The following is a 72,089-nucleotide window of genomic DNA, read 5'->3' as shown; positions in this document are numbered from 1 at the left end:
CAGACTCCAGTCTGATTACTCGCTGCATTAATTTAGTGATTCAGTGATTTGAACCCATTGGTTTATTGATTTAGTCTTAATAGAAACCCTGATGCAAACATGGGATTGTTCCATTTTTAATTAACTTAGCAAAATTGTAGAAGATTAACCCTCGCTGCCTTAAGAGTAAACTCCCTTGCTTATTCTTTTCAATAAAACCCATTTCAATAAAATCCACCACAGCAGTTTATTCTGTCAGACTGCTCTGTGGGTCAGAAGCCCAAGTGCACATGTAATTTAGAATAAGGTATTTCTGGGCCACTTGATTATTCTTTCAGATTAGTATGAATCCCTCATATAATACACGGAGAGTGAGAGCGGCACAGAAGGGAGCATGGAAAACAAAGCTGAACAGGGGAAAAAGACCAGTTTTCTCATACTACTTATTTTTCCAGAAACATGCTATTGAATCATGTCATTATTTCTAAATTAACTACAGACAGGTAGAAAAGGTTCAGAAATATGATTTAGGCATGGACAAAATAACTGTTCTTACTGGTAGATGGATTTCCAGGTGTCAAACTGTTCAGTAGGGTGACTTTAAATAATGGTCATGTTCATACTTGTACGGTACCTTACAGTCTGCTCTGACATCTGTCATGTTTGATAAGGAAATAGTCCACTTACTGTCTTGAAATTTCAACTGGAAGCCTCTCTAGAGAGTAATCATACATTTTTAGGGCATTTTCCATTCTGGCTATCTGGTGCTATTATTGAACTTCTCAACTCATTGCCATGCTTTTTGCAGCATGATCATACCTTTTATTTCTTTCTCAGCACTCTTTCTTTTAGCTGTTACTCACAGAAATCTCCAACACTGGATGCCCAGGTACAAAGCAAGGCTGAACAGTCCAGGCCCATGGACCTCTTTTCTTACTGTCCCCACGTCTTAAACAGGGAGCTCCTACACTTACTGTGTCCATCCTTCTGGCACTGTCAGAAAGATGCTGGTTTTCTCCTTCAGTTTTCCTGGGCGCACAAGTATCATATTTACATCTGGTACTTTTGTTTGTATGAACCAGAGCCAAAACAACTCACTATAGGCTGAATACATACGTTTGTAGATTAAAAGCTCTATGAGTTGGTTCTCAAATTTGATTTTCTGAATCAAACAATGCATAGAAAGAAGGGGGGTAATGGGTGTGGTGTTCGCCTAGAAAAAGTAGGATGTCTATAAATGAAAAGATGGGTAAGAAACAACCAGAAATTACCAGAATGTTGATGCAGCTCAATTTCAATCTCCAAAACTACAAGCAAGAAAATGAGCTGCATCTCAATGACTTGTAAAAGAAACTGGGGCATTGACTACAATGAGCTTGAAGCTGCTCTAATGAAATCATTCCATCAGATGTGTGCAAACAGCTGGAAGAGGAAAACAGCTGGTGTAAAGACCCTGGGATAAATTGCTCACCGAAGTAACAGAAACTGCAGAAATATGTCAAATTCATTCAGGTTTCAAGAAGAGACAGCTGCTGACCACACTGGTGCAAAGGAAAAGGTGGCTGCCAAAAAAATATCAAAGGTTATGAGCCGTGAAATGTCCACAGTGTCAACAAAAGAGATCCTCTCTTCTCAGCAGCTCTCACCAGGACTTTTGCCACTTCTGGGAGCTTGTAGAATGGAGGAAAAACAGTGTCTGGAGGTCTCACCGAGCTGGTCCTGCACATTCACGCAGGAGCCTCCACTGATGACAAGGCTGCTCCAAGCAAGGCCCTGCTGGTCCTGCTGTTGTGGCTGGGATTCACTGGGGACTCCTGTGACCTGCCCTGGGACTCTGCCAGGACAGCAGATGATGGGCAAGGAAGGTGGCTTTTCTTGGCCCACGGTACGGTTTGCCAGAAGCCGGTGCGGCAGCCCCAAGGCTTTTGTTTTCCTGTATTTGATGTGTTATGGTAATGCTGTCAATATTTGAGCTAATTTTTGATGCAGAACGAGTCCGTCTGCTCTCTGCTAACAGAAATATTTCATTTATCGTCACGCTTTTTCCAGTTTTCAAACTTACACTGCTGAGAGAGCTCAAAGGTAATCCCGTGCATCTTGTGAGGGGCATAGAGCAAACAGAAAGGCCACATTACTGCTAGCACAGCCACTCATCCCTTCACAAATCCATGCTTTCATGATAAAGTCCTTTACAAACTAACATTATACACCAAAAAGATTAAGCTTTTGAAATGAAGGAAGCAGCTGGGTCACAGCTTGGTGTGCAGTGGGTGAACAGGAACTGGAAAAAAGCCTGTTTAACATCAAATACAACAGGAACTTTACAGCATATTGTAGGAGACACTTGGTTATTTTAAATCTCGTACAATGGACCCCCTTCACCCTATTCACACACACACAAGTAAATTAGATGATACTTAATTTTCTGTATCTCCCATGGAGAGTAAGAGGCTCGGTCAACTAAGCCAGAAGAAATGTGATTCCTGAGAGTCCCCACAGTTTCAGTTCAAAGCTCAGATCAATAAGGTATTCCTGTGCCTTAGAATAAAGACTTGTAAATATGTACTTGCCACCTGATTCTGTGATTCTATGTAACCAGGGGGTATGTCTCAACAAGTGATAATTGGAAAACAACCACATGTGAGAAATCACCTTCCTTCAGAAAGGAAACAGCCAAAAATAGAACTGAGCAGATCACAGCCCAGGGCACTCCAGGATCTCTCCACACGAATGAGAGCGAGTAGAAATGAAATGGCAAAATCAGAGCTGATGGCAGCCTGCCTGCCTGCTAGATGTGACCTGCAAATGGATTTTAAAACATTTCCAACTACTATCACAATTCAGGCTTCATATGCTTGTTACCTGCACACAGAGGGACATTTTAGAGGGAAATGGGTGGCTTTTTTTTTTCTGTCTGTATCTCTTAGTAGGTATGAAGTATCCCCAAACTCCTTGGCTTGGTCTGTGGTATCTGCTATGCATCCTTCTGTGCCAAGCACTCCTATTTCAAGTTCAGCAAATCATTTTAGGAATAATGAAACTGCCATTTCCATCAGACGTGAATGCTGTGCCAGCCCTGGTTTGGCGCTAGGAAGCAGGATCCATCGTGTGGGCTGGAGCTTGGCAGGAGGAGGTGGGCAGGATGGGTTTGAAGAAAGTGGTGTGTTTTTAAGAGCAGGAGACCAAACCCAGGGTCTGTTCAGTCTTATACCCTGCTTTCAACAACAGCCAGGGCTGCATGCCTGCAGGTTTGGGTAGGACAAGATATCCCAGATATCTGGGAGTCTTCTTCCAGGACTGTGTCTGATCACCAGACTGACCGCTACACAGATCAGGGGGCTGTACATCAGGGTAGCTTGTTTCGGCATCAAGAGCATTTTCATTTTGCTTCTGATAAAGTGGGAGGAGAATGAGATACATTCAGAGGGCATCAGAAAGCCCCACCATAGCTAGGCTGCCTGCATATCTGGATGGAAGCACTGTCCAAGGAAGACGCAGTTTTGTCTAAGGTTATTTTAGGAAAGGATCAAACATCCCATCCAAATTCCTGCTCTTTGACAGCAACCAGCTCTGTTGCCCACAGTAGTTTTTTCAGCGTACCTGTTGAGCAGGGCAGTCTGACTAGAAGAAACCTGAACTGCAGGATTCGAGGACAGGCTTCTGTTATCACAGAATCACAGAATCACAGAATCACAGAATGTTAGGGATTGGAAGGGACCTCGAAAGATCATCTAGTCCAATCCCCCTGCCGGGGCAGGATTGCCTAGACCATATCACACAGGAACGCGTCCAGGCGGGTTTTGAATGTCTCCAGAGAACGAGACTCCACAACCTCTCTGGGCAGCCTGTTCCAGTGTTCAGTCACCCTTACAGTAAAGAAGTTTTTCCTCAAATTTAAGTGGAACCTCCTGTGCTCCAGCTTGCACCCATTGCCCCTTGTCCTGTCAAGGGATGTCACTGAGAAGAGCCTGGCTCCATCCTCTTGACACTTGCCCTTTACATATTTATAAACATTAATGAGGTCACCCCTCAGTCTCCTCTTCTCTAAGCTAAAGAGACCCAGCTCCCTCAGCCTCTCCTCATAAGGGAGATGTTCCACTCCCTTAATCATCTTCGTGGCTCTGCGCTGGACTCTCTCTAGCAGTTCCCTGTCCTTCTTGAACTGAGGGGCCCAGAACTGGACACAATACTCCAGATGCGGCCTCACCAGGGCAGAGTAGAGGGGTAGGAGAACCTCTCTCGACCTGCTGACCACACCCCTTCTAATACACCCCAGGATGCCATTGGCCTTCTTGGCCACAAGGGCACACTGCTGGCTCATGGTCATCCTGTTGTCCACTAGGACCCCCAGGTCCCTTTCCCCTACGCTGCTCTCCAACAGCTCTGTCCCCAACTTGTACTGGTACATGGGGTTGTTCTTGCCCAGATGCAGGACTCTACACTTGCCCTTGTTATATTTCATTAAATTTCTCCCCGCCCAACTCTCCAGCCTGTCCAGGTCTCTCTGAATGGCTGCGCAGCCTTCCGGCATCTCAGCCACTCCTCCCAGTTTTGTGTCATCAGCGAACTTGCTGACAGCGCACTCTAATCCCTTTTTTTGGGATTTGTGGCACATGCCGTCCTCACCTGCCTTCTCCACACCAAACACCTTGAGAGGACAGTGACCATGAAGATTTTACATGGGAAACAACCAGCAGACAACAGGTACAATAGGACAACAAAACAGGGAAAGAAAATAACTGACTAGTGATCAGTATTGAACTGTGATATTCACCCAGCAGCTGATCCGCTGCCAAACACCCTTCGGCCAGCGAGTGGCTTGTGGCCAAGACAGGCAATTTGTCTATGTCTCTTTTAAACCCTGAAAGACACCATCGCTTCCCTCTATCTTGTTCAACCTGCAAAAAATTAAGGGGTGATCTTCCTTCTCTGGACTATGGTTTTAATTGCACCAGTCATTTGTAGTGCTTGGTAGATTTATATTTCAGGGGAAGGAGATACTTTTCTGTGCTCCTGTCTCCAGTAGTGGTCACGGTGTGGGTGGTGGGTCAGATGAGGAGCTCCCTGCTTGGACTCCCTCCTCCTCTGCCATCTAAAGCAGAAGGGCAGCAGGTAAGTTAACTGACCAAATTGGCCAGCGGCCTCATGATGATAATGTTTGAATGTTATTTGTGTTCTCTCAATGTAAGGAATAAGGAGAGAGTGAAGAAGTGGCTGACACCAGCCCAGCACAGTCCTCTGGGGTGACCACAGTGCTTGGTTGCAGAGGGTCACAACTTCCCATGAGGCGATGAAGACCATCTTTCCACACCATTTCTGTTTGTTACAGTGCTGGTGGTGAGTGAGAGTGAGCAGTGAGACAGCAGTGACACAGCACCAGTTCCAGACATGATCACCGGTGTTTCTGGCCAAGACCGTGGAGTGTCCCCCCAGACAGCCCAGCTCTGTGGTCCCAGACTCCAGGACCAAAGCTCCAACTTTAATGAAATCCATGGGGAAATTTCCACTCGCTTCAACAGTGCTGGCATTTCAGCCAATTTTTCTTCATGTGACAAGATGCCACACTTTCCCAGAGTGATTTTTTTTGTCCATGTAGCAAAGTTTCCACTAGTATTGGATAGACTCTTACCTGCCTTTGGCCTAGAGCAGGTAAGATCTCCATACCTGGACAAAGAGAAAGATACATTTGTCCTGTAGTTTGAATTTAATTAAGGAAAATAAAAAGGAAAAGAAAAATAAATCGAGGAAGACAGAGACACACCTGAAATGAGAAAATCCTGAAGAGATGGGAGTATTAGAAAGAGAGTAGGTCAAACCTGCACACTGAATTTATCAGCAGGCTCTGTTATTTTTTATATAGTTGTGTCATCCATCACAGTGAGGTTTTCTCTAAATGAGTGAAATGTATGGCAAGCTGCCCCTACAGTTACGTGCACATACAGGAGTAAAATACCTTGTCCTAATTTTTGCCAGAAATATCCAAGTATGATAAGAACACAGGGAGATTTTTTTTCTGATTCCACTTACTGTAGGAACATTCTTTTTCCCCCTGTTTTATAATAACCCAGCTCTGAAGGTGGGACATCAATTGGATTCATTGTACTTCATTTATCAAATTTGAAAAGATACACAGAAGACATCCCTTGAGGGATGGGAAGTTCTGATACTCAGAGAAATAAAATTTAATATCTACTTTGCTGGTGTAATGGAAAATTTTATTACTTTCAGAAATATATTTCAAGTTGGGAGACAAAGGTTTTAGGCAGATCTTTCAGAGAAATTTGTGGTTTATTGAAAATGGATATAAAAGTAGATTAAGTTTCTTCCCATACATTAATGCAATGTACTTTGGTCTGCTTCAAGAAGTCTGGCCAGCTTATGAAAAATCTGAGCTTGTATAACTGATAGTCAAGTTTATTAGGGGACATTCTGCAGGTAAGCCCAGTGTTTACATTGAAGCACCCTGAACACTGGGAAGTGTCTGTAAAACCAGGCAAAAGAAAACAAAACTAGACAATTAGAAAATCCATAGTAACTGAAGAAATACATACGGCAAACACCTGGGCAAAAATCTGAAATGCTGTAAAATAATGTAGCAGCAGTAACTTCAGCAGAGAAACTGGAACTGGTGTCCTGGAGATATAAGCACAGTTTTGTGTTCTGCTCTTCTGGCAGTGCCTAGATAATCAGCTAAGGTTTGATACCATAGTGTGAAAGTTAACGTCTCAGAGTAAAACGCCACCCTCTGGTGTTAACGCTCTTCTTACTTCACAGAATCACAGAATCACAGAATGTTAGGGATTAGAAGGGACCTCGAAAGATCATCTAGTCCAATCCCCCTGCCAGAGCAGGATTACCTAGATCATGTCACACAGGAGCGCGTCCAGGTGGGTTTTGAATGTCTCCAGAGAAGGAGACTCCACAACCTCTTTGGGCAGCCTGTTCCAGTGTTCAGTTACCCTCACCGTTAGGAAGTTTTTCCTCATATTTATGTGGAACCTCCTGTGTTCCAGCTTGCACCCGTTGCCCCTTGTCCTGTCAAGGGATGTCACTGAGAAGAGCCTGGCTCCATCCTCATGACACTTGCCCTTTACATATTTATAAACATTAATGAGGTCACCCCTCAGTCTCCTCTTCTCCAAGCTAAAGAGACCCAGCTCCCTCAGCCTCTCCTCATAAGGGAGATGTTCCACTCCCTTAATCATCTTCGTGGCTCTGCGCTGGACTCTCTCTAGCAGTTCCCTGTCCTACTTGCCAGTAGACTTGCAAAGCAGAGAGGGCAGGACATCACCAGTGAACTTCAGCTGTGGTGAGTCTCTTTCTTAGACGGGACTCTCATCAACAAGAGGGTCTGAGATACCCATCTCAGTGCCACAAAGGGATGCACAGGTAGGTAGGTCCAGCACATCCCTGGGATGGGCTGTAATTGGCACCACTGCTAAGGAGGTTGGCTGTCATGGGTGCTGCTCTGGGTTGCTGACAAAGTGCATCAGACCTGTCTGAGCCTCCAGTAACAAACAGATTGAGAAATGACAGCCTCCAGAAAAAGAAAATAGTCTCTTTCTGAAGGATATCAGGTAGTGATGCAGTTGTTAATCTGGTACCATTTAAAAAAAAAATAGTCCTTCACTATAGGAAAACTGTTGTTCTTCCCTAAAATTCTTCTGAACAAATCTGTTCTGCCACAGGTTCCCAATGCTCAGCAATACGAACTCTTCTGCACAATTCCCCCAGCCCTAGTGTACGTCAACGCCACTGTCCTTGTCTCCATCCTTCAGATCAGTCAACACCTTCCCATACTTCACGCACAGACAGTGCATGAATGGCTCCCTGCCCAAAAGGTTTCCTGACACAGCTGTCTGTATTGGAGTGAGATGTCTTCCTTCCTGCTGCTTTTAGGACCAAAAAGCACCAGGTTCTTCCATATGTCCCTACGTTCCAGCGAACGAACAGTGTTTTGTACCAGGGAACAGGCCGTGAATGGACCTAGACTAGCAAACAACACTCATGTACACTTCTAACTTGATAGGCAATCTGAAAAACTGTAATGTCATTTGAACGTTGCTTCCATTGCATCTACAAGAGAAAACTAGAAACAAAGTGATTCGTATGGGGAAAATGCAGGAGGGAACTCTCTTATGCTACTGGAGCTGGATTTGTGATGCTTCACTAAGCTACGCGTTGCTGTTGATAGCAGGTCTGTGCCAGAAGTGCCCTGGGATGGGAATTTATGGGAGTGGAGAGAGAGAGCAATTGCCAGAACGGGTGGGAATAATAATCCTCCAAGGACTTTCTTGTAAAGAACATTCCCTGCTGGGCTGTTTCCTAACTGGATAATTTTAAATGAGATTTTATATTCTCTGTCTGGGATATGTAGCTCTTACGGGTTGTTTTTATCAGTTGAGTAGTTTGGATAATTACCTTTGCTAGCTGTGATTACTTCCAGGGCAGCTGGCTTGGCCTTTCCTGGGAGGTTTGTGCTCCCACGCTGATCTTCCAGCTTCCTCGAGCCTCCTAAAACCTTCTGGAACCTCCCTTTGCTCAGGAGCTGTCCTTCCCCATCCCACCTGCCTGTAAACACCACCCTGAGAAGCACAGCTCCTTCAGAAGGAACCTGGAGTCTCTTGTCACCTGGAATTGCCACCGCTTTTTGAGTGTGTGGATAACCTTATCGTCTGGGATTTAAAATGAAGGCTCCAAAAAAGCTAGTGAACCTAAATCCAAATTAAGAAGGAGCTGGACAATTACTTTCAAAGTTTTGCCACATACCTAAATTACACAGGAGCATTGTTAAGATGTGGTCTGATTCTAAGTAGCAGGGTGAAGGGACTCAAGAAGCCTCTTCTGCCTAGAAGACCTTTCAGATTTGAGGATAGAAGAAGAAGGGAATAGAAGGAGTCACAAAATCTATTTTCTGTACAACTAAACTTCTCCATGGCAAAGAAAGCATATGGTATGAATGCAGAAACTCATTAGTGCAGACCTTTGGGAGACACCACGATTAAGCAAAACAGAGCCAGATGAACATTTGAGAGAAACAACAAATTGCCAATGCTGGAGAAAAATAACTGAGAGCCAAGTGACTATAGTTGCAGACTCGTGAAAAGAATATTCAGGAATGTGATTTCTGAGAAAGACTTTTTCCGAGAAAGGTTTCTGGCTCTGTGAGACCAATCCAGGCATGGAGGCAGTAGGTTAGCTCAGTCCTCAGTGGCAGTACAGACAGGTATTTAGGTAGGTAGCAGAGTGCTGATGACATTTTTCTGTGGACTGTTTCCACCTCATAGTACTTTAAATATTTCAAGAAGGTTACCCACCTAGTTGACCAAGGGAAGCCAGTCAATGTATTCTTTTTGGATTTCAGTGAAGCTTTCGATACTGTCTCTCACAGTATCCTCCTGGGCAAAATGTCCAGCATACAGCTGGATAAACACATAACGTAACAGGTGAACAATTGGCTGATGGGTAGGGCTCAAAGAGTTATGGTAAAAGGGGTTACATCAGGCTGGCGACCAGTCACTAGTGGGGTTCCTCAGGGATCCATCTTGGGGCCAGTGCTCTTCAATATCTTCATTAATGATTTGGACGCAGGACTTGAAGGACTGCTATCCAAGTTCGCCGATGACACAAAATTGGGAGGAACTGTTGACACTCCCAAGGGCAGAGAGGCCCCGCAGAGAGACCTAGATAAATTAGAAAGGTGAACAATCACCAACCGCATGAATTTTAACAAGCGAAAGTGCCGGATTTTGCACCTGGGACATGACAACCCTAGATGTACATACAGACTGGGGAACGAGAGGCTGGAGAGCAGCCCTGCGGAAAGGGATCTGGGGGTTCTGAGGGTTCTGGTCAATGGCAAGTTGAACATAAGCCAACAGTGTGCCCTGGCAGCCAGGAGGGCCAACCGTGTCCTGGGGTGCATCAAGCATAGTATTGCTAGCTGGTCAAGGGAGGTGATTGTCCCGCTCTACTTCGCACTGGTGTGGCCACTCCTTGAGTACTGTGTGCAGTTTTGGGTGCCACAGTATAAAAAAGATATGAAGATACTAGAGAGTGTCCAGAAGAGAGCCACAAAGATGGTGAAGGGTTTAGAGGGGAAGCCGTATGAGGAGTGGCTGAAGTCACTAGGTCTGTTCAGCTTGGAGAAGAGAAGACTGAGGGAAGACCTCATTGCAGTCTACAACTTCCTCACAAGGGGAAGTGGAGGAGAAGGCGCTGACCTCTTCACCCTGGCGACCAGTGACAGAACTCGAGGGAATGGCAGGAAGATGTGCCAGGGGAGGTTTAGGTTGGATATTAGGAAAAGGTTCTTCACCCAGAGGGCGATGGAGCACTGGAACAGGCTCCCCAGGGAAGCAGTCATGGCGCCAAGCCCAACAGCATTCAAGAAGCATTTGGACAATGCCCTCAGACACATGGTGTGAATTCTGGGGTTGTCCTATGCTGGGACAGCAGTTGGACTCGATGATCCTTGTGGATCTCTTCCAACTCAGGACATTCTATGATTCTAAGGATTTAAGATCTTTCTCTGGACCGTTTAGATTCTTGGTCCTTCTTTTACAGTGACGTCCTCTAAAATTAAAATACCAGCACAGAAATGCCATGAAGACAAGTTTCCTTCTCCTTCCAGAAGGAAATATGGAGTTGTGATGGAAGATAAATACATGTGACCTCACACACATCCTTCAGTCAGCAGGAAATTAACTCCTTTAAATCTTCTTTTCTTGGCCTTTTGCCCACTGTTACATGGCTTTCACCAGGCACTCATACCTACCAGACTTTATTGTGCTTCTAAACCCTAAGCCTGAAAAAGATGATCTAATTGAGCTGATTGGAGGAAAAAAACATGGAGAAACTACAGTTTGTAAGGGACTACTTCTACTACATTTAACTGGGATCTAGAAGCTGGTTATAGGAGGATGTGTTTTAAACACGTGCAGACTATGTATTGTGACAATTTGTCAAATTATGATCCAATTAGTTCTGCAATCAAACTTCATAAACGTAGTGCCTCATTGGTACCTGTACCTTTTGGTTAAACTGGATTTCTCTATCCCGTGTTTGAAACAGAATTATTTTGGACAGCATTAATTAGAAGCTGAAGTTTTCAGATAATAGGCAGTTTTTGTAGCAGTCTAATCCAATGACCTTAAAACACTATTTTTTGCTTTAAATGTCAGTCCCAATTTTACTGTAACATTTTAAGTTACCTTTTTGGGTTTAAAACCTGGTGCTAACTCAGTACCTCTCCATTGGAGTAGGTGGAAAAGAGTCATGGACGAGCATTCGTTACTCATGTCTGTGTAACATTAGGTGAAACCAGCTTGATTCCTGCTTAATAGTTGCATTGTTTTCACATTCCTACTATAAAGCATAAAGACATCTTTTTTGTCAGTGGGCCTTGTCCTGGTACTCTAGTCTAAGTCTTACCCAGGTGATGAATACCCGATTGTGCATCAGTGACTTGGGTGCAAGGACTCTGTCCTAACTGCGATGCTCCTGGTGAGAGACGCTCTCTCCACCTTACTCCTCACCTCTGCCACTGGCAGATTGTGCTGTGATGGCAAACAGAGTATTGGCTTTCCTCTGCGACATGCTTGAGGTGACAAGATGTAGGAGTGAAACGTCAGGGCACACACCTCAATCATCTTCACGAGGTTCTCTCACATGGGCTTCACTCTGGTTAGCACGATCGGGCTTTCTAGTAGGACATGCTGAGAAATTCCTTTCCCAGAGGGGAAGGAGGGTGGGCACTTCGTAGTTGAGGTGACTTGTCAAGTGTCATGCATGGAGAAGGGTTACACACATGTCCTTGCACAGGGCATCCCTGAGGAAAACGTCAGCTCCTATGGAGCAGGCAAACCCTGAGTCCAAGGCTGTCAGGGAGCTCTTGGCAGCTCACAGTTGAGTAACCAAGCTTAGGGCCACGGCATAAGAGCATCCATTTTCCCTTTGGGCAGAAGAATACTCAGGCCAAGGGTTTTATCGTGTACTCAGAAATTATGTGTGAGCTGGTTGCTACGCCACAGGAATCCAACAGCTGTGGTACCCTTCTTGAACAGTGCTGTCTCTCTCAACCAGACACGAACATTGATACCGTGTGCCCATTTTCTTCACAGATGACAATTTATAAATCACACATACTGCATTGCCATGTATCCAGGCATTTTGCAACTCAGCTCCTCTTACCGTAAGGAAGAAAGTGTTAGATTCAAAAAATTGCCGTTTTTTATCTGTTACTTAAAACCATACACACTGATACAAAAATAGAAGTGCCACACTTAGGAGGTAGGAGCATGTAACCACCAAAATCTGAACAGTAAGAGTAGTCTCGTCTTTCCTTCCAGAACGGTAAGCATGTTTTGGTTGTGCTTTTCCACTGATGATGCCTTATTTGTGTGCGAGGTCAAGGTGTGCTTTGCTTTACAATACAGCATGAGCACATGTAGCCTTGGTTCCAGAAATCTGGTCCTCTGACAGAAAAATTCTTGGCCCTAAAATTAAGGAGAAAACTCTTTGTTATAGCTGAAAAACTCTGTGGGCCTCAGGGACCACGGAAATGGAGAGGGGTTTTGAAGAACGACTGCAGAGACAGCATGCTCATGTTTGTACCCGTGGATCTTTTGAGCAGGTGCGTAACTTTGCCATGTCCTTGTCCCGGCAGCTGAACTGCAGGCGCCCTGGCTCTCATCCTGCTGAATCCACCTCCACGGCTGGCAGACCTTATGACTCCACCCTGTTTACGATGCAAACCCACAGTCCTCTCAGTCCAGCCTCAGGGCTTCAGCGTCCTGTGGCTCCGCTATACATAAGCCCAGCACATCTGGCTGGATTTGGTACCCGCTGTATTTCCCTCGGGGCGTGAATGATCTGCACATCACACTGAACCAGAAGGGCCTTTTCCCAACAGAAATGGCACTTCCTGAGTCCTAAGGACAAATTCTGCCCTAAATACAAACTAATTTTAGGTAAGGTTATGTGCATATCTATCTAGCTAGACCTAAGGCTCCTCTCTGAGGTAGGTTCAGCCTCCTTCTCCCCAGCTGTGCGTGTTGGAAGCGATCTGCATCTGCCCTCTGGGGAACAGCTCTCGGCGACCAGGACAGGGAATATAAGCTGCATCGAAAACTTCCACCGCAGTTGTGTGCATCAGAGGCTGAGCCACTCACTCCGTTGTGCCTCATCACAAGCAGCTGGTTGGCAATCAGTAAAACCTGTCGAACATCTGCAACGCGCCAATGGTCACGTCAGCCCTGCCAAGGGAACAGCACAAGCGAGACGGGGGAGTGACGGTGCCTGCGGCACAGAGCAGCTTTGCTGCCAACGTGAAGGATGGTTTGAGTATTCCCGACACATTCCTCTCACATGCGGCAGGTCTGCTCTTCTAGGGATTGGTTTTAAACCTTTTTAGTATTAGGGCTACCTGCTCTGCTCCGACCAGAGCCTCCCTGTAATTCCACAAGCTTGGTGGCAAAGGCGACAGAGATCCCAGCCCCAGTTCACCCTGTGGGGAGCAGCCTGCCACAATTAATGAACCAGGACTGCTTCTGACAGATGTGAAGATGAAACTTAGCACTGGAAGCACCTGGTGTCTTCCGCACTTATTTCAGTCTTGAGAAACAATCAAGAAAAACCTGCAGCTCCTGTTGCTGAGTAGCTGCCACCATAACAAACCATTTCATGCCTTTCCTGGCTCATTGCTGCCTCCCTCAGCATCATCCAGACTAGCTACAAGTTTGCATTCATGTAATTACAAAATGCAAAATGGTACATTTAGTTTATTTTCAGGGTCTCTCATCAGTTATTTGACCAATCAGAGAAACATTCCTAAGTTAAACATCAAGTCTGGCTTTTGAATCCAAATGCTAAGCTGCTTCTCCTTCTATTTTTTCTCACAACATTGACTGTGGTTTCTTATTCCTTAAACATCAGCATTTCTTTTGTTTTGGAGATTAGTCCCGTAGTCAAGGAATATGAGAAGCAGCTTAATTTGTACAAAAACAAATTTAGCTGAACTTTTCTGCAAAAATGCTCAGCGGTGGAACAGTCTATGGTATTCCGATCCCTTCATTTCAGAGTTAACGCTACACTGCGATGTGTGGTACACGTTGCCTCTGAAGTGCACATTGACTTTAATTCTGGCTTATTGTCAAGTAACATGAGGACTGGATAGATTAACTTTCACAAAATGAACAGGAAGCTCGTGCAGACACATCCTCTGGCAGAGGCTGGACTTGAGCTCTGTCATAGAAATACCCGATTTGAGGGAGAACATTCAATTTTTGCCTTGGAAAAGCAGAATATTAACACTGGTGCGCAAGCTGACGATAAACATGCCAATGCACCAGTTTTAGCCGGTGCTGGGACTCCTGAATTCAAACAGCATTATTGTGAATAATTTTCTTAGACTGATTTAACACACATGCAAAATTGGCACAGCCATCCGAAAAAGCAATCCTCACCCCTTCCCTTCTTTATTCTCCTGCCTGGTGCTTCTTGTGTTATGCTGGCACAAGTTTCTGTATGGCTGCCCAGCACGCAGGATGTAAGAATTGATCCAGCTGGAGAAAAAAAAAAACATGTTTCTTTTGGTGGGTTTTACCCTGAATGAGTTCCTACCATCCCCACACCTAGATAATGAAATTGTACAAAAAATTGGCAGCACTACCTGGGCACTGCAAGGCAGGGAAGGTGAAAGTATTCCGAGAGAGTAGTAGAACAATTTAATTTAGAGAGGAGTCCTTGCATGGAGAACACTACTGGCTTTAAACCCCCATCTGCTCTAGAAGGATGCTAAGTGTCACGAGGAAATCTGTGTTTCTCATCCCATGTATTCTTGATCAATGTCAAACAACATTTATAAACATCCATGATTAAAGGTCAACCACACAGTCCTCAATTATTTAGTGTTAGTTTCAGGCTATGTTATAATGTTTTATTGAAAACAAAAGTTGGGCAAACAAGACAAGCGGAAGGGCTGGGGAGGGGAGAACATGTAGAGACCTAGCTCACAACAGCCAAACTACTTCTTGCATCCTTCCTGGCTGCCGGGGAATAGCTAGGGCCAAATGAAATTGGAGGGTGTGTTCTCCCAGAAAGTTTCTGGCGCTTTATTCTACTTATAACACAACATTAACATTAGTGTTTGGCTAATATGAATATTTTCTCCTAGTTGAGGTTTTGGATTTTTTTGGACTCTGCATGAAAATGTTTTGAAATAAAACCAATGTAAAAACTGCTCCTGTGAGAATAATGAGGGAAAACGTTCCCTTTTTCTACCTCCTTCTCTTGTCTCTCTGGTGGCTTTATCAGACATTCACAGGTTAGCAAGAAATGCAGAAAGAATTGTCCTTTCTTCATTGTGCATTGGGACAATCTATTTCCTGGTCCTTTGGCTTTTCTATGTATTAATCTTGCAGAAGTTCACAGTATCACAGAATCACAGAATGTTAGGGATTGGAAGGGACCTCGAAAGATCATCTAGTCCAATCCCCCTGCCGCAGCAGGATTGCCTAGACCATATCACACAGGAACGCGTCCAGGCGGGTTTTGAATGTCTCCAGAGAAGGAGACTCCACAACCTCTCTGGGCAGCCTGTTCCAGTGTTCAGTCACCCTTACAGTAAAGAAGTTTTTCCTCAAATTTAAGTGGAACCTCCTGTGCTCCAGCTTGCACCCATTGCCCCTTGTCCTGTCAAGGGATGTCACTGAGAAGAGCCTGGCTCCATCCTCTTGACACTTGCCCTTTACATATTTATAAACATTAATGAGGTCACCCCTCAGTCTCCTCTTCTCTAAGCTAAAGAGACCCAGCTCCCTCAGCCTCTCCTCATAAGGGAGATGTTCCACTCCCTTAATCATCTTCGTGGCTCTGCGCTGGACTCTCTCTAGCAGTTCCCTGTCCTTCTTGAACTGAGGGGCCCAGAACTGGACACAATACTCCAGATGCGGCCTCACCAGGGCAGAGTAGAGGGGGAGGAGAACCTCTCTAGACCTGCTGACCACACCCCTTCTAATACATCCCAGGATGCCATTGGCCTTCTTGGCCACAAGGGCACACTGCTGGCTCATGGTCATCCTGTTGTCCACTAGGACCCCCAGGTCCCTTTCCCCTACGCTGCTCTCCAACAGCTCTGTCCCCAACTTGTACTGGTACATGGGGTTGTTCTTGCCCAGATGCAGGACTCTACACTTGCCCTTGTTATATTTCATTAAATTTCTCCCCGCCCAACTCTCCAGCCTGTCCAGGTCTCTCTGAATGGCTGCGCAGCCTTCCGGCATCTCAGCCACTCCTCCCAGTTTTGTGTCATCAGCGAACTTCCTGACAGCGCACTCTATTCCCTCATCCAAGTCATTAATGAATATATTGAATAGAACTGGTCCCAGAACCGACCCTTGCGGAACTCCGCTAGACACAGACCTCCAACTGGACTCTGTCCCGCTGACCACTACTCTCTGGCTTCTTCCCTTCAGCCAGTTCACAATCCACCTCACTACCCGATCATCCAGACCACACTTCCCCAGTTTAGCTGCGAGGATGCTGTGGGAGACCATGTCAAACGCTTTACTGAAATCAAGATAGACCACATCCACAGCTTTACCATCATCTATCCACCGGGTAACATCCTCATAAAAGGCTGTCAAGTTGGTTGAGCAAGACTTCCCGTTGGTGAAGCCATGCTGAGTGCCCCTAATGATCCCCCTATCCTTGATGTGCCTAGAGACAGCACCAAGAACAAGTTGCTCCATCACCTTTCCAGGGATGGAGGTGAGGCTGACCGGTCTATAGTTACCCGGGTCCTCCTTCCTGCCCTTTTTGAAGACTGGAGTGACATTCGCCCATAGTATATAGTGTAGCCCATTCTTGTAGGTATAACAAAAGGAAAAACTTTGAAAAAGCACAAGGAGGAACATGATAACCACTTAAGGAAATCTGTTCCACAAGTAGTGGACACTTGAGAGCTTTGGAAACAGAAAAACTTACCAGCACCCCTCTCCCCCCCCCCCCCAAAAAAAGTAATCTGTTATGTACCACCAGACAGACATGTGTGGCAGTGGGATGACAACAGGGAGTGGAAAATAACCCTTTGGAGTTTGCCTTCCGTTATTTGCAGGTGTAGGAGCACATTAGCTGGAAAGACCAAAGCAGAAAAGGCAATCTAGTGTCTACAAAAGATGCTCAACATCCTGAAGACCATATACTTGACCCTCCAGCAAAGTCCCTGAAGTAAAGTTACACACAACAGCTGCCACTTAGAACAGGCTGCTAACCAACTTGGTTTAAAATCATGAAATGTGAGTTCTAGTGATACCTTCAGCCAGTAATTTTAGCTAAGTTAGAACCTGCCTTACAAAATGTCTCATGAATTACGAAGAGTCCACTACTCATGCCCTTCCCAGAAGCAGAGTTATTTAACCTACAGATACAGATAACATGACCTGCCTGACTTCCTCCCTTCCACCCAGTTGGAATGAGAGCAGGGAGGGAGAAGTGGAGCAGTATGTCTTCAAGGTGGTCAGACATGCATGGCAGGAATTCATTCAACAACTAAATCTCCCACGAGGAACATTTCCTTAGATTAATGAACTGTTTTCCTTTTCACCCACCGAAAAGGAGTAATTTGGAAAGGAGGGCAGGCGTCACAGTCACTGATATAAATACTGCACATTTGCAGACAGAACAAACCTGCTGCCAGCGGGGAAAGCGGAGCAGGGAGAGGTATTCACAGCAGTTATAGTTCCCCTGACTGGTGCAGTGTAACGCTATAGCCAAACACACCAGAGACCTTCCAGCCTGAATGGCAAAGCAGCAAGGAATACATTTTACAGTAATGTTATTGATCGCATCTAAATCCCTCACAAGATTGGTTTCTAAAGAGTAGATGGTGTTACTCACTGAACTGCTAGGAAAATGGCTTCTTATCTAGTAAAAACTAACAGTGCTTATGGTTAATTCCTTTAAAACCATTTAGACATTTATTTGTTTGAAGTGGAACTATAATAAAATGCAGATGCTGTACTTTTTTTTTTTTAAAGTACTCCAATATCTTTGTAAAGATCAGCAGTCATAGGGAAAGGAAAACAGAGTAAGTGCTGTGCAACAGAAAGCCTTTCTGCATCTCCTCATCTGTCTGCACAGTAACAGAGTAGGGAAATATACTACTTCTAGATATAGGAGAAATATAGAGAGCAAATGCTTTGTCCATCACCATTCCTTAGACCTCATTCAACGGCTGATCAGTAAAGCCTGCTTTCCCAGAAATGCAAGGCTGTCAGAACTGCTTGCAGGCCACGTTCAAAACCAGTAACAAACCCTGTACGCTATGAAGCGGAGCTTGCATTCGTTGCCTCAGATTGTACTTAGTGTCATCGGGAGTATACATCTGTGCAAAACCAACTTGTCCTGAGTGCTGATCACAGTGATGTAACAAAGAGCAAAACTGAAATAAAGATGTCCTAGACTGAGAGAAGAAAAAGGCAGAAAAGCAACCTTTCATTCTGCTCCGAGTACTTCAGTTCCCACACTTCACTCCCTTGCTGAGCTTTAACCAAAGGAATGAAAAATCAAGTCCTCATTTTCTGGTGCAGATACATTGTACACATACGCGCACACTCAGGCTCGCTCAACACAGGCCAGCCTGTGTCCCACAGCCTGACAGCGCAAACAAAATCAGCCCGACTGCTTCCGCAGGTAGCTCAAAAGCACCACAGTCCCTTTTGTGTGGAGCCCAGATTAAGCCTGCGGGTAACCCGAGTGACTCCATGGGAGATGCACTGCTTCTGTAGGCTTCGATCCAAGCGTCTGGATCCACCAGGAGCATGTAACTTCAGGAGCATGGACATGCCCAAATGCAGAGGCAATGGGAACAGCAGAGCTAAAAGAATTCCAAGCTGGATACGTTCTGGCATTCAGAAGGGACTGGCATGGAGATGAATCACGTTTTATAGACAGACTCCCCTAATTTTCCACACAGACATTTCTAGCATAGAGCGGTCAAACAAAACCACAGTACGGCCACTAAAATAACTCTTCCTTCCTAATGGCAAGAAATCTGGTTACATACTCAAGCTCTAAATCTCTCAAAGACCTAAATCGTTACGCTTCCACTCCTAATACTAAAGCAAGCAACCTGTAAACACTAGGTCCCTACCACATAAACGAAAGGTGTTCAAACAAGTTACAGAGCTAATACGTAACAGCTTATAACACTTTTATTAGAAAAGTTATACATAACAGCATCAACTATTTTCAAGAATATTAACCTTGAAAAGCAACAAAAACAGACTAAAAATGTGTAACAAGAAACTAATGACCTTTTCTATAATTAAACATTCAAGTTATCTACAATGTCTCTTTTTACAAAGGGGAAAATCATGGTTTTACAGGCACATCATGTTGAAAATAAAGCTGCAGTAACTTTATACAATTAACTTTTTCAAGGATTATTAAAACATGGTCATCATGTAGTCTCAGATTTTTTTAAACATTCACATAATTTTACAGTTGAGTATACACTGAAATTTCAGAGTCCCAACATTATTTCACAAAAGTGCCAACATTAAAACCAGAACCTTCAGTGTGAATAATTTTGCCCTAAAAAAGTTAAGACAGGTTTCCATAATCAACATATTCACATAATTTCTGGTGCTACCCAGTCTAACAGTAAAGCTTCGTTCTTTGTAAGTAAAATCAGATGTGACTTCTTATGCAAAACTGATAAAATGTTTTGAACACGGGAGTGTGCATTATTGGAAAAATCAATACTAAAACCATAAATATATCCAAAGAGCCATTAATACACTACACAATTAAGTGGAACTGTGCCTGTTCGTACTGTATATTCAAGCTTGCTGCCCTTTCAGTACAGGTGGTATCTGAATTGAGCATCTTTACAAAGGCAATCTGTTCAACTTCTCTTATTCTTATCTTCATATGCTTGCTTAATAAAAATCAGATAATTTACAATCTAGAAGTCTGTTGTAAAAAGTCTGGTGTTTATATACAGCTCTAACAAACCGAAAGCATTCTGATATCTTAAAAGGTTTAAATGAAATGACCAGAGTTTTTACTTGATGCTTATTAACAGTAATCAGCCATTATCAGTAGTGGACCATAATGAGGTGATAAGTGAAAAGGAATGTTTCGTCTAAAATGCTTAACACCTGTTCCGTCCTTTCATGTATGTAATAGTATCACGTAGAGGAAGTGCTTTCCACAGACACCCGTTTCCCCTTAACATCAAGGGCTACAAATATCTGACTGCAAAAATGCAGTGACAAAGCAAGCTGACATATCAGGCACTACCTTTCATACTGGCAGCCATAAGAGGCCCACGGTATGCACAAAGATCTAAGGAAGAGAGAAAAAAAACCCCACTACTACGAGAAGCAGACCGAACATTTTAGACGAGTTTGGCAAAATTTTTTAATCAGACAATAGGCTGGCCATTCAGGTTTACTTGTATAGGTTAAAAATATCACTACTGAATCAACTAGTCAAATGATCGTAAGACATTTTCATTGATACTCAACATTACATGCACCAATATTGCACACATCTGCTCTGAGTTGTTAAAACAATCTTCATCTGGGTCCTTGAGCTGTCTGGTTTCTGCAGCTGGAACTCAAGCCACCCACCCCAGCAGTTTCACTAAAAATTTAAGTGGTAAATATAAAATACAAAAACCAAAATAACCCAAAAAAGAAAACCAACGACTTTATACAGACAATAAAATCTATATTTTCTGTGATGGTCTTGTGGGCCCTACAGATGGGGCAATACACGTACACACTAGTGAAATGAACACTAGCTCTGCTGTATCTAACCACTCAAATAATGTGAAATCTGGGACCAGGTGTTGCAATGATGTCACTGTAAGGCTCCTCCTGTGTCAGCTCTATAGCTTGCTGTTTTTTAAGTACCAGGAAACTGTAGAATTTTGCAGCTGCTTGTTTTCTATTCGTATTTCTGCACAGCTCAAGCAAACTGATAGATTCTGCTCCAGTCTTAGCAAGAGCTCTCTGAAAAACACAAACATTGATATCACAAATTAAATACAGAACTAAATACAAACAAGCACGCCCCTTGGCAAGATTCTGTTTGTTGTCACCCCTGGGATACTGTGAGGGATTGGGAGGGACTCGACATTGGACAGAGGCATTACAACATGTACATAAAAATTTCTATATGGATCTTATCTAAATGGAACCAAGTACGCTTCCCAGAGATGTGTGAAAAATCAATCTTGAATCTGTGCAACTTACAGTCACATATTCCAGAAACACTGTAGTACAGCACGAGATTTTCTTTCTGCAGCAATAGCTAGCCAGGCTCTTTTGACTACAGGACAAATATTTTTAAATAGGAACAAAACAATCCTGTTTTATTTATCAAAATAAAAATAGCTTCAAAAAATACTCATGATCTATTGTTTAAAACAAAATTTCAAGAGCTGAGGTTCTTTAAAAGATGCATAGTTTTCCCAAGGTGAAAGCCTGTTTATTTTGAAAACTCCTCTGTCTGAAACTAAGTATCCGAAGTCACTTACATTTTTTCAAAGTCTTGGCCAGAATATTAAAAAAAAAAAAAAAAAAAAAAAAAAAATCAGGAAAATACATCTGTTTTCTGGCTAGACCAACAACTGACATCTTCAATTTAGAAGAGAACCGTCTGCTCTGGCATATCTACTAGATGAAAAGATATTAGGTTGGCCAAACCAAATTACTTTATATTAAACAGATCTTAACTTCAAATCTCATTATCGACTTAATGTTCAGCTATCCAGTGTGATGCTCTTTTGGGCACATGGAAGAAAGAATTAAAAAGAAAAAAAAAAAGCTAGACATGGTCCAACGAGAATTCTGAAACTCTTTTCAGACATTGTGATGAAACAGAGAGAAAAACATTATACAACATTACCAACTAAACATCTGTATACTTTAAAAACTATTTTTAAGCAACAGTTGTACTGGTTTGGGCTGGGACATAGTTAATTTTCTTCACAGTTGCTCATATGATACTGTGTTTTGGATGGGAGCAAATGCTTTGTTTTGAAGCAAGTAGGCTGGGGGTGCACAAGAAGCTGGGAGGGGACACAGCCAGGACAGCTGACCCCAACTGACCAAAGGGATATTCCATACCATATGATGTTGTGCTCAGTAATAAAAGCTGGGGGAAAGAAGAGGCATGTGTGAGCATTCGGGGTTATAGCATTTGTCTTCCCAAATAACCATTACATGTAATGAGGCTCTGCTTCCCTGGAGATGGCTGAACACCTGTCTGCCCATGGGAAGGAGTGAATGAATGCCTTGTTCTGCTTTGCTTGGGTGCGCGGCTTTTGCTTTACCTATTAAACTTTCTTTATCTCAACCCACGAGTTTTCTCACTTTTACCCTTCCAGTTCTCTCCCCCATCCCACCGGGGGGAGAGTGAGCGAGCGGCTGTGTGAGGCTTGGTTGATTACCAGAGTTAAACCACAACAACAGTTTAAAACTATCTTACTGAAACTAGCAGAATTCTTGCAGGTGTGCAAAAGAACTAACTTAAATCACATTAGTTTACAATGTAATCTGAACTAAATTTAAGTGTATTTAAGTGTCATAAAGGCTACTTAGGAATTTAAAATTCAGGTTTCATTGTTTAGAGATGTAAGCAGGTAATTCTTACAATACAACTCTAGTAACATTTTCCAGAAATGTAAAGCTTTTGCTTGATTATATCATACTTTGGAGAAACTTAATAGAATATGAAATACTACTATATCTCAGCTTACTGAAAACTCAGGAGCATTCCCTCCTCCCAGAAAAATTCACTACACTGTAAGTTCCAAGATACAATAATGACAATGATCTTTTATCAGCAGGGATGGAGCCTATCAATTTCACAAAAAAGTGAGGATGACTTTGGAAAACAAGAACAGCTTAGAGAGATGGAACTGAAACACTTCAGTGACAGATGCCAAAAGGTTTAAGGGAACAAAGGTGCAGGAACTAAAAGGCAAAGGTAGTCCAAGAATACATGAAGTACACATACAGAGATATATATGCAAACAAACAGCAGTTGTTAAGTTCAAGTGAATACTAGAGGTGTTCAATTATCTTATCAGAAAAAAGCTCTTTAGTTCTAGCAAGCAAGAATCCATCCTACAAAGATTATCTGTGGGTGCAGACTGAAACCACATGCTGAAAAGTAATGCTGCACGTCAGCCAAGGTCAGATTCCCACAGTTGTAGATTCAGCTTATTACAGCATGAAAGTTTTCAAACTAGCCTAGCCAGGAGTAAACATCCTGTACAATGGTTTTATCCCCAGACCTCGATGGGGTTTGCCTAGGGTCAACACAGCACAAAGTCAGAGGTACTAAGGTTTCATTAAAAACACAATCAAACCCAATGCACTGGGGGTGTGTGGCAAGGTTTTGGTAGCGGGGGGCTATAGGGGTGGCTTCTGTGAGAAGCTCCTAGAAGCTTCCCCTATGTCCCACAGAGCCAATGCCAGCCAGCTCCAGGACAAACCCACCGCTGGCCAATGCCAAGCCTATCAGCGACGGTGGTAACGCCTCTGCGATAACACATCTAAGAGGAGGAAAAAGTTGCTGCGCAACAGCAACTGCAGCCAGAAAGAAGAGTGAGAATATGTGAGAATATGTGAGAGGAACAACTCTGCAGACACCAAGGTCAGCGAAGAAGGAGGGGGAAGAGGTGCTTCAGGTGCAGGAGCAGAGATTCCCCTGCAGCCTGTGGTGAAGACCATAGTGAGGCATGCTGTGCCCCTGCAGCCCGTGGAAGTTAGTGGTGGAGCAGATATCCACCTGCAGCCCACAGAGGACCCCATGCCGGAACAGGTGGGTGCCCAAAGGAGGCCATGACCCCATAGGAAGCCTGCACTGGAGCAGGCTCCTGCCAGGACCTGTGGAACCGCAGAGAGAGGAGCCCGTGCTGGAGCAGGTTTGCTGGCAGGACTTGTGACCCTGTGGGGGACCCACGCTGGAGCAGTCTGTTCCTGAAGGACTGCACCCCATGGAAGGGACCCACGCTGGAGCAGTTCATGAAGAACTGCAGCCTGTGGGAAGGACTCACGTTGGAGAAGTTCGTGGAGGACTGTCTCCCATGGGAGGGACCCCACGCTGGAGCAGGGGAAGGAAGAGTGTGAGGAGTCCTCCCCATGAGGAGGAAGGAGCGGCAGAGACAATGTGTGACGAACTGACCGCAATCCCCATTCCCTGTCCCCCTGCGCCGCTGGCGGGGAGAAGGTAGAGAATTCGGGAGTGAAGTTGAGCCTGGGAAGAAGGGAGGAGTGGGGGGAAGGTGTTTGAGGATTTAGTTTTTATTTCTCATTATCCTTCTCTGATTTCATCGGTAATAAATTAAACTAATTTACCCAAGCTGAGTCTGCTTTGCCCTTGACAGTAATTGCTGAGTGATCTCCCTGCCCTTATCTTGACCTACGAGCGTTTCATTGTATTTTCTCTTCCCTGTCCAGCTGAGGAGGGGAGTGATAGAGTGGCTATGGGGGGCACCTGGCATTCAGCCAGGGTCAAGCCACCACACACAATTATTTTAAAATTTGGATTTCTGGTAGTCTTACTTGCACACGAAGTGTGGACATAAAGGTTGAAAAACACTTAAGTGAAAAATTTTACTTCAAATGCTCTTTGGAAAAAAGTGACAATTATATTATGATTTAACCAATTATAAGCACTTTTTTTTCCTCTAAGACAGAACTGATATTTTAAGTCTGTAACATCTACTGCAAAGAAAGTTCGCTCTTAACCTTTTAATTCAGGTTAAAAGTGAGCACACTCAAAAGCTACTTTCAGAGAAAGCAAATTATCATGTGTACCTGAAGTCCATGAAGCATTTGTTGAGTCCTCTTATTCCATCTCCTTTCTTCTTGATCCTGATCACCCCCTGTGCCGTCTTCTTCCTGCAAGCAGCCAAAATTCACACATTTACAAAACAATAATCTTTCCATCCACTGAGTTATGAAATGAAAGGGGTATTTCTAGATATCACTGCAGCTTTTTCTTTTCATCAAGCCAGAAGGTTTAGACAACTTGAGTCATAGAGTACATCCAGGAGAGGGAGGAAGTAGGACAGAGGAAGACACACATGTAAGCTCATGTACCGCAGTAAGGTTGCCTGCCACTATGATTATACCTCAAAAAGTTATGCTGACAATTAGTAAAACAAAGAAGTCCAGTCATGACAGCTGAATGCGAAGAGACACTCCAGTCTAATCTAGGATTGCTAGTACTGAACATGGGATCAGCAATGCTTTTTATTTTGCAGACGTTAATGAACACAGACATGTTCTCATTTCACTGTGGAAACAGAACCACTGAAAAGAAGAACAGGTTGTTGCAAAAAGCTCCAAAGGCTGGCTGTAATGACTCAGGTCCCCACAAAGCACCCACTGACCCAGAGCTGTACTTGCTTATGGAAGATGTGTTATATACAGGCTTTTAAAATAAGAGATTTATTTCAAATCCGCAATTAAAAAAATCACGATGAAAGCGACACATGCAAGCAGTATCTGCTTTGTTTCCAGTCTTAACTCAAGAGCTTCAAACTGTGCAGAGAAACTGTTTGGCCAATTATTTTACTTCTCAAAATTAAGTCAGCATGTATTTCTTCCTCTTCACTGTACTACTTTAAAGTAACATTTCTCTGCATCCAGCAACATCCTGAAGTGGTCAGGCAGTTGGACTAGATGATTGCTGTAGGTCCCTTCCAACTGAAAATATTCTGTTCTATTCTAGCAGCTTTTTACATTGCTAGGAAAATCATCCTGACTAAAGTAATTCACATTTCTTTGTACATATGACTTGTTACAAAAGGAAACTTCACATGTCCAGATACACTCTTTTTCCAACAACAAAACAGTTTTTAAAAAGCTAATTTAATATTATGCATTTTGGTGTAAAATAAAAAGAATCAATGAAGTTTGTTTTGATATGCACAGATTATTAGATATTGTAGCTAAGAAAACTTCAGTTATCACATTTTAGGACATGGACAGTTTTCTTACAAAAATCTACTTTTATTAAGTGGCATGAACTATTTAAAATGGAATCAAAAAATTAAGTTCAAAACTTCTCGCATAAGGCATCATAAATATATAGATTGGTTTAATCCAACCATGTGTGAGGAAAGCCCTCTAATTCAAAGCAGAATGTATATGCAATTTATAAAATGGTCATGGAATAATTTTAAAATCTGCATTTCCAAAGGTTATCATTGTCCAAGTAAGGACTGAAGATTTCTTATGCCATTTAATGAATCCAAAGTTAAACAATGCTGGGGAACACACAAACCCTTTCTACATAGCTTGCTTTTAAGAGCTTAGTTCTTACCTCCTCTTCTTCCTCCTCCTCTTTCTCCTTTTCCTTCTCCTTCTCTTTTTCTGGCAGAAGTTCTAGCTCTGGTATTAGTTGGCAGATGTTTTGTGGCTCCTCTGGAGGCATTTCTACTGGTGGTATTTCCAGCTGTTGTGATGGTGGATGCTTTAAGAGTACACAACACATTTAACCAGACAGCATCATTTTATCAGCGCTTTTACAATAGAATGCTGATGCTACAAACTAGTTTCACAAAATCCAAGTGTTTAAATCTTAGCCATTTGTCAGAATTTTTCATTTTTGAAAAATGAAACGCCTTTTTTTTGTTTTGTTTTGCTGTCCATACATGTATTTTTAATCCTTTAGAGTCTACTCAACGAGAAATTATGATACCACTATAAGGAAAAAGGCTTTCCAATAACTTCATTTAGTCCACCATCCAAACAACTGATCTCATTTCTTGGATCAGAACACATAACTTTAAAATCCCTCATAACCAGATGCAGTGCTACATGAACACACTTTAACTCACTGGAATGAGACATCTTCAAAATATCAAAAAGTTGTTCTTTGCAACACAAGCGTGAAGGAATTAAAGTGTAGGTACTTTGTAAAGTTTCCAAAAATGTATGAGTGACTTTGGTGCTCGAGTTATCATTCTCAGTAGATAGTTATATCAAGAGGAAAAACCCAGAAAAGAAGTTTAACGGGATTTATGTAGTCAGTTTTAATAAAATTAATATACAGTATTCTCCCCTTGAATCTATACACAGTTACATGTTTGCCAGTAAAGCTACCTTGACACCTGAAACTGTTTCTACACATACCCCAAAACACCTCAAAATAACTTCTGTTTTAGAGTCATACAGCAGGTACCGCTACAGGTATGTTGCTAGAGGCCTGATCTGGTTGGTGTGATCAAAGAATTCCCAACACGCTTCAGCACAAAGTACAGTCAATGCCAATTTCACCCAATGACATGGTCAAGAGGAGCAGCAGCTGCCACCCTTTTTAATAAGGCAATGTAACATCTAACAGTCTTATTCTACAGCGAACAACCTGTTAGCCAAGAAACATGTGAAAAGTGGGTTTAAGAAACGCACAAATATGAGACAGCATAAACCAGGACTGTTCTCACCAGGTAAGCATTCAGAAAAAGAATACACCTTTCACTTTGCCCACTTCCTCTCCCCTTCACAAATATGGTTTCCTTTCACACTGCATCACAGCTTTTACAGAACAGGTAGATATGAGCTAGTTTCCAAGCCTACTCATAACTCAACTAGGAAACCTTTCCTGAAGATCAAAGTTTTTCTGTGAACCCTTAACCCTGGAACACTAGGAGTATCTTAAGAAGGAAGTTTGTGCAGCTAGGACAATCCTTTCTTCATTAGTGAAAGCTGTTTGTATACACTTGCCAAGCAGAACTTGATAGCTTTGTAAGCAATACACTTTACTCCTTGAAGACTTTTTCCGGAGGAAACAGTGCCATTTCTTTATCCTACCTGCACTTTAAATGTTTCAGTAAGCTTTCCACTTAAGAATAACATCAGAAAGACTACCCAGGGACAAAGATTCTCTGATACTATACCAGCATATGTCACACCACCACAGAAAGCTAGTGCCTCAAATCTATGTCACTTCCTGTTCAAAGACAGTACCCACTTCTCATTCTCAAAAAAAAATAAAAAACAACCCACAGAAGTCTTACTCACAGGTAACACTGGCTCCGGTTCTACTTGCTGCAGTTTGCGTTTAACACCTGTCTGAGGTGGTGGGGGTGGCATAACAGATTCATCCAGGTTGGTTCTGCTGCCTTCCATCATTGATTCTTGTAAACGACTTGGTTCTTCCAGAATAGGTTCATCTATATTCCACAGTAAACTCAGTTTTAGATACTTTGGTACAGGTTCAAATCACATTACTAAGTCAAATCTGCTATTAATTTAGAATTGAGCACTCTTAACAGCCTGCATAGGTTTTGCAGTGACTTCAAATAGAATTGGTACAGGTGTGCATACAACCCAATACCCATTTAATCCACTGGATCAAACCGCATCTCTGTCTTCTAAGAAAAAAAAGCTATTTTGAGTCACAGACTGTGTATCAAGCTAAACAACCAATACAAAGCTCTTTGCTTCATTCATAATCTTTGGTGACTTAATATAATGCACAAACAAAAGAGAAAAATAAGCTCTGAGGGAAAGCAGAGCATCTTCTACAAGACACAAACCAATAACATCTCGTTGCTGCTGTTGCTGTTGCTGCTCCTCTCTGGGAACCTCTGGGTTTTCAAAGTCTTTAAGGAACTCATCAAGGTTGTCAGCTTCTCCGCCTTTCCTCCTCTTTCTTAGGTCTTCTGGTACCAGGGGTGTAAGACAACGAGTAAAGAGCTACAGGGGACAGGTTACATTATTTACTATTGGAGTTTTCAGTGTCCTTAATTTCATTTCAGATCAAGTAATTATGGGCCATCTTCCTTTGCCATCTTTTAAGTTCCTCTCCAACAGTAGTAACATTTTAAAAAATTCATTTATTTCTGTAACTGATAAATATTTTAAGCATTGGTCTTATCTTAGTTGTTTTCATGCGTTTGTTTTTTTAAATTATGAATAGTGCTATTACTGTATTGCTATTCATATGCTGATGTTTACTATATATGAGGCACAATCTTGAATATAGTCCACTTAGAAATGAACCTGCACAAAAACATTACCTTCAGTAGCCTGTTATTCCACAAAGGCTGTGCAGGCAGAGAGAAAAGCTTTTCAACTCCACCAGTTTCTTTCCACATCATCAGTTTCTTAGTAGGAGGTGCCAAGTCCAAAGTAGTAACAATATCAGAGTAGTCACTTAATTGGGCTCGAATAGTCTTGCTATCCAGTTCTTTCACACTGTCCACAATCAGCTTTCTCTTCCTCTTTGCTTTGGTTTCCTTGACTGTTGAGATTTTTAGCAAGTAATGAAGGTTAGCTCAAACAGATACTACACTGCAGAAGAATCTTGCAGGTTCTCTATACGTTTTATTTGCCCATGTATAAAGCTGCCTCAAGAATCTAAGGCAATGTTAGCTTTGGGAGAAGGAATGAAAAGCTATAAGCACTATGAAAGGTCAAACACTGTGAATGTTGTCCCAGAACCTACAAATTCTTCTGTGTATACTTGTAGTTCTACTGAATCCACCTAAGCCTCATCAATGTCCTCAGCTGTACAAGCCTCCCTCCCTCGTGGCTGGCTTGTCAGGCTGGTGTTCTTCAGGAGCAGATCCCTGAGATGTAAGGTCCCTCTGACCAAAGAGTCAAAATACCACACCAAGTTTTTCCCCTAAGACCTGTCTGAGATTTGGTAGTATTAATGTGTGTGGTTATCTTACCTGTACCTCTCATTCTGCTCTAGAATGACTTTACTGTAAATTGCTTACAGCCTGGAACTCTGCAGCAGACCCTGAAGCTCTGGCAAATGCTGTCTTTGTTGGTCCCAGCTGATCAGCTAGGACCTCTGTTGCTAGCTTGCCACCAGAGGGCAGGACTAGGGCTTTTTAATTGGCCAAGCAGTAAATCAGGGCCTGGAGTTCAGTCTGAAAACACAGGACAAACTACATTTTTTCCAGATCTTAATTTTTTTTTTAATGATGTGGTTGCCATCACAGAAACGTGGTGGGATGACTTTCATGACTGAAGTGCTGCTATGGACGGCTATATCTCTTAAAGAGGGACAGGCGAAGCAGGAGAGGCGGTGGGGTAGCGTTGTATGATAGGGAGTGCTTGGACTGTGTTGAAATTGAGGAAGATGGTGAGGATGAAAAGGTTGAATGTCTATGGGTAAAGATCGGGGGGAAGGTCAGCAGGGCGGACATTACAGTGGGAGCCTGTTATAGACCACCCAACCAGGATGAGCAGGCGGACGAGGCGTTTTACAAGCGGCTGTCAGAAGCCGCCCGGTCGCCGGCCCTTGTACTCGTGGGCGACTTCAACTTGCCAGATGTCTGCTGGAAATACAACATGGCAGAGAGGAAGCAATCTAGGAGGTTCCTCGAATGTGTGGCGGACAACTTCCTCATGCAAGTGGTAAATGAGCCCACTAGAGGAGGGGCCCTGCTTGACCTGTTGTTTGTGAACAGAGAAGGACTAGTGGGAGATGTGAGGGTCGGTGGCCGTCTTGGGAATAGCGACCATGAAATGTTAAGAGTTTTCGATAGTGGGGGAAGTAAGGAGGGGCAAGAGCAGAACTTCTGCCTTAGATTTCCGGCGGGCTGACTTTAGCCTGTTTAAGAGGTTGGTGGACAGAGTCCCTTGGGAGTCGGTCCTGAAGGGCAAAGGAGTCCAGGAAGGCTGGACATGCTTTAAAAAGGAATTGCTAAATATTCAGGAGCAGGCTGTCCCAGTCTGTAGGAAGACAAGCCGTCGGGGAAAAAGACCAGCCTGGTTAAACAGAGAACTTAGGCTAGAACTTAAGGAAAAAAAAGAGAGCCTATTTGCTCTGGAAGAAGGGTCGGGTAACTTGGGAGGTCTACAGAGATGTTGCCAGGTCGTGTAGGGAGAAGATTAGAAGGGCCAAAGCTCAATTAGAGCTTGATTTGGCTGCTGTGGTCAAAGATAACAAAAAAAGTTTCTACAAATACATTAACAGCAAAAGGAGGGTCAAGGAGAGCCTCCACCACTTGCTGAAGGAGGAGGCTAGTGTAGTGTCAGGGGATGAGGAAAAGGCAGAGGTGCTCAATGCCTTCTTTGCCTCGGTCTTTAATGCTATGACCGGTTGTCCTCAGGAGACTCGGCCCCCAGAGCCTGAAGTTAGGGTCGGGGTGCTGTGTGAACCCCCCGGAATCCAAGAGGAGACAGTTAGTGACCTGCTGAGCCAATTGGACACCCACAAGGCTATGGGCCCGGATGGGATTCACCCTAGAGTAATGAAGGAACTGGCAAATGAACTTGCCAAACCACTCTCGATTATCTACCGGCAGTCCTGGTTAACTGGAGAAGTTCCAGCTGACTGGAAATTAGCAAATGTAACGCCCATCTACAAGAAGGGTCGGAAGGATGATCCAGGGAACTATAGGCCTGTCAGCCTGACCTCGATGCCAGGAAAGGTGATGGAACAGATCATCCTGAGTGCCATTACACGGCACATGCAGGACAATCGGGGCATCAGGGCCAGCCAACATAGATTCATGAAAGGCAGGTCCTGCTTGACCAACCTGGTCTCCTTCTTTGACAAAGTGACCTGCTTAGTAGATGAGGGCAGGGCTGTGGATGTAGTCTATCTAGACTTCAGTAAGGCATTCAACACTGTCTCCCACAGCATCCTCCTAGACAAACTGGCTACCCGGGGCTTGGATGGGTGGACTCTTCAATGGGTTAAAAACTGGCTGGATGGCCGAGCCCAGAGAGTGGTGGTGAATGGGGCAAAGTCCAACTGGCGGCCGGTCACTAGCGGTGTTCCCCAGGGCTCAGTTCTGGGGCCGGTGCTGTTCAATATCTTTATAGATGATCTAGACGTAGGGATTGAGTGCACCCTCAGTAAATTTGCAGGTGACACCAAGCTGGGTGGGAGTGTCGATCTGCTGGAGGGTAGGAAGGCCGTACAGAGGGATCTGGACAGGTTAGATAGATGGGCTGAGACCAACGGCACGAGGTTCAGCAAGAACAAGTGCCAGGTCTTACACTTCGGCCACAACAGCAGCAATTCATTAAAGCTATGAATCACTAGAAGAGCACTCATTCTCAATGTAAACAGTCACTCCTGGCCATCAGAGCGTATTGTGAACCATGCTGCACTGCAGACACAGAATTCAAGACATTCAAGACTTCAATACAGAATTGAAGACATTATGAGGTCTATTCCGACTTATTGTATTTTAACTAGCATGTTTATCAAAGCTACAGTATCATGTCACTATACATACTGACTGCAGAAACTACAAACTGGTATCCTCCAAGACCACCAATGTAAGCTCCCTACCTGGAAAGTACTGGAAGGCTACCATTAGAATAAAAGGAATTCAGCACTTGGTCCCTGGTTTCTCCTCCAACTGAGAAGTAGAGTCAGCAACAGTGCTAGACATTCATTTCCACTCCATCGAGCTAAGGTGGTCTCTGATGACCCAAGTAAAATATTCCCAAACAGCGTACTCACCGGTTATGTCAATAGGCTCCAGAGCAAAAGCTTCCTCTTCATTGGGAACAAGCGTTGTCTGATCAGTCATAGTTGGTAACGGTTCAACTGGATCTACCGAGTCTGGGCTGTCTGGTCCACCCACTGCCAATTAGAACAAGCATCTTGCACTATGTCAAAACATTAAGAAACTGTGCTACCCTTCCCATCCCCTCCTCCACACCTTAAAGTGGTTTACCACATTTCATACTTTTCAGCTCAAACATGCTTTTAAGGAATTAGAAACCCAACTAAATTGGTTGAAAGTAAGTAATTCTAGATCTAGTCCTACATCATAGAATGGTTTGGGCTGGAAGGGACCTTAAAGATCATCTAGTTCCGAAACTTTCCACTAGACCAGGTTGCTCAAAGCCCCATCCAGTCTGGCCTTAAACACTGCCAGGGAGGGGGCAGTCACAACTTCTCTGGGCAACCTGTTCCAGTGTCTCACCACCCTCACAGTAAAGAATTTCTACCTAATATCTAATGTAAATCTACCCTCTTTCAGTTTAAAACCATTACCCCTCATCCTATCACTACATGCCCTTGTAAGAAGTCCCTCTCTCGCTTTCCTGTAGGCCCCCTTCAGGTACTGGAAGGCTGCTAGAAGGTCTCCCCGCAGCCTTCTCTTGTCCAGGCTGAACAAGCCCAACTGTCTCAACCTCTCTTCATAGGAGAGGTGCTCCAGCCCTCTGATCATCTTCGTGGCCCTCCTCTGGACTCACTCCAACAGCTCCATGTCCTTCTTATGTTGCGGCTCCAGAGCTGGATGCAGTACTCCAGGTCTCATGAGAGCAGAGTAGAGAGGCAGAATCACCTCCCGCAACCTGCCGACCACGCTGCTTTTAATGCAGCCGAGAACATGGCTGGCCTTCTGGGCTGCAAGCGCACATTGCCGGCTCATGTTGATCATACTCACTTGATACGTTATCATCATCATCCATATCATCGTGGGGAGGTTGCTCTGGCATCATTACTCCACTTTCTGAGAGTGCAGGTGGGTCATCAAAAATACCACCGTCATTATTACTGAGAAGTTTGTCATCTGAAACAACCATATGAAAGAACCAGGTATACATCCACAAATTCATGAAACAAGCATAGACAAATTTATAAAGAAGTACAAATTTATGACAACATAGATAAAGATAGCACAAAAGTTAGAGAAACCTACACTTTCAATGCTGACACAAAAGCAATTAGGAGTGCTTTTTCAAGGTGCATTTCAGCTCAAATTTTGACCTTACAGATAACCTTTATTACAATACACTTGCCACATATTTGCATCTTACTAGGTTTCTTAGTACTTCACAGAGAAGCACTCAATACAATTCTCAACATATTAATTAAATCCTTGGAAGAAGTCAAAGAACAAGAAAAGTTGCATATTGATTTTTCTCTAAAGAATGTTACGTATAGAACAGAAAAACTCCGGATGATTTAATTTTACTTCATTTGAAATACGTCAACAGTTAACATGCTACACATCATCTGTATTACTGTAGCACTCACAAACCAGAATTCCACTGTTGAAGGCATAACTTAGAGAGGTACTTTGGCAACAAAGGAAACAACCTCCCCCCGTCCCCCCAAGAACTAATTACTGAGGCAGAAGGTAGGACAGAGGAAGAACAAGTTTCTCAAACATACCCAATATTCCACCATCATTTCCTTCTCCAAAATTATCATCTTTGTATTGGTCTTCATATTCCAGGTGGTTAGATTTCTCGTTGAGGTGACTGGTGCTCTGTTCAGGTTCCAGTAGGAGATTGGAAGCACTGGTGCTCACTAGCATGTCATCCTCAAATGCACTACCTTCTCTCATCATCTCACGATCATCCATCCCAAAGTCACCTGCAAGAATATGATTTCACTGCTCTAAATGCTAAAGAACCAAGATGCAAGAGACCTAGCTAACCAATCAGCAAAAGCCCAAATGTAAGATCAAACTTCATTTCACGTTATCTTAATTACAGAGTTAATGACAAGATGTAAGAAACTATGCCCAGCAATACCATAATGAAAATACTGTTCAAACAATTTTAAAAATAACCATCTCCTCTTCAAAGCATTTCATTATACTTATTTGAATTTATTTTAGCAAGATCCTACTACATTTTGGCTGCACTGAAACCAAAGAATTCCAAGGAATTAAAAAAAGTTGTATCTTATGCCTCAAGGTTGAGCTTCATGTACAGAGAGCAAACCAATACCAAATCAACACCACCATCAATACCTAGATTATACTTTCAAAAATGTTACCAAATTACGGATTATATTATTGTACTCTGGAAACTAGATATTCAAATACAACTTCAGGCTTTGATTCAGATCTTAGGACGCTGTCCTTGAAAAGATACTGAAAGTAAACTAGTCACCACTGACTGCTTCAGCTTTAGAAACCTTTTAATAGTTTCTGACTGAAAACATACCTATGATTAAAGCAACAGCTGACTTCATATTCACACCACGTTTTGAAAATTATAATTGACATAATATTTTACTAATTAACCTGACTGAATATTCTTCAGCTTTATATAGGCAGCTAGAGCTTGATGAATTAGAGGACAGGCTTTTTTGAAAAACTGAAATGTACAAACTAAAAATTAGATTTATGGGAACACAGCATGTTTGATGTGATTTGTTTTGTACTTACTGGGAATTCCGTAGTAATTGCAAAACCATAACTTTACAGTTACCAAAACTAGCTTAGTAACACATAATAATACATGAGATTTTTACCAAAGTCATTATCCTGGAGGATACTGATGTTGCCTACTTCTTCTCTCATTGTAATTTCTTCCACTCTACTCTGGTTCAAACTGAACTGCTGGGCCACATCAATATCACTTAAACAAACAGAAGGCAATTATTAAATTATAATTTAAAAATGTCAATTAAAAAAATTAACAACAGATAAAGCCTGCTTAGATAAATGTGAAATTAGGTCCTAAAAAGTACACTATACACTTAAGTCAACTAATGAAAAAGCTGATAGTGAATACAGAATAGAAAACACTACTTAAAACAGTAAGACCATTCATGGTTAAAACCTACCATAGATTCTGGGAAACGTATTAGTAACCCCTCTTACTCCTTGCTATGTTGAGGTCACTAATTTTAAAGGCCAAACTAACAACTAAGAACAGACTTCCCCCCCTTCAACTTCAAAAGCGATTAATATAATTTATCAAAAAGTATATCTAGTAACAGTACCAAGTTAACTCTCTTTGTGGTGTGTTAAGGTACGTTTTAGAAGAACAGAAAATTTTTATGTAGTTTCAAATTAGTATAGACTCTAATTTGAATATAAACCAAATAGAACACTGAGTAAAGCAAACTGTATCCCAGAAATTCCATTACGAAAAATCCAAAAGGGTAACATCATTTTTTAAAGATCAAGAATTACTCACGTTGTATACTTATTATGTTTAGAAGTAACCCATTATCATTAAAAGGTTTTAAGAATTAAAATTGCTACTACAGAAGGTCAACAAGGACATTTCCATAAAACTAATCTTGTCTAACCTGAGAACATATGTGATGCAGAGTGCCTTGCATAGAAAAAAAAGAAAATGATAATACAAATCTGATTTTTTCAAAAGCTTCTGTAAGGACAGCTTTAACTTCAGTTAAAATTACATGCTGCTATGAACTTAAAATCAATACAAAGATCATTGTGTACTTGCTTGGTATATTAAAAGACTTAAGAACACAAGTTATCTACAGACTTTTTTTTGTTAATTCAGCAATGAGTTTGCTGTTTAAAACCAGGTTCTCCCCAACTAAAACTAAACATAATTTGCATGGAAATAAAAAAAAAGCCAAACCAAGCTTACTCTAGATCAGGAAGTGGTTGGTCAAAATCATGAAATTCCTCAGGTAAGGTAATAGCATTGTAAGCAGCCTCTCTGTTTTCCTCAGGCAAATCGACAACCCCTGCAAAGTAGAACACTCAGAGATGAGTTCCCATTCCTTACAAGGGCAGCATTTTACCCCGTGCCTTCAGCACTGTTCTCTCTACATGAGCTTCTTGTCTTTTAATTGTTGAATTGAACCGATGCTAGACACCTATGAAGAAACCTTAGATTAGTATTGAGATTCAGTTTAAATTCAAAGTATATACCCTCAACCCCTTGTACTGTTCTGTATAACCATGGAAGCCTCAAATCACTCGACAATGTTTGCACAGCACAATGCAGAGCTGTGCAGCTAACACACACATCGTATATCATCACAACACCATGCAGGCACCTGCTACAAAATCATTTTATCATGATGCTCCAGCTAAGCTAGTTAGTCCTAGATTTTGGTTTGGGTAAAGCAGTGGTGACACAGTATGACTACTTTGTTACTGGTCGTTTAGTCAGTTCAATTAGCTCGGAAAGTTCCAGCACAGTACTGACTGTACTTAGGCCACACAAACTCTTACGCTTCTGCATTTAAAAGAGCTGAACTACCTAAACCACACACATACCTTTTCTTATCCTCCTGAGATGCTTAATCTGCTATTCAGTGGGCATTCTAAGAGCATGACTATCAGAGTAGGCATCTCATAAAAACAGTGCCAGTAGTTGGTGCTTCTCTTTTATTCAAAGGCTTAGCAGTCAGGACACTTGAAAGTGCATAGGAAATGCAGGTTCAATTCCTTCTGTAACTTGCAGAAGATTTGAGCTCTATGTTCTGCCTTCTGACCCACACAATACAGGCAATTCTGAGGTACAGCTACTTCAGAAACACACTGCCCACTGTGTTCCCCTCCACAACGGATAATCAAAGAACCACTGTCCAGAGAGACCAGGAACAAGCATGAGTCTGTAGATTACTCATCTTGGTACTTGGCTAGGAATAAAGAAACCTAGTCCATCCTTTCAGGACTATCCAACACTTTTACCTGTTGCCTGCTTAAAATAAAAGATGTAAACGATTCTCAGAGCAGACAGGATCAAGACAATGCCTAATCCACAAAGCTGATAAACTGGGAACAAAGACTCAACTTGTTTCAGGTCTGCATACCACTTTTTGTAAATCTTGTTTTAAGGCGCTTCACCTTCTATATGTGCTCTGTTGTGAGTGGAAAAACTGGGAAAACAAGATTGCCTTGTGAAATTGGACAAATTTATGTGTTCTCATCACCTGGGGAAGTTAAATGCAATAGTAAACAAAAAATTGGCAATAGTCGACAAATTGCCACTGAAAGCTACATAAAGTTCAATGCCTGAATCACAGCGTGGAGATCAGGAAATGAAGATAAAGGCATTATATACCTTAACTTCTCTCAAATTTACTGTTGCGCCGGCTTTCAAGAGTTGCCTTTAAAAAAAAAAACAGCCTGCCTTAAGTTCAGCTTTTAGATCTATTACACTCACAAACTGAAAATGATCTAGCAGCTGTGAATATCCAGCAGCATCACTGCTACAGCTATACTCCAGCTGGAAAAAAGTCTCCCAGGCCAGAATTAAAGAAAACTATCAACCGTGTGTAAGCCAAGTAATTAATTGGTGGATGGAAAGTCACTTCAGGTATTAACACAGCTCCCCATCTTCACAGAAAAACTCAGAGTAAGCAAGAGTAGAGGGGGAAGTTATGTGTTGCACATACAAAAGGGAAAATACTTTTGTTGTGCACATTACAGTTCACATTATTTGCAGAAACTAAAATGTCAAAGTGGTAAAAAAACAGCTTAATTCTCTTTCTTTTGTAACTCCTCACAAGGCAATCTTTACCCTTGATGGAAACAAGCTCCCTTCTGTTCTTCTATTCAGTACGTGCAACTGGCCTTTTTTCAGACTTGTGACAGAAGGTAAAAACAATGCAGCATATTTCCATTTAGCATCATATACCATCAACAGCCAAAGTCATAATTGAGATTTTACTGAATCAGCACTAACAGGAAAAGCTTCCGTTCAGAATTCAATTAAAATGTATTTTTCAGCATACAACTCAGTCACATAGCCAGTCTGAATCTGCACTAAAGAAAGTAACTTCTCCTATAAAATCCTGTATAACTTTATGTAATTCTTCTACAGATATAGGAAGGTAGAATTGTATACCTTCTTAATAAATATCATTATATAACAACGTAACTTTTCAGAGAGTGCTTAGATAAATACAGGTACCTGGACGAAAAGCCATCTTAATCTTAATGAAAGCCTCATTACAGTCTGCAAGAAGATATTTTGCTTTCCTGTGGTAGATTCTAACAACACCTAGTAAGAGATGTCCTGAGGTTCGAAGTGCCATCTTCACCTAAAAACATATTGCACAATTAGTGGAATTAGATGTAGCCTTACTTTTTTTCCTTTAATGAAATTTCAGTCAGCTTTGCATGAGTTTTTCAATAACATCAAATATCCAAAACAAGTATACAAATCAGCAGAAAACTGAAGAAAGAAAGAATGCAAAGTCTTGAGTTCAAGATAATAGTCGACATTATTTATGGATGACCTGACAAATACCAGTAAATTAATAGCAGCTCACTCCTGGAACTCCCAAACACTGCTCTGTCTAGTGAAGGAAAAGAAAAAAAAAAAAATGACAAGACAAAACTCATTTTACCACATCTTTTTCTGACATCTTTGTTACTTTAATTGGGAAAAAAAGTGAAAAATACAAAAATTTGGACAGCTATAAATCACGATTTGGTTAAGTAAAATTTGGTTAAAAACTGTTGCTTGTTACCTCCCCATCTTCTGTCCTGCAGTTAAGGAGAAAATCAGAGAGAAATAGTGGAAGATGTGGGGTGTCCATAAACAAGCACTGCCACATTAAAACAAATTTAACTTCCTTTCCTCTTTAATCTCACTGCTTTACTATGTGATCAAGTATCTGCTGTGGGAACTGAAAACTAATAAAATTCCAGGGAAGGATTCTTCTTAAGTACTTTAGTCTTAAAGAGCACGAGACTTTTGTGAACTGTCCATGGAATAACTGTCTCCCAGAAAGATTAAGCAATACAGGGTTCAACCTCAAACTCTGAGAATTCAAAATTTTTATTGCATACAATGTCTTTCTAATATTGCAGCTGATGAAAGTGTTACACAAAGTTAAATATATGAAAGAGAGCCTATCAATTTCTCCTTTTTCTAAAAGAATGCTGCAGCTCACTAGTGAGTCCATGTACATATCTTCTTTTTTTTCAAACCCTTCCAGAGCCAACACTTAAGCAAAATGCTGTTCTGGAATAGTAAGTATCTCTGTGATGGTACTACACATTCTTTGCTTATTCTTAGCAGTTCTTCCAAAATCCAGAGTAGCATTACAGAAACATTATTGTATTTGTATCAACCAAAAGAAAAGGTAAAAATAAGCTTTCTTTCTTTTTCAAATAGTTGCTGTTCTTATCAGACATTCAGATATCTGTTAAGTCACAAAAGTGACAGCCATATCAGTCCACTAGTTCTTAAATGGAACATTTAATTTTCATGAGTCGTAGAGGGAAAAAACAATTTAAAAACCCAAGTTCCTCAAAATTTCCTCTGGTTTCACAATAGCTATCCAGAAGCATTACATTCTGTCAGTTTTGTTGCTATCTATTTGCTTCCCAGAAAACCAGAGACTAAAAGCTTCAAAAGCAAGGCTTTTACACTACAGCGTAGTATTTTTATTGTACAGAAAACTATCCTCATGTAACCAGTAACATTACAAGCTACCAGGATACTGCAGATCTTTTTGCTGTAGCAGAAACATACTTTGAACTTAGGTCACAAGTATGAACAAGAATATCTTAAGCATTATTTCTACAGCGCCCAGTAACAACAGCACTGAAAGAGTGTCATCATGAGGCCTTTAAAAGTTACTACTTAGAAAGCCTGGGCTTTCCTCTCTTCCAAACATTTGCTTCTAAATGATGTATGGTAGGTACATCAAGATACAAGTCCTCCATTTATACAAAGCAAAAGATTTTGTAGCTAAATTGCATGATACTTCAGCATTACAAAATCCACAAGAAAACTCTTCAGAATCAGAGTCAATAGAGTATTTCACATCTGACCAGACCTTTCCACCCTGTAGAACAGCAACATCAAGAATTTTATTTCAGTGATCCAAATAGTAACTACCACCTGTATACACAATTTCTTTTCACTATAAGATAACATTACGTTAGTGTAAAATAGATACCTTTGGTGAAATGATACTCTCCACGCTGCTCTCCAGATTACATTCAAAAACATGGGCTTTGGTTAGCTTCTTATCCCAGTGGGCCGCTAGCCAGATTTTGGCCAGCGGCCCACGCTTGCTCAGGACAAAGTGGGCATAGAACATGGTCCCAGATGTCTAAAACAAAGTGCAAATCTGTAAAGAGAAAGGCAAATTTATTTATTTTTTTCTAGATTTTTTTTTGTGAGGAACATCCTTATAAACACACCCTTTATCCGCAGTAAGAAAAGCACGTTTGTTTTTCAGTCATTAAGGTCAGACTATTTGTACAAAATATTTAAGAAGCCAACACTTACAAGCCGTGGCCATGTAATAGCATATATTATTTATTGCAGAGGAAGTAAAAAGCAGGAAGAACAGCAACCAATGACCATTTACATAATTTAAAAACGTTTACCATCCCATAAGAAAAAAAATCTTGAATATATTAAACTTTATGGTAATGATACCAAACTCACATAAAGCAAACAAACGTGTCTCAGTCTTCAGTCCACATTCTACTACTTCCATTCCTTTCCAGTCTTAATTCAGTACCTACTGCTATACCAGTATATATTCTACATTGTTTCAGTAAAACATTCAGCATTATAAAATACACAGTCCTAAACTTTTTGGACTTTACCATATTTTCTTAAACAGAAAGTACAATTACGTCTTCATTTCTGAACAGACTCTCCATTTCATAATCTTCTTAGTAAAGCTTTGTATTTTTTATTCAAGTGTTGATAAAAATCATAAGAAAACTGACTGCATTATTCCAAACTTCCTAAAGATTTCATTTCCTTCTTCCTCCTTCACCAGAAAAAAAAGACTTCCTTTTATCTAATAGCTACATTTTATCTACTTATGTTGTAACTACCTTCTTATGGCTGGTAAGATGCCAACATATCAAACCATGGTGAAGCAGAACAGCATGATATCTTATGATCTAAACATGCCAATTTCATGTAAGAGGTCAGCATGAGAGTCACTTCAACTACAAGTTGAAAAAACAAAAAGTTTACTTTAAAGAGATGGAAGATTCTCCATGAACAGCTTTTTCTCCAGCAATATCCATAACTAGGGAAAAAGAAATGAAAGAGAAGAACAGGAGAGATGCAACAAGTGCATTTACTTGTAGGTAAAAGAAACAAGTTCCAAAGCAGCTAGGGCACAGCTGTTGGTATTTACAGGGTATGCTTCACAAAAAAAAAGAGGAGGGGCACAACTGTGACTGCTAGAAAAATAAGTATATGGGAAAGAGAAGCACTGGCATTCCTGGTTCACTGGAAGTAAAGCCAACCTCTAGATAGCTGGGTAACAAATGAAAAATTGTAGATCTAGGGGTAAATCTCTGAAAGTAGAGGCCTATACCCTTTTTTACTTTTCTTTTTTTAATAAATGGGAGTTGAAGGAATATAAAGGACAGGGAAAATTATCTTTGTCATGGTACCATACTCGTACCCACTCATAGGTATCCTTCAACATGCAAGATGATGAAAGCTTTGAACTTCAGCTGCATTAAACAGAACAGAATTGTCTGGACAACAGAATTGATTATCAAGCTTATCTGTCTTCATGACAGACTGGCCACTGATTATGTTCATACGCAAGAATGGACACAGTGGAGAGGATTTAAAGGAAATAAAGGCCATGTTCAGCTTCAGCTCGAGTTAACACAGTAGACAGAAAGGATGAAAACTACTCTTAGGAGTGAAGTTGATAGCTTTGAGTCATAACAAAGCTGCAGATGAACAAAAAGTTAAAATGCCATTTTTATTTGTTGAGATTGTGTGGGGGCTAAGGACAGCACTGTACAAAGATGGGCGTGAGCAAGCTTTTCTAGGGAGCACAACAAAACAATTCTGGAAGTCTCCTTGATCAATAAAAGTTATCTAAAGGAAGGTATTCTACTCCTCCCACCCCCCCCAGTGTTTTTTGAAAGACATCACACTGTCTTAAGGCCAGCAGACAATTCAATCCCTTGTGCATTTTCAAAGGCCTCACAGTATTTCTGTATATGCAGAGACATTAACTTTGCAGCACAGCATTTTGATACCTTGACTTGCTACCACAACCATGCACTGCTCTGGTAACAGCAGGCCTGTAAATTACCCATAAATATGAGGAACAGGGGAAGACACAAACATACAGTTAATAAAACCACTTGTATTACTCTGCTAAAAGCTTCCAACAGTTGCAAAAGTAAATACTTTGATTCATGGAGTTTGGCACAATTATTCACCAATGTTTTACAATCATTAAAATACGTAGCATGGGCTTCACAAAACTTCACAAAACAGGGTTAACTGTAACCCTGAAAATATACTGAAGATTTACTGTTAAATGTGAAACATACTATTTGGACAACTCAGAAACTACTTATTACTTTAAACCCCAGAGAGCAAGGATAATGCAAGCATAAGACAAACAACTACCTAATAGGCAAGGTTCCCCAAAAACCTGAGGTCTTGGGATCACACCAAGGCTAATGATTTCACAACTTTTTTTTTTTTTTAAACAGACACATTGTTAACTTTCTTCTGTCTTTTAAAGAACTGACAATCCAAGTCTAAGTACTCCCCATAAGGGGGCTTGACATATGTGAATGGGTTGCAAAACCTGTACTTCCTTAGCAATTAAATCAAAGAATAGAGGCTGAAAATCCCTGCACCCAGTGAAAGCACAGAAACAGTAAGCATTCACCTGTGTTTGTGATGTTTCCTAGGTTTGACTACCACTCAGTACTGGAGTTATGGATCAAACCTAAAACTTGCTTGTGAACTTGGGTCGGTTCTGGGACCAGTTCTATTCAATATATTCATTAATGACTTGGATGAGGGATTAGAGTGCGCTGTCAGCAAGTTCGCTGATGACACAAAACTGGGAGGAGTGGCTGACGCACGGGAAGGCTGCGCAGCCATTCAGAGAGACCTGGACAGGCTGGAGAGTTGGGCGGGGAGAAATCTAATGAAATATAACAAGGGCAAGTGTAGAGTCCTGCATCTGGGCAAGAACAACCCCATGTACCAGTACAAGTTGGGGACAGACCTGTTGGAGAGCAGCGTAGGGGAAAGGGACCTGGGGGTCCTAGTGGACAACAGGATGACCATGAGCCAGCAGTGTGCCCTTGTGGCCAAGAAGGCCAATGGCATCCTGGGGTGTATTAGAAGGGGTGTGGTCAGCAGGTCGAGAGAGGTTCTCCTCCTCCTCTACTCTGCCCTGGTGAGGCCGCATCTGGAATATTGTGTCCAGTTCTGGGCCCCTCAGTTCAAGAAGGACAGGGAACTGCTAGAGAGAGTCCAGCGCAGAGCCACGAAGATGATTAAGGGAGTGGAACATCTCCCTTATGAGGAGAGGCTGAGGGAGCTGGGTCTCTTTAGCTTGGAGAAGAGGAGACTGAGGGGTGACCTCATTAATGTTTATAAATATGTAAAGGGCAAGTGTCACGAGGATGGAGCCAGGCTCTTCTCAGTGACATCCCTTGATAGGACAAGGGGCAATGGGTGCAAGCTGGAGCACAGGAGGTTCCACTTAAATTTGAGGAAAAACTTCTTTACTGTAAGGGTGACTGAACACTGGAACAGGCTGCCCAGAGAGGTTGTGGAGTCTCCTTCTCTGGAGACATTCAAAACCCGCCTGGATGCGTTCCTGTGTGATATGGTCTAGGCAATCCTGCCCCGGCAGGGGGATTGGACTAGATGATCTTTCGAGGTCCCTTCCAATCCCTAACATTCTGTGATTCTGTGATTCTGTGAGACTAATGAGAAGATGATACTACATGTACAGGGTACTTAAACTTTTAGAGTAAGAACCAAAAATAACTAGCTTCTGACTGAGGTTGTCTGTTTCTCTTCATACATTAATGACGCCTTGCCACAGCGAAATACACGAAGAGAAACGAAACAGTGACAATCAGACTATAGATAGTTTTAACATGTGTTTTAATCTGAACTGTTATTAACAAATAATACTTCTATTCCCTGAAGCACTAATTTCCTATCTCACAATATGAGCCTCTGCCACTTCCAAATTCCAGCAGATGCTCTGCTCTGTATGGTAATACCGGGTTACAGCAACTGTCAAATCCCACCTTTACAGTTCTGAGCTGCAGCAGTTCAGCTAGTGCTGTTTAGAGCACCAGCACAATCGGTTAAAGCAAGCCCCAATGGTCGCTCTTTCTCCAGATTTTTTTCTTCACTCCTTTTCCTTATTTCAGGCTTTTTGTCTGATCTTTAATTCATAGGGCAGTAGGCTGATGCAGTGGCATAAAAGGAGAAGATTTTCTGGCATAATTCGAGACTGGGATGAACGTTAAAGGAACTAAAGAGTTTCTTTGAATGGCAGAGTGCTCATACAGACATGTAAAACGTATGTTATTGGCTGTGAAAGCAACTCATGAGAATCCTCAAAAGAAAAAGAGTAGCTGATGGCTCTTGAGAAGCTTGTGAGGTAAAATATAACCTAATTTTGGAAATTGATTGGACATGAACCAGGACCTTAAAACTTGTTCTAAGAACTTACTCATTTTCCTGTCTTGCTTGCACTGCTCTAAGGCAAAAATAATGTATTCACACAAGACCAGGTGGGACCAAATCCTGATCTTGCCAAATTGTGCTTTTAAAAGACTTTAAACTTGATTTTAATTAAATTCGAATTTGCTTCAATGTGCCACAATTGTCCTCAGGTTCCTCTGCCTAAATTGGTCCTCAACAATTGCATAACCTTATTTTTAATATTTTTCTTTCCATAGAAGTGTAAAAAAAGGCTATAATTCTATACACAAAGTAAGTGAACACGTAAAGCAAAACTAACACAATACAGATAGCACACAGGGTCTGACCCAGAATCGGCCTGTTTCATTCTCCTGAGTATCTGGTAATTGATTCTCCTGAACAAGCAACAAGAAAATTGGGTAGATGCTACCTATGAACTTCATCTTAACCATCAATTCACAAATATCAAGTCTTAAAATCCTTCTACATATTAGAATGGCTATCTAAACCCTGAAAAGCACTCTCGTGTAGCTTGATTCCCATCCTTCACGACATTCAGAAAGCAGCTTAATGAACTAATAGTTGACAATAACATTGCAGACAACAGATAAAATATTCACCATATTTTAACTTGGCTGTGGTTCACTCTTAGCCCATTAAATCCACTCACCTGTTACTCTACTAGATGAGATTATGTATACACACACCAGTTCACAGGTTAAGTGACAACTTCCATACTACAGTTTAAAAATCAGCCATTCATTTTAATTCATTTGTTCTCATGCTATCCCTTCAATCTCTCTGCTGGTTCCCCCCTACACACCTAATTTCTTCCTATGCTGTCCCTGCTTCTGTTTCACTAAGCCAAGCCAGCCCTGAGTGATGTGGGGAAGAGTGAGCTCACCCTGTGCACCTGCAGCAGCCCGAGTTGGCCCTGCCAGACTTCAGAAGTCCAGAAGGATTACCCCAACTCTGCAATTGTACTTTGAGTTCTTCAATTTTAACTTGTAATCCTTCACCATACAGTCCTTCTTAAATGTCTAAAACTTCCCTGGTGTGGACACATACTAATGTCTCATAAGCAGGTTTCATTAGCACACTGAACACCTGGTGCCACTAGAAAAAAAAAATCATCACAGGACCAGTCTTCACAAACTCTACTAATAACTCCTTACACCTCAATTCCTCTTTTCAGCACTATCTTATTTCATCTCCTTCCTTCAACCACCTTCATAATTCTCTGGCTAATCCACATTTTTCTGAGTTTTAACATATTTCTTTGTGGCACCTGCAACTTTACTGAATTTCAGTGACAAGTCACCTCAATTTCTTATGTCCACAAAATCAATTATTGAAAAGATGAAATTGAACTAGTCCAACTTGACACACCTTTAATAAATACATACAGCATTTTCCATTTGTCTCCAGGTCTTGTTTCTTCCATCAACATTTTTTCTGAAATACTATGGCTGAGGTTGCACTACCAGGTCTATAATTGCTCAAACACACCACTCCTTTACAGGAACTTGCATTCACTGTTCTCCAATTACAATATACTACGCACCTACATAACCAAACTGCTAGAACCAGCGCCCCACTACAGTTACTAATTCAAAAGGCAGATCACTCAATTATTGTACAGAGTTCGAGATTACTGAACCCTATGAACACTGTTTTCTCCATTTTCATATTTAAACCTCAGCAGGTATCCTGCCCTTGCCCCTAGACTCAGTATGTTCACTCATCCAGTGGAAATGATTTTTTTTAATTTGAGGCTCTGTCTCAATTATCCCAACCTATTCTGCACAACTCCAGTTCCAAGTCAAACTAATACATTTGCAGAAACCTTGTATAAACACACTCCTTAAATGTACATCAGCTTAGAACAGAATTCCTTATGTTACTCCTCTACACTCCGAAGAGTCCAAATGTAAAAAACTAAGTTTCTAACATTTTGCCTCAAAGAAGTTAAACTCATGTATTAACTAGGGCAACTATTCACATTTCTGTGGGAAACACCATGATATCAGCAACCCTGATGGCAAGACAAGACTAATTTAACTGTGTAGTAGTTTAAGTTTATTGTAGGTCTCTCTAACTTTTTGCTCCTCCTTTTATTCCCCCCACCACACTTACTTCCTCTCTACTTAAAACTTTACATCAGTGGGCTTTGTGTTTCCGAGTTTCACAGTGTCAAATATTTTACAAATGAACCTTCACAAAATAAAAAGCAAGCCTGGCCTTACTAATGCTTTGATGTTTCCCCATTTTTGATGTAATGAGTTTTACTGAGGAAGAGGTTAATGAAAGCGTATGCTTATTGCACCCATTCACACAATGTAGGCCTAAATGATAACTTCTCCAAATTTATACTGTTTTCTTCCATGTGCCTAAATTTAATGAGAAGCTATTTTCACTGAAAGCATCATGCCAATAAGTCAGAGTGACCCCAAACTTCCTTTGTTATTGATAAAAACACAACACCTTCTTTTATATTTAACAGAAGCCTTTCATTCAGGATCGGAGAGAAATCTTAAAAACTGTATCAAGACTTATATCGGAGTGTCCATAAGAGCTGCTAGAGTAAGATCGTAATTCTGCAAGTAGGCATTTTTAAAGGGGGCTTTTATTTGCAGATCAACAGTCACAGTACACAGAATGTAGTTCATATGCTACTAGTGCTGATTGCGAGAACATTCAATAGTCTGCTTTATGCAAGTGAGGAATTAAATTACATTAGAAAATAAGAGGCAGGCAGGCAGACGAAACTTCGCTCCTCTCCCCCTCCCCAGACCGCAGCTGCCCCACAGCTACGCCGGCCCTCTTGCCAACACACAGCTGGGGATCTGTTACATTATTTCGGCCACGGGACCCCAGTACGTTGCTCCCTCGGCTCACCCGTGAACCTGATCTCCTGTGGAAGAGGGGAGGCCCTTCGGTGCGTGTGACTGCTCCGGGCTTACAGGTCCCCACCGTCATGGAGCGCACCCCGCTCCGCCTCCTCCCCGGCCGCACGCCGTGCTCTCCGGGCTCTGCCCATGCCCCCGCCACGCCGCAGCCCGGGGCCCCGCTGCGCCCGGTTTCGGCGCAGGTCACCCCAACCACCCGGCCCCATGTCCCCAGCCCCGGCCCCGCCGCCCTACCCCTCCCGGCGGAGCCCCAGGCGACGCCGCGCACCGGGCTGCCAGACGGGCTTTCCCCTCCTGCTGCCACTCGCCCGCCCCCGCCGGGAGGGCTCGGTCGAGGAGTGGGCGCGGCCGTGCCCAGCCGCAGGCGGCCGGCAGCCGAGCCCGAGTAGGCCTGCAGCGCCCCGAGAGCCAGGCTGTGGCCGGGCCCGGCCATGCCCCTTATAGACGGCGGCAGCGAGCCGGGGCTGGCCAGCGGGAGCGGGCGCGGCCGGAGCTGCTCCTTACCCTGGTCCGGGGCAGGGGGAGGCTGGTGCGGCGGCTGGCGAGGCCGGGCTCGGTAACCGCTCCGCTCCTCCTCCCCGGGCCGCACCGAGCCCAGCCGCTCACTCAAACAAACAAGATGGCGGGCGCGGCCCTTCCTGCCGCCCAAACCCGCCGTTCAAATCGGCAGGATGTTTACGGTTAAAATGCCCCCTCCTGCACCCGCCCCGCTGCGCCTGCGCGCCGCCGCGCCGCGCCACCGCTCCGCCAGAAGGCGGGTGCCCAGAGGGAACAGGCCATCTGCGCATGCGCCCGCTCCGGCGATCCGGTCCGCCGCCAGGGAGAAGGGGCGAGGCAGCGGGGATGAGTGACACAGCACACAGCTTCATGAGGGGCGGGGCCAAGGCAGGGATGGGCTTAACTGCGCCTGCGCGGTTCCCCGGGGCTCACAGCGCCGTCCTGGGGCGGCGGGAGGCGGAAGTGGCTATTGGACGGGGCGCGCGCGCGCGGTTGCCATGGCAGCGCTCGGCTGCTGGGGCGGGCCCCGGTCGCAGGCCCGGCCCGACCGCTTGTGCCAGCGGCGGCGGTGCGGCCTGTCGGGGGGCCGGGGCCTTGTCCGGGGCCGCGTCCTGCGAGGGGCCGCGGAGCCTGCCTGTGGTGTGCCCCGAGGAGCTGTGTGGTCGGGCTCGGCCTGAGGGCGGTGTTCGGCCGGGGCTGTGTAGCACAACCTTTGGGTCCAGCCAGGGCCGCACGTGGGGACCAGCCTGGCTGCATGTGGTGCTTAGCTCTCTTCTCACCCAGCAAACAAAAAGCACTGCCTTGAAGGTGACTGAATTTTTAGTTAACTTGTTTTAAAACAAAAAAAAAAGGCTCAAATGAGAGCCTGGGTTATCCTTGGCTGCCCGCATGGTGCCCACCCAGCCACTCTTATCACTCCCCTGCTCATCCAGACAGGGGGAAGAAAATAAGATGAAAAAGAACTCGTGGGTCCAGATAGAGGCAGTTTAATCAAGAAAAGCAAAGGCCGTGCACGGAAGCAAAAGAAAACAAAAAAAAATTTCTTCTCTACTTCCCATCAGCAGGCGATGTCCAGCCACAGCCTGGGCAGTGGGGCCTCAGTACGCGTAGTGGTTGCTCCAGAAGACAAACGCCTTAATGACAAATGCCCCCTCCTCTCCCCCTTTCTCTTAGCTATTGCTGCTGAGCACAATGTCATATGGGGTATGGAATATCTCTTTGGTCAGCTTGGGTCAGCTGTCCTGGCTATGTCCCCTCCCAACCTCTTGCCCACTCCAGCCTACCGGCCTTTTGGGGGCAGGGGACGTTGTTGGAGAGACAGCCTTGATTAACAGGTCCCCACAAGCTTGTTCATTCAGTGATGAGGGGAATGTGTGCTTACAGGCAGCTGCAGAAGCTACCTGTCAGGAAGGTTACATCAGGATGCTGACATACATCGTCCTTCTGCTGCTCGAATAAAGGGAAGGGCTCGAATAAACTATGCTACCATGCGGTGCACCCTAAGCAAGTTTGTGGATGCCACCAAGCTGAGCGGTGCAGTTGATTGATTGGTTTGAGGTAAGGGATGCCATCCAGAGGGACCTGGACAGGTTGGAGGAGGGGGCCCATGTGAACCCTGTGAAGTTCAACAAGACCAAGTGCAAGGTCTGGCCAATGTAATGCCCATCAACAGGAAGGGCTGGAAGGATGATCCTGGGAACTACAGGCCTGTCAGCTGATTCTGCACCATGACCTCGGTGCCCGGCAAGGTCGTGGAACAGATCATCTTGAGTGCAATTACACAGCACTTAGAGGACAACCAGGGAATCAGGCCCAGTCAGCATGGCTTTAGGAAAGGCAGGTCCTGCCTGACCAACCTGATCTCTTTTTATGACCAGTTGACCTGCCTAGTGGATGAGGGAAAGGCTGTGGATGTAGTATGCTTGGACTTCAGCAAAGCCTGTGATACTGTCTCCCATGGCATTCTCCTGGATAAGCTGTCAGCCCACAGCTTGGAGAGGTGCACCCTTTGCTGGGTTAAGAACTGGCTGGATGGCCTGGCCCAGAGAGTGATGGTGAACGGTACCGCATCCAGTTGGCGTCCGGTCACTAGTGGTGTTCCCCAGGGCTCAGTACTGGGCCCAATCCTGTTTAATATCTTTATTGATGATCTGGATGAGGGTATCAAGTGCACCCTCAGTAAATTTGCAGACGACACTAAGTTGGGTGGGAGTGTTGATGCCTGAGGGTAGGAAGGCTCTGCAGAGGTGTCTGGACAGGTTAGATAGATGGGCTGAGACCAATGACATGAAGTTCAACAAGGCCAAGTGCCGGGTTCTGCACTTTGGCCACAACAACCCCATACAGCGCTACAGGCTGGGGGAAGAGTGGTTGGAAAGCGGCTCAGTGGAAAAGGACCTGGGGGTATGGGTGCATAGCCAGCTGAACATGAGCCAGCAGTGGTCCCAGGTGGCCAAGAAGGCCAACGGCATCCTGGCTTGTATCAGGAATAGTGTGGCCAGCAGGACTAGGAAAGTAATTGTCCCCCTGTACTCGGCACTGGTGAGGCCGCACCCTGAGTACTGTGTCTAGTTCTGGGCCCCTCACTTCAAGAAAGACATTGAGGTGCTGGAGCGAGTCCAGAGCAGGGCAACAAAGCTGGTGAAGGGTCTAGAGGGCATGTCCTATGAGGCACGGCTGAGAGAACTGGGATTGTTTAGCCTGGAGAAAAGGAGGCTGAGGGGAGACCTTATCGCTCTCTACAACTACCTGAAAGGAGGTTGTAGTGAGGTGGGGGTTGGTCTCTTCTCCCAGGCAACTAGCAACAGGACTAGAGGGCATAGCCTCAAGCTGCTCCAGGGGAAGATCAGGTTAGACATTAGGAAAAATTTCTTCACAGAAAGGGTTATTAGGCATTGGAATGGGCTACCTGGGGAGGTGGTGGAGTCACCATCCCTGGAGGTGTTTAAGAGAAGACTAGATGTGGCCCTTAGTGCCATGGTCTAGTTGACACAATGGTGTTAGGTCAAAGGTTGGACTCAATGATCCCAGAGGTCTCTTCCAACCTAGTTGATTCTGTAATTCTTTCTGAGGCACTAGTTAGTCTGAAGCTACAAGTGCATAAAATAACATTTTGGATCAACAACAAACTGTCTTTAGCCCAAAGAGACCCAAAATGCAAAAACCTTATTAAAATAACCTCTCAGAAATAATATTTTTTGTGTAATGGGGCATCAGCTCACAAAAATAATGTTAGAATACCAAGAAAATCTGCCTACCAAGGGTTTAAGAAGTGTTATGGCTATTTGTGGCACTCAGATAATATATCTTTGTGGATGATAACATCAACCAATAATATATAAAAACATGCAGGCTCGGGCTCTCGATTCTCTTTCCTCAGTTTCAGTTTTGCAGATTTCAGCATTTGTTTTTGTTCATAATGTCTCAATAGAACCTTTACTCAGAACAAACATTGATTCTCTGTGTGCCCCATGTGGAGTTTTGCTAGGTATAGTTATGTTTCAGGTTTTTGTTCTGCAAGAAAACATGTGCTGTATCATCACTATTTATTCCCTTTTCTGTGCCCATATGAAATGAGTTAGTGGTCCAGGCACTGAACCAGGGAGTGTCTTAGGCTATAGGCCACTGGACTGCTGATTAGAAACTTAAATTACTTTAATATTGCTGATATACTGGATTGCATCAAATCCACCAAAAGTGTGGACCAGCAAAGATGCATCATTTGCTGCTATAAGAAAACAACCACTCACAGGGGAAAAAAAAAACCCCACACCAGTAAAATAATAGCACAACTGTGTGAGTTGGGAATCTAAACTATTCATACCCCAGCCCACATTATTACTGAAAAGTCTATGGCATAGCCTTGCTTTGTCTCTTACCCTGCTGAGTACTTGTCTCAGTTGCGTTCATTTTAGTAAGAAATCTTTCTCTATCTCAGCAGACACTAAGTGTTTGCGGCTTTTGGCCAAAATTGCTTTTCTAGCTGGTGTTGGACAATGTGTGCTGGTTGCCTGTCTGGAAGCCCTACATCAAATTGCTTTTGACTGATAGCAGAAATTAATGATGGGAAAGAATGATGATAGTTTTTTTAGATTGTCACTACCATTTCCTTAATCATTGCCCATTTTTAATAAAATAATAAAAAATGGGTCTCAGATTATTTTTTTTTCTCATGCTCTATACCATTTGAGCAAGCAATTTTATCTATAAAAGATACCCTTTTTGAAACCCAAACTAGGATGCTTAAAGTTAAGTTTTTGGCAATACCTACCATCTAATTAAAAGCATAAAGCTAGTACCTAGGTCCAGTCCTTTCCAAATGACTCTCTGTAGTCGGATTTTGCAATTCTTCCAAAGTTTAGTTTCCAGTCTTTCCATACTTGGTTATTACAGGGCTTTAAAAGTACATACTTCAAAGAGGCAAGTATATGCAAATCCCAGAGAGTTTATAGTCTAAATTTGGCTGAATTTAAATCTAAAGGATTTGAATTGTTATCACATCTGTTTCTCATGGCGGTATGTGACTACTGTGAAGATCAGTCTGTAATCTTGTCCCCTAATTTATTCTTGAATGTATTCTAAAATGAGGTCAGTCTAATTTAATATGGCTTATTTTTTCCAAGGTCTTTTAGTTTGATACTTTTCTGCTTCATCTAACAAGAATGCTTCCTTCCATCAAAATTAAGATCAAGACAGTTCGTTCGCATGGTCCAAAACTAAGGTTATTGCCTGATATAAAAATGTTTCATTTTTACTGTGGAGATGAATGCACTACATGACCAAGTTGATATTTAAACTTCAGCATATTTTTCAGATGTTCTGGTAAAAAATAAAACAATTATAGTAGAGTAAACAAGGAAGACCAAAATACGGTATGTTGGAACGCATGTCCATTGAGTTCCATCCACTGACCTGTCAGTTCTAAAGAACATAAATGAGCTCTCTTCATTATTAATCATATATTAAATTGTTGCATGACTCCTTCAAACGTTTATGATCAAGTCAAATATTTTTCAACGGTAGCCTTTTGTATTTCGGTTCTCATGAAGATCAGTTCTTTAAAAACAGTAATATTCTCCATTACTAATGTTTTTTTGCAGTTTTCTTTTCACTCGTATTGAAAAGTGCCCTGAATGTCCTGACCTGAGACAGACAGTGTAACTCATCTTCCTGCCCAATTTTTTTTTTTTTTCTAAAGAACTACCACAAGAAAAGGAGTACACTGATTTGTATGCGGCACTCAGTACTCTGCTGAATTTCTCTTCTGGCTCTGCTCAGACACATGCATTCCAGATGGTGCTTAAAAAAGCGAACTTGTAGCTATTATGTACACTCTTGCTGGCATATAGCAGATCACATTATGCAGTGACATTTAGAAAGAAACTGAGGCAAAATGCCTATTTTTGTTTCCAGATTTGGTCAAGCGTATCTTTCAGGCAACACACCCATGATTTTCAAGTGCAGAACAACTTAGTTCGTATATAAATAACTTTCTCTAAGGAGAAAGGACAACATGTTGTAATTCCTTTTGAATAACTGAAGTAATCGTTTTTCCCTGATAAACATTTTACCTTGAAATTTGAGATCCAGATCCTCTCTTAAGTCACACACCCATCTTCCAGTTCCTTCCAATCTAAACTATTTTGCCCAGTCGCTTCAAAGTACTATCAATATGATTGCCAGATAAATTGCTTTTTTGATCCATCAAAGAAGAAATTCAGGACAGTCACAGTCACGCTTCTGTCATGTGAAGTAGAAGAAAAAATACCATCAGTTGTAATTTGATTAGAACCTGTGTACTCTAAAAGATTCAACATTTCAAGGCAGATGATCCAAAGTTTGTCCAAGGTGTTGGACCTTCTCTGAGGAACAGTTTCAGCTTCTGTTTACATCAAGTCAGCTTTGCTGCAGCTGTATAGAAGAGCGGGAGGTGGTGGAAAGGGATCTCCTACTGCAAGTGCACGTGGACAGACGTTTTCAGCTGTAAGCTCCAACTGCATTTAGGTGATCCACAGGTGTAATTGTTTCTGAAACTGGAATTCAGCTGCCACCACAAAATCAGCATGGCACTCTATTCTGAACAGTAGAAGACAGACATTTGCACTCCAGCTGGTACTCTAGGCTTTCTGTTTTCAGTGTGGGCCACCTGGCACAGATCCCACAAAAAGTACATGAAAGACAGGAACAGCTGAAAACATTGCATTCTTGCCACTTCGGCTCTTTGTTCGCAATACATCCTTTTGCCAGTAGCTCCAGGCAGAAAGGTTTTCTGTTTGCTGGGAATTCCTTACCTGGCAAGTCAAAGATGTTTCCTACCGCTTTATTTCATTTGAGGAACACAAAGAGATATAACTGAGGAAAAAAAAAAAAAAGCCTAGATTTGTGAAATTGCAATGGAAGTTCAGCTCTTGACATTTGCTAATACTAGATAGGTGGAATGTTGTTAGGATCTGACACAGCAAATCATGCACCACGTAATCAGTACAAATAAACTTGTTTGTATTGGGGTTTTCAAGGTCTCTGTAATTTTGTTTCTTAGAATGAAAAGCATTTTTTCCCAACTCGGGACAAGTGGTATAAGAATTTCAAATTATCTATAGACTCAGCATTCTTGTACTGGCCTTTTTGATTCAATTATGTATCAGCCCACTTCTGCTGAAAGTTTAGTTTGTTGTTATTCAAGAAGAAAACTTTGAAAGCATCCTCCCTTTCTCTTCCTAACACATTTTGTTTCCAGTAAACTGAAATATGCATGTAGCCATTTGTAATATTAATTTTCTGGAAAGGCGCCTTTTTTTTTTTTTTTAAATTGCAGCTTATCAGATTAAGTTTTTCTTGCATACTGGAGCTTAATATGTTTCAAATTTAACCGCTAAACACCAGTAATGCTTTCTTGGACCTGAAGATTTCAATTTGCTGCTCAATTGCAGTCTTTCTTCTCTCTTGTCTTTTGTTACACTCTTCTCACACATTTCTGCCTTTCTCCTCCCAACCTCCTAGCCGCAATCTGTGGTAATTTTTAACTTCTAAAGTTGATCAGAAGGGTGAAAGTGATGAGGAAATGCTGGTAGTAGATGGTCCAGGGAAAAGAGCACAGGGACAGCTCTGCAGGGCAGGGAGAGGCTGAATGCAAGCATAAGAAATACAAAAGAAACATTGATTTTTAAATGGATTTTCAGTCAAATCCACCAATTTTATATATACCTTGAGTGCTGATGCTCTACAGCATTTTAATTGAGAACAGTCTTACATTAATGTAAACTTTGTAGAAATGAAAGTGTACATGAGATCTCTATCAGCATGGTGATATTAATGTAATACTTGCCCTGGGAGTATCTCAATACTAATATGCTGTTAGGATAATTTTATCTGATTCATAAAACCAGAAAGGTGTATAATGCTGATGTATATGAAAATTCTCTGTGATTGATAATGCCTGAAAGCATTCCTAAAATACAGTGCACAAGGAGTTACACCATTTCTTGCCCATTATAACTGCCATACATTTCTCTGAATAGAGAACTTTTTAAAAACAGTACATAATTGAAATCATTAAGGATTCATGAAACCATCTTTAAATGTGGCTCTGAGGCTCGTACATGTCTGGAAGATAAAATACAAATTAACTAGACTTTGGCACACTGTAGTATTTAGATGGATTAGAAATTTTAGAATTCATGATGAGAGTGTTAAGTATCTATTGTTGGTCCAGTTGTTGTTAGGCAATTTAATTTTACCTACCTCCCTTTTATCTGACTCCTCAGGCTCCTATGATGTCAATTGATGTCGTTATTTTCCATGTGTTGACCTAAAAGTTATGTTTAAATCAAAACTGTTGTTTTACTTACCTACTCATAGCATAGTTGTACTGTGTTGGTAGGCATAAGTCTTTTGAGTTAGAGTTGTCAAATAAGACAAATCTGATGCTTTGGCAAGCGTATACTTGTAGGCTTTCCAAATTATGCTGTCCTGCGTTCCACCATTTGCTCAAACTGATAGCCATAGTGCAGGCAATGACCATAAAATCTTTCTGATTATGTACACCAAGATGCAGCAAAACTCTTAACAGTCTCCTGGCAAGCCCTAAAACATGGGTATCTGTTAAATAATGGCACCTGTCTTCATCACAAGGTTTCTTACTGTCTCTACCTCATCATAACTTCCCAGTAGCAATGCGGAGTGCTGAGCTTTCAGAGGAAAATAACCACACGTTTCAGTGCTCCTGAGGGCAGGCTCTGCACAGATCACCAGGAAAGTACCCATCTTCCTTCTGGTTGTATTACAGCTACGGGGCTAACTGTAGCTAATGTGCTTATCAGTGTTTTTCACAGGTCTGGAAATAGCTTTGCACAGAATGAAACTGCTTCAACAGCCGTTCCCACTGCCATTGTCCCTGTCTGTCACTCAGCGGTAAGATGTAGCAGCTGTTTTGAAAACCGCCATCAGTGGCTGTGTCAGGCCCCCAAAGGTGCAGTCGTCCAGTGGTGACTTACCAAAGACAGAAGGTGCAAGTTGTACCCTGCTCCCAAACGCTGTTGCAGCACAAAAGACTCTTTAGAAAGAGTGTGGAAAATTACATTATGATTATACTTTGATAAAATTATATTATAAATAATGTCTGGAAACAAATCCTACCACTTTAAAAATTTGATTCCATACTCGGAATTACATTGACTTCCACCTAACTGGCTTGTGTTAAATATTCTCCACGCCTTCATAGAAGCTGTCCCCCAAAGCATGGTGTTTCAAAGGGGAGTGAAGAGAGCAGCATACCTCTTGCCCAAGTTGAGTATGTCACTCAAAATAAATTCTGTTCTCTATATAGAAAGAATGTGTCATGGTAAAGTAAAAGTCAGCTCACTGAACATGGATGAAGCATCCCCGTTAGTATGACATGACTATAATGAATATTCTTACTTCAAGGTAACCTTCTTGTAGGCAAGGCTGAAGTCTTGGGAAAAAAATGTGGAATGGAGGTTCTGAGTCAAAGTATGTAACTTTAATGGATGTTGGGCAAGGTTGCCCAGTGGCATAAATCAGCCTGACATTAAATCAAGTGCTGGAAGTCAGTAGAAATACAGTATTTCATATCAGATAAGTATCAGGTCTTAAAATCTTTTAGGAAGGAAAATGCAGTTTTCTTACTGAATGAGCTTTTTCTTTAGCTGTGCACTTTTCCTTTGTCAGTTCTCACATTTCACAATTCCTGATTGTGGTTGCTTTACACTTAAAAGTGGTAATTTAAATATTTTTCAGTACAAATATCTGGGACTATCTATCTGTTGAAATTTTCTCCTGGATATCACAGAATCACAGAATCACAGCGTGTTAGGGACTGGAAGGACCTCGAAAGATCATCTAGTCCAATCCCCCTGCTGGAGCAGGATTACCTAGATCATATCACGCAGGAACATGTCCAGGCACGTTTTGAATGTCTCCAGAGAAGGAGACCCCACAACCTCTCTGGGCAGCCTGTTCCAGTGTTCAGTTACCCTCACTGTAAAGAAGTTTTTCCTCATATTTATGTGGAACCTCCTGTGTTCCAGCTTGCACCCATTGTCCCTTGTCCTGTCAGTGGATGTCACTGAGAAGAGCCTGGCTTCATCCTCATGACACTTGCCCTTTACATATTTATAAACATTAAATCATTTTCATGGCTCTGCGCTGGACTCTCTCTAGCAGTTCCCTGTCCTTCTTGAACTGAGGGGCCCAGAACTGGACACAATACTCCAGTTGCAGCCTCACCAGGGCAGAGTAGAGGGGGAGGAGAACCTCTCTCGACCTGCTAACCACACCCCTTCTAATACACCCCAGGATGCCATTGGCCTTCTTGGCCACAAGGGCACATTGCTGGCTCATGGTCATCCTGCTGTCCACTAGGACCCCCAGGTCCCTTTCCCCTACGCTGCTCTCCAACAGGTCTGCCCCCAACTTGTACTGGTACATGGAGTTGTTCTTGCCCAGGTGCAGGACTCAACACTATTGTACTGTTGTGTATAGGTATGGCTATATAATTGCTTCTCTGATCAAGTAGAACAATTAATTAAAATATTTAAGTGGGCTATGTGATTTACAGAGAATTATGATAGAAGTTAGAGCAACATGGTGGATCAAAATAGCTATTAAAGAATGAAGCCAAATGCTATTCAGCCATAAAAAATTACATATTATATATACAGTGTAATAGCTATACTATCCAATTTCTAGTACTATTAAACATGTCAGCATAGTTTCTCTGTTTTTAATCATGAATGATTTTTACAGGATACTGTAATTTAATTCTGTTAATAATAATGATCTCTTTTATATAATATAACCTCCCAAACAATAAATTTCTGTAGATGAATGAATCATACTTTATATGAAGGGTACACTTATAAATACTTCATGTGGAATTAACAGATGATCAATAAATGTTATAAGTAAGTTACAGCTACATATAGAATAAGCTGAAGGTGCCTGGAAGCGTGTAAGTGGAAGATGTTAGAGATTTTCATACACCAAGGTCATAACCAAGCTAGAGACATATTAGCTGTTATGGCGGTCTTGAAGAGTGACCAAGATGTAGTTTGACGTACGTTTGTAGACTGGTGAAGCAGAAGATTCTCCTGTGGTTGTCATTCTTCTGTGAACAAATGACATGACCTGGAACAGATCAAGGATGATTAGGGCAAGCTAAGGAGAGATCCTCAGGAAATGGAACATCTCTTTCCATTTGCCCTCTGCTCATTTGGCCTTTATTTACCTTCTCCATTTACCCTCTGCTTAGCACTAGTGAGCTCCCATCTCAAACACTTTATAAAGGCTGGGCCCTGCCCTGTGCAAGGGAGTTGTCAGGAGACTGCAGAGGACTACTAAACCGTTTGGTGCGGGAGTGGGAGTATGTGGCGTCGGAGGATGGGCAAAGTGAAGTGGACCTCAGCCTAGAGAAGAGAAGGCTCTGGTGGCCTCTAAAAGCAGTCTGCTGCTGTTTGAAGGGGGCTTTAGAAAAAACAGGGTTGGCATAGTGGAAGAACAAGAAGCAGCAGTTGGAGGCTGCAGTGAGGGAAATTTTGATTTAAACAAGAAAAAGAGCTTTACCATGAACACAGTTTAGCTCTGGAACAGGTTGCCCAAGAGTCTGTGAATCTTTTGCCTTGGAGATTTTTAAAAATCAACTGGATGAGTAGGAAATACTGTTGCAACATTGTAACAAATCCATGTGAAAGATGCTGTGGATGTTGGGGCCCTGAGTGGCCAATAAGCCTTAAATGCCCTGACGGGCCTCACTTGGGACCCCCATCCTCTTCCTAGCGTCCCTGGAATCCCATTTCCGCTCAGTCCTGCTTGGGACTTCCTGGGCTGGCCTTGGAACTGACCCATCACTTTGCATTCATCTGATGGTCACTGGGCTGCCACCAGACCCTGCTCACCTTGCTCAGGGTGGTGGGAGGGTGCCCGGTTGGTGAGGACACTGCCTCTGCCTGTGCATGATCACCCTCAGCTCCCGGCTCATCTCCCCTCATGCAGCAACCTCGTTCTTGCTGCCCCCTGAAAATGGGACTGGAAAGTGATTTACTTTAAACAATACTGATTTTACTCATGCTCTGTCACACTCCCTCAGACAAGCGCCAGGACATGTATACCCAGGTAGTCTGTCCAGTATGCAGATACCAGGATGTTTGAATCCAGATGGTCTGTCCAGGAGTCCTGTTGAAGGACAAGGACACTGGCTATTGAGACCTCATCTTGTCTCCTGGTCTCTTCTTAGGTTGGGAACTACGTGCTGATTTTTGCACATGCCTTTTTTTACCCTTTAGGGCCTCTCAGTGATGAGTTTCTCCATTCTATCCCACCTCTCACCTCCATGAGCTGTCAGCATTTACTCATGGTTCTTTGTCTCTCATCTGGGTGTCTTGAGAAGCTGCTATGTGCTAAGACTGTGATGAACTGCTGATCTCTAGGTGCCTTCAATACAAGGTCATTCCTGTTGTTCTTCTTCTGCCTTTGATCCTGTTGCAGCTTCCACACCCCATGATCTATCCCTGAAGCTAGCCCTGCCTTGAGCAGCAAGGTTGGACTTGATGATCTGCAGCGGCTCCTGCAGTTTACCTTCCTTATAATTCTGTGACATAGTCATAATAATATATTGCAGCCAAGGATTATCTCTATGAAAAAAGATTTTAGGATATCCATCTTCTAGAAAACATTTATGATAACGGTACTGAGCACCAGGGATACTGGCCTCTTGGGAGCCTGTTATGTGAGTGAAGAAGTGAGAGGAATTATGAGAAGTGGAAAAGATAACTGGTTTTCGCACAAAGAAAACAAAATTTGATTAAAAAGTACACATACAAAAAAAGAAATAGGTTAAAGAGTAGGAAAACACTGCTAGCTAGAAAAAAAGTATATTAATGAAAAAAGATAGAAAAAGGACTGTATCTCATCTATCTGGGAAATTGGATATAATCAGTAAAAAGCAGTTGAAGTATCTATACAGTAATTATAAGGGACTTACACAAAAGAAAGGAGAGAAATTAGAACAACCAACACAGAATATGAAAATAGATGTTATAGGAACAACAGGGACATAGTGAGTAGCAATCAGCTTTGTAAAAGCATAAAGTGTTCAGAAATAAGTAACTAGAAATCACATCTTCAGAAAAAATATTGAAGGTGGTTTGGAGTGGAACAGATTGCTAACTGCTAGAGAGACTATAAAAGGATATCCCCTATAAAAGGGGATACAAAGAGAAAAAAATAGCTTTACTGTCCCTTTTGATGACTGATTGTTAAAAAAAGAAAAAAAGTTTCCTGAAGGGAGTGAATAAAGTTTGCCAGAGATCTCCCCTCAGGTGTCAATTTAGACATAGATGCAATTCACTTAAGTGTTAGTCTGTCATTCTGGTATCGATTGGAGAACAAATGGTAAAATTTAGATATTTCTGATCCTGGTATCTGACAAGAACATGCACCAAACAGCCACAGAACACAGAATCACAAAATCACAGAATCAACCAGGTTGGAAGAGACCGCTGGGATCATCGAGTCCAACCATTGCCCTGACACCACCCTGTCAACTAGACCGTGGCACTAAGTGCCATGTCCAGTCTTTTCTTAAACACATCCAGAGATGAACCAATCAGATGGCACTATATTAGACTTGCTTTGTGATGTGATGTTATTGAAAAGGTGGCCATTGAAAAATACTTTGAAATGAGGGATCAGAAATTAGTTCAGCTCTAATTATATGGCAATGTAAACAAAAGCAGCTTCTAAGGGCCTCAACTGCAAAAAGTCAATTGATGTGATGTCATCCATGTAATGTGTCCATGAAAACAGAAAATGCTGTCATCAACAGTATCCAAGTATTTGCAGTGGAGGTATTGACAGCATGTAAATGAAGCCTCATTAATGCCTGAAATTCTGTGGCTATACCTATATTAGTAAATAAGTGGCTCATAAGTTTAAATTGCATTCCACCTTCCCAACTGCCACTCCTAAAAGATAAGTCCAGGGTTCACAGCATCTACTGGGAATGGCCATGATTGTGCTGTTCCCCAAAGCATGTGTTGTCTGGAGGGATGCTGGATGACATGGGCTAACATTGTGCCATCGTACAGGCTGGTGTTTGGATAGTATGGATGATCCTGTACTTGTGCCCTCATGCCCTGGTATTACATGATTTTTTAGTGGTATAAATAACATCTTTGCAGTTTTCCATTCCTAGAAACACAGACTTGACTTGCAGTACTGGGAGGTGGGAGTACTGAGAAAATCAGAACTTGGAACCTGTTTATGTCAAGAGAATAAAAGGAATTGGTGTATTTAAGTTAACAAAACAAAAGCAGAGAGGGATATGATGGGGTTTTTTTTGGTGAGAGAGGTAAATGCCAGAGAAGGTGAAGATTCAGTTCAGCCAACTGGCAGCAATGACTCAAGCACAAACTATAGACTTTTCACAGGAAAAATTAAGCTAGAAATTAAAATTTCCAAACATCAGAAAACTTTGACTCTAGGATAGGAATGCAAGAGTCAAAAGAACTCCCTAACTGTTTTTAATTTAAACCTTGGTTAGTTTGTGAAGGGAATAATAGAACATGATTGGCAGATTGTTTCCTGTTCAACATTCCGAAAACCTGTGATTTTATTTCCTAAACCTTTAATGGATAATCCTTCTTCAAGAAGAGCATTTTCCTTTCAAATACAGATAGCTAAAAAGTGTTTAAGCTATGTTGTTATCTTTTCAGTAGGAAAAAAAACCAATTAGTAATTTTTCTGAGCTGTAACCTTTTCTAAACTCATATATTGTGGGGGGGCTGATTCTTTGTTCTTAAATTATGCTATGGGGGGCCTAGTTCTGAACAGCTTTCTCACTCACAGCTCCTTGTAAGCTCTGGGAATCTAGTCAGCAAAGAGGCAAAGCAATCAAACTGAGATCAAAAGACAGGAGGGGCTGGGTCTGAGCGGGAGTTAGGCAACGCATACTGTAAGACAAGAGATGAAAGAGGAATATACACACCATTAGCCTACCGGAGACCGGGGGTGCCAGGAAACAGGAAGGTTTTTAGTGCCTCCAGCCACTATCCAGAAAGATCAATGGAAACACTCTTATTTACGTCTTTGGGATTTGAAGTTTCCAGTGGAGTTTGTCTTGCTTAAGTTGTACAAAAGTCCTATGTCTAGTCTAAGTTAATAGACAAGGCCTTCTAGCCTTAAAGAGAGCAGGTTTGAGGAGATGAGATCATAGCCTGCCTCTAGGTTGTAACAGGCTGCAAAGTTTAGCCATTAGCAAAAGCTTACAGTGGAACCTGCAATGCAATTAGAAGGCAATATTTATGAAATTAATAAAAGAAAACTTGTAGCATCTAATGCAAGACTGACCCATGGCATTCATGGTCAGACTCAGGTCAAGGGCTAAGTGAGGTACGTAAAAAACCTGATATTTATGTAGATAATATACTCACATTTAGACAGAATTATCTCCAGTAATATAAAACCTGTATGTCATTGCATAAAGCCACTACTACTGTGTTATGAAAACAAGGGAATGTTTTCTCCTATATGCAGGCTGTCTCCAAAATGTCTGCCCCATAATTGTTCACTACAGGGCTTCCAGCATTTTCTATTGACATCTATTACTGGTCAGTGTTTTATTCTGTGATACTATGATAACACATTTTGATATAGAATATACATTTTCTAATAAAAATAGCAGCAATGTGAAAGCAGTAGGAGAAATTAAGGTACAGTTCACAATAATAAAAGATGCAGTAAAATAAATTGGCATTGTTCTGGTTTTCCTTCTTTGTAGGTCTGCAAACTCATCTGTCACATTACAGAACATTTTTAAGCTCACCTTCTATTGAGGTGGTGCAAAAGATAAAGGAATTCTTGACTCTTATAATATTGTAGGTATTTTAGAATCAGTTTTAATTTGCTGGAAGAGCTTTTGTGCTTACTGTAATAGATATATCAAAAAAGCTACAAGCATTTCAAATCTAAATACTGCAAGGCAAAATTTCACCTTACAGTTAGGAAAGAAAAAGAGAATTTTCACTTTTTATTGTTGTTATTCCCTTTGCCTAAAGTGCCCTTCTTACCACCAGAAACGTCTTTATGTACCTGAGGTTCAGACAGAGCGGGGTTAGTTAATCCGATCTCATACATACATGTATATATGTTTATGCATATATACGTATCACAGTTTTTGTGTCCTTCTTGCCAAAGGTCAGTTCAGCAAAAGGGCTTACATGTGATACCATGATGATTATGTTTAATAATCACAGAATCACAGAATCACAGAATGTTAGGGATTGGAAGGGACCTCGAAAGATCATCTAGTCCGATCCCCCTGCCGCAGCAGGATTGCCTAGACCGTATCACACAGGAACGCGTCCAGGCGGGTTTTGAATGTCTCCAGAGAACGAGACTCCACAACCTCTCTGGGCAGCCTGTTCCAGTGTTCGGTCACCCTCACCGTAAAGAAGTTTTTCCTCATATTTAAGTGGAACCTCCTGTGTTCCAGCTTGCACCCATTGCCCCTTGTCCTGTCAAGGGATGTCACTGAGAAGAGCCTGGCTCCATCCTCATGACACTTGCCCTTTACATATTTAAAAACATTAATGAGGTCACCCCTCAATCTCCTCTTCTCTAAGCTAAAGAGACCCAGCTCCCTCAGCCTCTCCTCATAAGGGAGATGTTCCACTCCCTTAATCATCTTCGTGGCTCTGCGCTGGACTCTCTCTAGCAGTTCCCTGTCCTTCTTGAACTGAGGGGCCCAGAACTGGACACAATATTCCAGATGCGGCCTCACCAGGGCAGAGTAGAGGGGTAGGAGAACCTCTCTCGACCTGCTGACCACACCCCTTCTAATACACCCCAGGATGCCATTGGCCTTCTTGGCCACAAGGGCACACTGCTGGCTCATGGTCATCCTGTTGTCCACTAGGACCCCCAGGTCCCTTTCCCCTACGCTGCTCTCCAACAGGTCTGTCCCCAACTTGTACTGGTACATGGGGTTGTTCTTGCCCAGATGCAGGACTCTACACTTGCCCTTGTTATATTTCATTAGATTTCTCCCCGCCCAACTCTCCAGCCTGTCCAGGTCTCTCTGAATGGCTGCGCAGCCTTCCGGCACATCAGCCACTCCTCCCAGTTTTGTGTCATCAGCGAACTTGCTGACAGTGCACTCTATTCCCTCATCCAAGTCATTAATGAATATATTGAATAGTACTGGTCCCAGTACCGACCCTTGAGGGACTCCGCTAGACACAGGCCTCCAACTGGACTCTGTCCCATTGACCACTACTCTCTGGCTTCTTTCCTTCAGCCAGTTCACAATCCACCTCACTACCTGATCATCCAGACCACACTTCCTCAGTTTAGCTGCGAGGATGCTGTGGGAGACCGTGTCAAACGCTTTACTGAAATCAAGATAGACCACATCCACAGCTTTACCATCATCTATCCACCGGGTAACATCCTCATAAAAGGCTATCAAGTTGGTTAAGCATGACTTCCCGTTGGTGAAGCCATGCTGAGTGCCCCTAATGATCCCCCTATCCTTGATGTGCCTAGAGACAGCATCAAGAACAAGTTGTTCCATCACCTTTCCGGGGATGGAGGTGAGGCTGTCCGGTCTATAGTTACCCGGGTCCTCCTTCTTGACCTTTTTGAAGACTGGAGTGACATTCGCTTTCCTCCAGTCCTCAGGCACCTCTCTCGTTGCCCACGACTTAGCAAAGATGATGGAGAGTGGCCTAGCAATGACTTCCGCCAGCTCCCTCAGCACCCGCGGGTGCATCCCATCAGGGCCCATGGATTTATGGACGTCCAGGTTGCTTAATTGGTCCCTGACCCAGCCCTCATCTACCAAGACAGATTCCTCCTCTATCCTGACTTCTTCCGGGGCCTCAGGGGTCCGGGGCTCCTCAGGACAGCCTCCAGCAGTATAGACAGAGGCAAAGAAGGCATTCAGTAACTCCGCCTTCTTTTTATCCTCTGTGTCCAGGGCCCCCACCTCATTCATCAGTGGGCCTACATTGCCTCTAGTGTTGGCTTTACCTGCAATGTATTTGAAGAAGCCCTTTCTGTTGTCCTTGACCTCTCTTGCAAGGTTTAATTCCAAGGAGGTCTTAGCTTTCCTAGTTGCCTCCCTACATCCTCTGACAACAGACTTCTATTCCTCCCAAGTGGCCAGCCCCTCCTTCCATGATCTGTACACCCTCTTCTTCCACTTGAGTTTGCCCAGCAGTTCCCTGTTTAACCATGCAGGTTTCCTGGTACCCTTTCTTGACTTCCTACCTGCTGGGATGCTCTGATCTTGAGCTCGGAAGAAGCAGTCCTTGAATGCTAACCAACTATCTTGGGCCCCCTTACCTTCTAATACCCTGTCCCATGGGATTTCCCCTAGCAATTGCTTGAAAAGGCCAAAGTTGGCCCTCCTGAAGTCCAGGGTTGTGATTCTGCTAGCGATTCTGTTCCTGCCACATGAGATCCTGAACTCCACCATCTCATGGTCACTACAACCAAGGCTGCCCTCAACCTTCACCTCTTCAACCAGACCCTCCTTGTTAGTGAGGATAAGATCCAGCAGCGCTCCTCTCCTAGTTGGCTCATCCACCATTTGCATCAGAAAGTTATCATCAATGCACTGGAGGAACCTCCTGGACTGAGGATGGCTGGCTGAGTAGGCCTCCCAGCAAATATCAGGGTAGTTGAAATCCCCCATGACAACCAGGCCCTGTAATTGCGAGACTGCTCTCAGCTGCCTGTAGAAGGCCTCATCACCCTCCTCATCCTGATCTGGTGGCCTGTAATAGACACCCACAACAGTATCACCCCTGCCAGCCTGCCCCTTAATTCGCACCCACAAACTCTCAACTCGCTCCTGATCCGCCCCTGGACAGAACTCAATACATTCTAGCTGCTCACTCACATAAAGAGCAACTCCTCCACCTCTCCTTAGTGGCCTGTCTTTCCTGAACAAGACATAGCCATCCATGACCACATTCCAGTCATGCGCGGCGTCCCACCAAGTCTCTGTAATTGCCACTAAATCATAGCCCCCCGACCAAACACGGATTTCTAACTCCTCCTGTTTATTCCCCATGCTGCGTGCATTGGTGTACAGGCATTTCAGGGAGCGAGCTGAGCACACTGATTTCACCCCAGGGGGATGGGAGGCCTCCTGGTCTACCTCAACACTAGAGCGTTGCCCCAGTGGTGCAAGCCCAGCTACTACCCCATCCCCCTTCGAATCTAGTTTAAAGCTCGGAAGCAGGAAGCCACGTGAGCAGCAGAACTATTTAAATCTCATTTCCTATCAATTTGCGTCTATGTGACATATTCCCTCTACTCTCACCTGGGAGAGCACTAGCTTCCCTCACGGCCCCTAGCACCTTGCCTTTTCTTAAAATACTCCCCCCCTCATGTCCCTTAAGCCTTTTTTTTCCCCACTTTGTCCCCAGTTTCCTCCCATGGGCAAGGCAAGAGAAACCATGTGCTGTGGCTGGGCCCGGACTGATGGGACGCTAATTCCCTGGATGTACCGGGATGCTTATGCCCTGGCTGTGCTGCTGCTGAGGCAGCCTGGCAGGCCAAACACAACGGGTAACTTGAGCTCCCTTGTCCCCTCCTCTGGGTATGCAATATTTAGTTTTTCCTTCTTTTTGTATTTGCTTCTTTTCTGAAAGTTTTTAGGAACTTCAGACTGCAGAGACTTCAGTCCTCTTGTGGTTTTTTTTTTTTAAACTGGCCATCTGGTTCAAAAGTTATTAGGCAAGGATTGACAGACACCTTAGCTGAATAAGCCTCATTTCCTTTCAAATTCAGGCTAACAGCTTGCTCTGCTGAAGGCAGCATTTCAGAGAGAAGGCCAAAGACAGATTAGGAGGACCACGCTTGTATTATGCCAGGCTCCAAATTCCTATTTCAAGCCATAGGAAAACTAAAGCTGCTAAACCCATCTGAATTATTTAACATGGAATAAATAACTATTTTTCCTATCTTGTGGCTTCCTCTATTCCAAGAAAGAGTTGAATTGCCTTTGGTTGAAATTTGGAAACAATACTAGTGTATAATCACCTACCTATTTACCTACATATATTCTAGTTTCCCTCTAACAAATCCTGCTTATCTCTCACTCCGGTATATAACAGTCTCAACATCAAGAGCCGATTTTCAGTTAGTAACTATATCTATTAGTGTGAACATTTAACAAACTAACTGGGCACAACAATCCCAGTTTTTTTCTTGCCTTTATCAGTATAGTGTTTTGAGGATGAAGGCCATATATGTATACACACCCCCTCACATCCTATTCTGACATCTTTATGTACCCCCACAATAAGTTTTTGCATAAACATTATACAATCTTTCAGCACAGCAGAGAAGCTTACCTAGTCAGCACATTATTTTTTACAAAAATGAGGTTTTTCTTACATACGAACAAGCCAGCAGTATTTGCCTATAGCATGACAATATTTGTTTCGGGATAAAACTGATGTCACTGAATGCCACCTGGGTTCTGAATCAAAATCTAAATATTCCTGGAGGTGTCATAACTAATATGCAGCAATCCCTTAGCTCTGAGCTTTCCAGTAAACTTCCTGTATATAATATACTCAACTCCCAGCAGTTAAACACCACATGCTGTTATAAATTTGGTTTTAATGTTCCTTCAAAGTAAGGTAAGTTTACTTTCATATTGTTACCTTAGCATGGAAAAAGAATAGGTCTGTTGGAAAGCACTTGAAAATCACTGGTGATGGGAAAATGTCCACAGTGACCCAGGGAGAGCCCTGAAATCAGTTTATATGAAATGTAAACATTGTAAGAATATTATTTAGAAGCATAGATAAATAATGGATACTCTGTTCCATGTATAGGGAGAAAAGTACCTTTTAGTGTGATTCATTTGTATGAATTACACTACTTCATATTCATAATTTCTCTTTATGTGTTATTTTCTTCATTTTCCTCAGATGTCAGTAGAATCCTGTTTTTACCTTAGTGATGAATGAACAGGAGCTGCCTTGCAGTGAACACCTCCTGCATGACTGTGTGGACAGTTTGTTAAGGAGATGCAGTCAAAGGAGAAGGAGAAGGAGAAGGAGAAGGAGAAGGAGAAGGAGAAGGAGAAGGAGAAGGAGAAGGAGAAAAACGGGGTATCTGATTTGAACTAATGATGTTTGTGGAGTTAAGCTGAAGGACTGGATTAATCTGGCCTTGGGTGTTTGCACAGCAGAGGCCAGCCTAGTTTAGCAGCAGAGTTGACTTTACTGTGCCATGATCCAACAGGACTGAGATAACAGCATTTAAACTTAGAAATAGCAGAAATAACGAAGCAGCTGTACTTCAGAGTAGGACTTGGACTAGGGGATATTGGTGAAAGAAACGTATTTCTGCATTCAACTGAGTCTGCTTACCCCTGAGAGCAGTGTTGTAGGTGAGCAGAGTTTGTGGCGTGGACAAGAATGCTAAACCATAACAACCTGAAGATACAGGGTTAGCCAGACTCCTGGTGTGCTGATTTGGATACTTCGTTTGGATACTTGACTTTGATACTTTACAGGACAAGCTTTGGGCCAGAAACACTTCAGCAGCTTTTGTCTGAAACAGAAGCTATGTGTGGATCTCCATGCACCACGCTACTGCAGACAGAAATACTGGGCAATATGGTGCACAGACGTCTGAATGGCAAAACACAAAGCTAAAATGACTCTGCGCTGAAATTAATAAACATAGCAGGAGACCCCTTGGCCCCAATACTTCATGCTGGCTGATGTTTTTATGCTGCCACATAAAAATAAGCAGAAGTGTGGTCATTAAGGACAAATTCTCTCCTTAGACATATACAGATGACTTAGCAGAACCTGTGCTAACAGCTGAAATCCTATTGTACTATGATTTTTAAAACAGTTTATCACATCCATAAAGTCAACATCTGGTTTGTTCTGCTATAAAAAACTCTAAGAGCTACTGTTTCAGAGAACTATGGATTTGCCTTATTATTGGGTACTATTTATGCTACAGCAAAGTACAACATTGCGGTTAGTGCTGTACAGTACATGTGGAAATCCAGAGTTTAGTGGGGTTTAAGCTGGGATTCATCCCACACAATGTTAACTGCTTGTCCAGGTTGGCTGAGATGGAAAAGGCTCGCTTTTGGCTCCCGCTGTAGTCTCCCAGCAGATCTTAGGTGGCCTGAATAGACTTTGAGAGTGCCTTTGTCATGTTCTTCTGTGCAGCCCCATGGTATGGCTGAATCTTAGGATGTGCCTGTCTCTGTAGAAGGTTCCTCAGGCAAGTGACTCCTCCTGTAGGTGCTTTGGAAATGTACCTAAACAAAGGTGGAGTGAATCTGAGCCTTACAGCAGCCCCACTGCAACAGTACATTTGTGGTGAGCTACATCTCACCGATCTTCAGTCAGGTAAAGGGTCAAGATTCTCTAAGCTAGCTGTCTTCACATTTCGTGGGCGGAGACACATCCAGAGGGCAGTTCCTCTTATTGGTGCCAAATACACATAGTACATCCAGAGGGCAGTTCCTCTTATTGGTGCCAAATACACATCTTGAGACTTATCTTTGCCCGTTGATGGCCAACTTTTACATAACAAATGTGAAAATAAATGCACCTTGGATGACCAGATAAAGGTCCCTTTGGAATGTTTGGGAATGTCCCTTTGGAATCCTTTGGAATGGAGACATTACCACTGATAGCACTGGGTGTAGACTTACATTTTAGGAAGAGATCTGCATGACAGACAGTCAAAATGTTGTAGCTGAGGAATATTGTCCAATGTTGAAAGGGACTCTTCTTACAGCAGCTTTATTTTCTTCAGCTAGATCTTGATTTGAACAGCTACCAGAAAAGACATGTACATACAGAAGAGAATTTTCATATTTTGAGTCCTCTAATATATTTTTTAAGTATACCTTTATGAAAAAGTATATCTCTACAGTTTGTTTCCTGTGGCTTTTTTTTGTATCTTTAAGTTTTGTTTTTTTCCTCGTCTTCCTAGAACAGTGTAACACACCTTTTAAGATCATAATTGAAAATAAACTAATATCTGACTCCAGCTGAAATGATTCCCAAAACTGTACTGTGATAGTGTGTCACATCATAGAAGAATTTTACCCCCAACATGGTATTATATGGCTGAGATACTTTTTCACATATAGCAGAAAGAGACCACTGAGAACACATGAGACAGAAAGGTTTTAGTGGAAGAAAATGCAGCAGAGTCCTTTTACAGAAAATTGCAGGTTTTTGAAGATGACCAGCAGAGAATTTTTTAAATGTTGTTTGTATCTTGTTTGTGTTTCCTTACAAAGTGCAAAGAAAGCCTGAAATGTGTTATTTTTCTCAAAGCCAGTAACAATTTCAAAAAGGAAGTGTCTTGTCAAAAAGTAAATTTTGTGCCTGCTATGAAAAATGTAACAGCTGTGAGAAACACATACCCAGCTCGGAAACCCTCTTCATGCCAGCAGTTTGTACTTCCAGCTCACTCATCAGTTTAAGCACAACCATTCAAGTACCAGTGTATGTTTGTTCAGAGAGAGAGAGGCCCTTAACAGTTATGTGTGCGTGAGTATAAAATAGGCTATTATTTTGCAGCATGAACAAGAATGAAGAGAAATCATGTTTTCACTAAGCATCTACCTGTTTTTCATAGAACTTAGCTTTGGGAAACAAGTTCATATCCAGGGCTATATCTGCATATCCTTTTAGAAACCAAGAGAAAACTGTGGAGTTTGGGGCTGGAGGGAGGCACGAAGGCAGTTTTAAAGACCTGTTTTGGGCAAAGAGGAGCAGAGATGGGAGAGAAGAGGGCAGAGCAACACATGATACACATCGGGGCTGTGCTGCTGAGGACTGCACGTGTGCAGTGGTCACATCACCTGCTCACTGACCATGCTTTCTGGGAATCGTGGCCCACCACTGTAGGCTTATTGACAGGACATTTGCTAGCGATTGAGTTCATGTCCCATCAAAGACAGGTACAATGCATTTTCTTCAGTAGTGCTGCTCCCAGTCATGAGTCAAATCACCTTAAGAATAAAATTACATCCAAATTAACCTCTCCATCACCT

The 72,089-nt window shown here is 42.6% G+C and overlaps 1 protein-coding gene across 1 annotated transcript; it reads right to left on the bottom strand.

Moving 5' to 3' along the window:
- Nucleotides 1–19,175: 19,175 nt before the first annotated feature.
- Nucleotides 19,176–48,690, bottom strand: RAD21 (RAD21 cohesin complex component). The gene is made up of 14 exons (XM_068396118.1): nt 48,518–48,690; nt 40,591–40,764; nt 38,589–38,718; nt 36,309–36,408; nt 35,212–35,318; nt 34,120–34,323; nt 33,389–33,514; nt 32,452–32,574; nt 29,036–29,259; nt 28,553–28,712; nt 28,035–28,186; nt 26,335–26,484; nt 24,822–24,905; nt 19,176–21,002 (listed from the first exon to the last, which is right to left on the bottom strand). Exons 2-14 carry the CDS (start codon nt 40,732–40,734, stop codon nt 20,811–20,813), a joined length of 1,896 nt encoding a protein of 631 aa, XP_068252219.1. The 5' UTR covers nt 40,735–40,764; nt 48,518–48,690; the 3' UTR covers nt 19,176–20,810.
- Nucleotides 48,691–72,089: the final 23,399 nt, after the last annotated feature.

This window comes from Nyctibius grandis, chromosome 3, assembly GCF_013368605.1.
Source record: "Nyctibius grandis isolate bNycGra1 chromosome 3, bNycGra1.pri, whole genome shotgun sequence".
NCBI classification, from domain to species: Eukaryota; Metazoa; Chordata; class Aves; order Nyctibiiformes; family Nyctibiidae; genus Nyctibius; species Nyctibius grandis.
This window is presented reverse-complemented; position numbering and strand designations above follow the sequence as displayed.

Excerpts from the sequence above, each read along its gene's own strand:
- RAD21 (XM_068396118.1), bottom strand. The coding sequence starts at position 40,734 with ATGTTCTATGCCCACTTTGTCCTGAGCAAGCGTGGGCCGCTGGCCAAA. Across the intron at positions 34,324-35,211 it reads CCTCCAGGATAATGACTTTG|GTGACTTTGGGATGGATGAT; the intron begins GTAAAAATCTCA and ends ATATTCTTGCAG. Across the intron at positions 28,713-29,035 it reads GGAATAACAGGCTACTGAAG|CTCTTTACTCGTTGTCTTAC; the intron begins GTAATGTTTTTG and ends TGTCCCCTGTAG.